General features: G+C 37.4%; 1 protein-coding gene and 1 pseudogene across 1 annotated transcript; both read right to left on the reverse strand.

The window, feature by feature from the left end:
- Positions 1-12600: 12600 nt before the first annotated feature.
- Positions 12601-17878, reverse strand: LOC120543303 (SCAN domain-containing protein 3-like). The gene is made up of 5 exons (XM_039776339.1): positions 16526-17878; positions 16202-16479; positions 13287-13446; positions 13025-13086; positions 12601-12736 (listed from the first exon to the last, which is right to left on the reverse strand). The coding sequence occupies exons 1-5, from the start codon at positions 17876-17878 to the stop codon at positions 12601-12603; spliced, it is 1989 nt and encodes a 662-aa protein (XP_039632273.1).
- Positions 17879-19610: 1732 nt separating this feature from the next.
- On the reverse strand, positions 19611-31692 carry LOC120543304 (annotated as a pseudogene).
- Positions 31693-72089: the final 40397 nt, after the last annotated feature.

The following is a 72089-nucleotide window of genomic DNA, read 5'->3' on the forward strand; positions in this document are numbered from 1 at the left end:
CAAACATGCAAAAGAATAAGAAATCAGTAAGGGGGCAAATAGTTTTTCACACCACTGTAAGAATATTAGCGAATAGCAAGTGGAGGCAAAGAAAAACGTACTATTTGTTGGTTTCTACTTCTGTAGAAACCATATGTTTGTATAGTTATTTTTATATATTTTAAGCCCTTATAAACTCTCCCACACTGTTAACATTATTAGAGCCCTCTAGACATGAAATAACACCCTTTAGTCAAAAGTCTCCTCTCCCAGAAATAAAAGAATGCAAATAGATCCTCTTTGAATATGCAAATCAATATAAATAGACCTTAAGCGCAGCACTCTGTGAAAAGGCAATGGCAAAAGCAAGAGGGAAAATATAAGAATATCTTATAGCATTGAGGAGTTTTAGTTAATATGTAATATGCTCAAGTGGAGGCAAAGCAAACAAAAAAGCGTGTAGCATAAATTAAAAGACCCACTGTCTGCTATTTGTTGGTTTCTACAGTGGTATAAACAAGAAAAGGAAGTGACATAGCGTGTTGGAGAAACAAGCTCAAGTTCACTAAGTCGCACAGTGCCTGACATAAAAAAGAAGTTGTCACATATCAAACTTGCCGTGAAAAGTCGAGATGTAGCCCACCATCTGAATGTCATATGGAAGCTTATTAGGGTACGGTGAGAAAAAAAGGCACAGAGTAGGAAAAAAGCACGAAATGTTAACTTCAATCTCGAAATATCCACTTTAATAACGTATTTTATTTTGTCATTAAAGCAGAACATAAACTTCATCTTAAAATCGTTTAATTTACTAGTTTCTCAGATCCCATCGTAACTAATGTAGCATGTTAAATGCTTTGTTTTGTATTTGATCTTCAATGTGCTCTGTGTGTGTGAATCACTATGTGCTTCCGTTCTTTCTCTTTCTCTGACAGGACACAGAAGCCATTACATTTGTGATATTACAGCTCTCTGAATAATTAAAATACTGAGATGTATACGTGATATCATTTTCATGATGATTGGAATGAAAGCATGTTATTAAGAACACGATGGCGCAGTGATTGGTCATGTCTCATACAAGATGCTGCTGCGCCATGCGCGACCTTTGATGAAATAATTTATTGTAGCAGTACTGTCTCTTTCAAACATACTAACCTTCAATTCTTGTCCTTACTTTTCTTTCCCCAAATACCCAATCGGCACACTATCAGCTCTGTAATAGACCTTAAGCCACCTGTAAGCTTCCAACGACGATTCATCAAAACTTTTAAGGAACATTGAAATATCTTCATAGTACGTGTTTATTTATTCTATCCATCTATCCTTCCAGTGTCGCGCCAGTCTCAGCAAATATAAAGCGCGAGGCAGGAACAATACCTGAACATGCAAGCGCTACGGCACCGTGTCCTCACATGTTTAATTATTAACAATACAGATTATTTAAATGAAGTTAAAGTTTTATCTGTATAATATAATCAACATATTTTGCTGCATTTCATCTTACAAATGATACCGTCATCATATGTAAATACACGCTTTATAAAGTGGTGCAGGTTGTGTGATATTATAACTGTAGTGCAAGTGTACAGTGAGGTAATTGTACTTATTAAGTACAAACAGTTCTACAAGGAGCAATTGATTGAGTGCGTTTATAGTTCTTGGGATGAAACTGTTTCTGATCCGCGAGGTCCGTACAGGAAAGGCTTTGAAACGTTTTGCCGTGGCTGAGGCAGGGTGTGCTTGATGCTGTGCACTGATAATTCCCTTTCCGATCAGCTGCTGCTGTGATTCACACTCAGATACAGTGATATAAATACTCCGAGTGGTGCAGTGAGAGTAATATGGAAAAAGATGATCCTCTGTGGCAACCCTTAAAGGGAGCAGCTGAAAGAAGAAAGAAAAGAAGAAGAAGAAGAAGGTGCAGTGAGAGTAACAATGCTAAAGCAGTTATGGTATTTAGAATACTTTGGCTATTCCCTGGACCATTATTAAGTTAATTACAACCAGCTGCATTACACTAATCAATAATATGCGGTCAGTTTCAGTGTATATAAAGCCGCGTCAGAAAAATAAAGAGTAACCACACAGGAACAGTAGCACTGCTTTGACGCTGGATGCCGCCAATCTGCAAAACCAAGTGGAGAACTTGCGTACGTCAGGGTATGAGGTACCATGGAAAAGTGCATGGCTTTACCCCAAGTGTAGGTTTTATATATCGTGATTTGAAAGTGGAAAAGTTCTTACGAAACATTTCGGTACTTTAAGGTCGCACCGGCCAATACTGCATGTACGCCACATACATTCAGATGAGCACCAAATGCCATCGTGTGCTACTATACATCATTTTCTGGAAACAGGATATATCACTGAACAGTCTGTACAGTCACACAGTTACAGTCCACAGAAATGGATATTGGAAAGTTTATAAAAGCAGGCTATGCATTCAAGCCCAGATTGTTAAATCCGCGAAGCTGCACCGATAACCAATGCACTAATTTATAGTAAAAAGAAACAACATTAGTTAGCCATCTGCTTACTAGCCTGCAGCTTCTTATTCGCACAAGTTACGAAAGGAATTCATATTTCACGTATTTAGTGCATGTGAAGTTTACCCAGTCCAATGCAGGTTTGCTAATTTAATGCACTGGTAAACCTGGCACACTCGATTACTTATCTACATCAATGAACTATGGGATTTAACGTGCATCTAAAGAGTTAAATCCAAACTGGGCCACTTTAACTCCTGCCATTTTCAGACAAGAAATATACCCTTGTTAAAATGCCAAACTTGAATATCCTTGTCAAAACCACTGGCAAACCTGGCACACTGGGTCATCTGTTGCATTGTGCAAAATGAACTGCGATCTTTACAAGTACAGCAGAGATCTAAATCGTGTTGCTGCCATTTTTATTGTCACGTTTATGACAGGATGGATCAGTAAGTTAAATTGCAGGTAATACTTTTGAAATGTTTTGAAAATTAAAACAGGTACAGTAATGGTAGAGCAAAACTTAAGGTAAATGTTGATCAAGATATGGCACATTTCACAAGAAATACAATAAGATGAGTAAATGTGTGTATTTTCAGAATTGCAAAAAGACCCTGAAAGAGTGCGAGGCTGCCTGTCTTTGCTCCCGACCAACAGATTGTAATAGTAAGTATGGTACTGGCCAACAATGCCACTGCACACTAAAATAGCAAAATGGATTGCAGTGTCTTCATCATTTATCCTATTAGTGTGCAGCTGATGTTTAGGACAAGCTATTCCTGAGATGGTTTGCGTGTACAGTTCTGATGCAAAAATAACCCTTTTTATTAGCAGAGAATGGTTTTGAATGTAGTGTGTACTTTGTTGTTGGGTGTGTGACGTTTTGGGTTGTGTGAGTGTTTATGGCTATCATGTTTGTATAAGATGAGTTGTAGTTTCAGAAAATATATGTAAAAAGTGAGAAAGAACTGTAAACGAATGTGAATGGAGCCACACTGCAGAATAATGCATAGAGCTACTGTACTGTATGTATTATCACACGTATGCATTTCATCCTGGAAACTGTATCAATTCAAGGGCAAGTCTGAGCTTTTTAAATATTGAAAAAACATAATGAGATGAGTTTAATAGACCCTGTTTGGTGACTACCGTCTTCCATCGTCTATCGGCTCAATAGGTTTCTAGTTTATAGAACTCTTAGTGAGAGATGTTATAGAGAATGCGTTGTTAGCCTCTCACTTTGAATAGCAAGAGTTTAGATATAAATGTCAAATATTTAAGTCTTTGGTGAAGTAATTAGAATCACTTTGTTGTTGACTCAAGTAAAGCATAAAGTGTGCATTACTGAAAACCTGACGAGCAGTAGCGTGCAAGATTGACAACTATATTACATTTTTTGTTTATTTTTCTTAGAGAAAAAATTTGAGGTCATAAATGGGAATTGAACTCAGGTCTCTTTGTTGATGGGCATGGATGCTATCCACTATGCGACCTCCAAACCTTGTCAGGAAGTCTTTCTCAGTTAATGCTGTACTTTATACTGTATGATTGGAACAAAGATCACGAAATTGAGATGGAAGATCAATGTAGAAGTGGATCTCATGTAGAATAACTGTGGTGTGGTGGTTAGGAAATCTGGCCATTAAATGAAAAGCAAAGGGTTCAATTCATGTCAAAGATAGTAAGATTTTTTTTAAATATTTTTGAAGTAATCTTCTTTATCTACATTATATGCACCGATTGTACTTGAAAAGCAAGTATAAGAAAGGTGTGATATTAAAAAAAAAGAACAAAAAGTGGTGGTGTAATGGTTAGCATATCTGCCTTTAAAGCAGAAGTTGTGGGTTCAGTTCCTAGGCATGATGTATGTATATACAATTTTCTTTTTGAAGTATCTATCAATCTGTATAGTAAAATTGTATTATTCTTTGTTATCAGGCATTGCCTATTATTCTTGCATGAGCATCTAAATGGTGTTTGTTTGGGAAAAAAATAGGAATTCCAAAGTAAAATATTGAGGTATATATTAAACATTGGAATGTAATAAGGTTTGAGTGTGACCCTGGGTTGTAAAAAATGTGTGAAATGGAATGTGTGCATTGATGTACAGTGTACTTGTACGGAAATTTACAGTAAAGAACCGTGAGTGATCTGTAGAAATACTGAAAAATCATTTGTGATTGCAACAACAACTCAGATGGTGTAGTGGTAAGTGCAAGATGTCTGTCAATAAATCATCTAATCTCGTTGTACAGGTTCAAATCCAGGAGGAGGTGGTGAGTACCAAGTACCCTGGCCCCCGAATTAACAACTGTGCTCCCTTTCCACTATGCGATTTAAACTGGCTTGTTTGTGAGCATGGAGTTGTGAAAGTAATCACTGAAGAAGTCAAAATCATGCAGAGGAAGATGATTATGAGAATACTGTTTCTTGATCAACTGCTGAAATGTTGCCTTCTGATATATGACAATTAAATAAAGCTGTAATGTTTACCAAGTTGTACTGTAATACAACATGGATTCCAGCAGCTTGACACTTTAACATCACAGCATAATCAAATGAGACACAGAAACCCTAAAAAGGAGTGTCACGGAGGAATGACATTTATGGATGAGGTTGGAGGAATGACATTTATGGATGAGGTTGGTTCATAGACGTGTATTTCCACTTGCTACTGTTTAACTGTTTAAGGAAAAGAGCAAACATTGTTGGTCATTTGTGGGAATTGAACTCAGATGTGTTGGTTCATAGACGTGTATCCTATCCACTATGCTACTGTTAAAATGATCAGGTGATACTGCATCTTTTTTGGCCACAACATTGGAGATTCTCAGGATACTGTATAATTAGAACAAGAGCATTAGACTGAGATAGATGGTCAAAGTCACCAAAGCACCGTGCAAACTCGCGCAATAACTCTGTGAATAGGCATTATGGGATCTGTAGTTTATTGTGTTGGCTTCATATACCTGGGCTTTAATAACAATAATACAGTATATAAAATGATCTCGGGCGGATATAATTCCATGTGGCCCTGCCCTTGAGTTTGACACATATGGACTAAATAGAACCATGTGGCAATTCAGATAGAGTTGCGGCTACTACAGCCTGCATGCCTCAATGAGTCATCCTCCCCTCACTCTTACTTTTTTACCTTCATCTAATGAATACACTGAGTATGGCTTTACCAAAACAATCATTGATGGCGAATAAAGTATCCCGAGTATGTAGATCGGCCACTGAGAAGTAGTGTGTTAAAAAGGTAGAAAAGAAAAGGGGACATGAGCCTATCTGAATCAGGATTACATCACTTCCAGTTCCGTTTGCCCAGATGACAGAACGTCACTTCCAGTTCCGGCTGTGCCAGGAAAACATCACTTCCAGTTCGGCGCATTTATGAATATGCCAGACTGATGTCATGTGTAAGAGACTGTTCACTTCCGGTTCAACCTACATCACTTTCTGTTATGAACTTAATTTAAAGTGTAGGTTTACATGTGCTTTGTTTTAGCAGAACTCATGAATATGGTTGTAATGTCATTCATCGATTCGTTTCTTACTGCATCAATAAACAGCTCGTCTTCTTCTTTATCTGAGACCTGACACACTGCACTTCCTGTTTGACCATTTAAAACCGCCATCTTTTCAAACCTTGATCAGTTCTGTTTTGGACTCTTAATTTAAAGTGTAGGTTTACTGCTTTGTTTCAGTAGCAGAACTCATGAATACAACATCTTGAGCGCTTTTTGAGGTCTTCCTGGTTTTCTTAAAACTGATGAAAAGACTCCTTTGCAGCTGAAGCTCATCTCCATTACAGTAAATGGGAAAAACTGCCCCAGTTATGACCATTACGCGTAGAATTTCGATATGCCCAACTTTTGTCAAGTGGCTTCATTTCAGTCAATGGTAATAATGTAATGAGTGAGTAGGGCTTTGCCTTTTATTAGTATATATATATATATATATATATATATATATATATATATATATATATATATATAATAAATTGTAAAAGTCACTTTTTATTATTTTTTGGAGCACCTTGGGATTGTCAAGAAATAGTAAAGTTTTATCTGTGCAAAAAATTCGCCACCAATTTGTGGTGTAGTGGTTAGCATATCCACCCTTAAATGAAAAGCTATGTGGTCAAATTCTGCCCAGAAAGGATTTTTATTTCAAAATCTGTCATTGGTTGTTTTGTATGTGGGTGGGGTCTTAGTTTCTCAGGCACTACCTAACGTTATTTGAGAAGCCGGTACAAGGTGGTAGTATGAAAAGATTTCTTTTTGCAGTCATGTGCTTTTGAAGTATTGGGAAATTATTCATGTTGTTTCTTATTGTCAATATCGTAAGTGTACACATCAATGTGGAATACTTAAGTTGTTAGTGAGGGAATGAGAGACACTTTGTGTTTGTGGATCTGAATGAGATTTGGGTGGAAAATGAGGCTAAATCAAAGGAGGCGTGTGAAAGGTAAGTGTGCATCATGGAAAAGCTGACAAGCAATGGCAAGCAACAAGGTATATATATGGAATAACTGTTGATCATTAAAGGAAAAAAGTATAGGTCACACATGGGAATTGAACTGTAATTTATTGGTTGAGAGGCATGCATGCTAACTGCTACACCTCCAGTAAGCCTGGTCTACAGTTCTTTCTCAGTTGACACTGTATATCAGACTGTATTATCTGAACAAACAGCAAGAGATAGAGGTGAAAGGAAATAATGGAACTGTGCCTCATAAATGGATTGAGTTCTAAAACTTACTTTTACTCTGTTTTGGAGGCAAAAGGAGGACATTGTTTGACTTACAATAATTAGAAAGGTGTGTAATGTTTCCAAAGAAATTGTGGTGTAGTGGTTAGCATAATTGCCCTGAAAAGAAACGTTTTGGGATTAAATCCCGGCCATGATGCATTCATTTTTATCATTATGAAATATTTCATAATGCATAATTGCATACTTTTATTTTCTCAGGTATTGCCCAATGTTATTTGGGGAGCAGCTAAAAGGTGTCAGCCACTCGGACAGATGACGTAGTAGTTAGTGTTACTGTAGTTGTGTGTTAATAACTTATGTGATATCACTCTACGGGTTCCTGAGTCATGGAGAAGCAGTAAATTGAGGTAACCACACATATCAAATGCTTCTTCGTGAGAGTCCAAAATGGGTCATTTTATGCATTTCTCCAACATCGCCAGATCCAGGTATGCTATGCAATTGAACTCAACAGCATGGAAAAAATAAAAATCTTTTTTTTTCTGCATAGGTAAGAAAGAGTGATAGATTCCAGTTTCTCTACATTTCTATTCTGGGTAAGCAGGGTTACTGATTTCAGGAAACACTTGTAAATTAATGACTTACCTAAAGATTACATTCATGAAGTGTACTTGGTGGCAGAAAAAGTGTACTGGAACATATTTGGTTTTGAAAGAACTTTACATTTATAGGGGTGAGAGAGACCACATTCACTCTGCACCCTCCATGTGTTCTAAATTTGCCATTGCAATTCCATAGTTCATACTCATTCAATACAAATGAAAGTATAGAATGGTGTACAAAAAACAGATTTCAATTTTGACCTTAATTGAAATAATTACTTGTTTTAAAAAGTTTTAAATTCTGATGTGTTGAGCAATTTTAATATAGACTATTCAACAAAAGGTTAACAAAAAAAAAAGAATATTTTAGTTAAGATAAAAATTTAGTTTTTAAATATTGGATTGATTTTTTTCTTAGTCTGATGCCATACTTAAAAAATTAAAAACCATTCATGGTCCTACCTTTATTTGTAAATGAGGTCCATGCAATTATCCTTCTCCACGAAAATCTCCATCACTTTCTTGTAAAAGTCCTGCTCATTTTCCTTTAGTTTTAAATATCTTAATGTTCCATTTTGGCAGTCAGTCGGAAGAAAAAAAATATACGGACCACTGCAGTGCACTTGACTTTCTGATATCTCTAACTAATTGGCGCCCAGAGCCTCTAAGTAGAAGAACAGCAGCAACGACCACCAGTTTGGCTCACTTGCGCCCCCTTTAGTGCGGCATGGTACTGTCTGCCTCACCTTGTGTCTTTTCACTGCGGTTTTAATGTCTGATCAGCATGTCTAAGCATGTTACCAAAATTCATTAAAGATATTAGCCAGACTGTGAAAAGTCAGGGTGTATAATAAACGTGTCTGCAAACATTATATTGGTGACTTAAAGAGAGACAGCAGCAGGCACGCGCCAATTGCATGCATCAACCCAGTATGTGAGGGATAGCACAGTCCGAGGTGAAGTGAGGCTCGTCGCTGACGCATCTTGCGTTTCTCCCATGTATTTGAACAGGAGATGCGTGAATTCAGCAATTTTGACTACAGCATAAAGATGATCAAAATTATTGGAGTCATACGGAAAAGAAATTTATAGGACAGACCAGTGGACACATTTATTTTATATTATTATTATTTACCTCCCCTGACCACACGTCCCTGCATGTGACACGGAGTGTCCTGTAAGTTGAAGCTGGATAGACCAAAGTGCTATAAGGCGATTGATGCTTTTTCAATAATTGCGGAAAAGGAAACATCTTCCTAACAATGTATCAATTTACTTTACATCAAACCTAAGGTTTATTTCACATTTAAAATAGATTCCCTGCATCCTGAGGAGCAATTTTATTAATGAATCATTTTTCACAATTACATTTTGAAAAATTGGAATAAAAATGAAAAAGGTGCATAAAGGAATAAAATATCTGTACACAAATACAGAGAAAACACCAACCCATTCAAACAATAAAGTAAATATACTGTACGTGCAGTTCTGAGGGGTAATTGCTACATGTGTCATTGAGACCCATTTCCTGCATCATTTTGGAGAAATTTGTTTTCTTAGAAATTAAAACCTGGATGACTTGTCATCAACACAGGGGTGTGGGCTTAAAATGAAGGCTACAAGATTGACATCAATTAAAAAAATAACAAGAACGAAACAGCAGTAATATCAAAGAGGCTTAGAAAAAGATACACAAACACCACAAAAGAAAGTGAAACGATCAAAAGAGCAACAGGACTGCACGTCTCTTTGACTGCGTTCCCTACAGCTGGTGGAATTCAAGGTATAAGCATCTCTCAAAAAAACTCATATATACATTTTGCATTACCATTTATTTAAAAGTAATTTTTTAGTGCTGTGTTTAAGAATTGGTTTTCCTATTACTACACTTTATTTATGTACATTTTTTAGGTTTTCTCCACTGCAGCAGATGGACAGACTCAAGCAGAGAATAAGGTGTGCCAAGGAGAGAGAGAGAGATGGCCGCAGACAATAAGCTGCTTGGACAATTCACTCTGGTATGTTACCTTTTACAGTGCTGGACATGATTTTAATATAACTTATGGAAAGTATGATTGTAAGTAATTTGCTCTGATTTAGTTTCAGTTGTATTTATGCTCAGAGTAAATTACCTTTTTTGTACTGGTTGGGATCCCTCCAGCACCACGTGGTGTTCCTCAGATAGAAGTTGGATTTCTTATTGATGCAAACGGAATTATTCATGTGTCTGGCAAAGATAAAGGCACTAGACGAGTAAGAACCATCAGTTAATATTCTCCAAGTATATGTCAGTATAGATAAAAGCTGATGAAGTAAATGACATAAACAAGTCAATTCTATACAACACTTAAACAATCCCATTATATTCAAGTTTCCATGTATATCATAGAAAAGAATATTATTAATGAATTGGGGAAAATTTGTACTTAAGTAATTTCTTTATGAGTGTGATCATTTGACTTTATTTATTAACTGAATTTTGCAGATATTTGATACAACAGCAGGAAGTATTTTAAACTGTTTAGATAAAGTGAGCACCGCAAACCGTTATTACAAATGAAACCTGAAGTTCAGTCTGTATTGTCATTTTTTAAGTTATGATCCAGCCATCTGGTGGTCTCAGTAAAGATGGCATTGAGAACGTGATTTGGAATACTGAACAATATACTGAAAAGGACAGAAGAAGAAAAGTAAGCTCTTCATCGTTCATACAAAAATTGTATACTTTGAAAAACTTTCTTTGCAAAAAAAATTTAAATTAAAAGTAGGTTAAATACAGTGCCGTACAAAAGTGTTCTGTCCTCTGAGCATGCTCTAATTTTACTGAATAACACAATTTTGTTCTTTGTTCTACTTTCATTTCAAAGTAGTGAAACCAAAAATAAGGTATTGTATTTTTTATGTTAAGAAAACAATATAAAGGAAAACTAAATGTTTTGTTTGCATTAATAGTTCATATACTCAAATATTTTGTAGAAACACCTTTTGTAGCAGTAAGCACTCTGAGCACTTTGGTGTAAGCTATCTTCACACATTTGAGTGATTTTTTGGTCCATTCCTTCAGGCACATCTAATACGGGTTGTTAAAGTTAGTCAGGTAGCGCTTGTACACTGTAGTTTACCACAGATTGTCAAATCAGATTAAAATCAGGGCTTTTGACTACACCATTGTAGCACATTCGCTTTTTAGTTTTTGAACTACTCAAAGGGTAAACAACGATGAATGTCTTAAAGTGGCCAAGGTCACTTTGACCTTTACCAGTGTGGTTATTCTCTTAGCTCTTATTTTACATACAAGAAAATGATTTTTAACACTAGAATTACCAGAGCCTATGAAAAAACTCATAAACCCGGTCCACCTTAAATCCCTTTGCATCATTCAGTCTGCGTCTTTTGTCTTGTAAATGTGTCAATAAGCCCAAGCAGCCTGCTATATCATCCCCCCCACCACCGCAGAACTGGCAAGAAGTTCTCCCAGTTCAAGCCTTGATTATCTGGGAGGGAGCTACCTAGACTTGTATAGGGGAAATAGTTTCATGTGTGTTCCGTGTCTACAACAATCTATGTAAACACATTGTTAAAACGGAAACGTTTTTCATGTTTTAGTAAAAAATGACAAAATGTAGAGATGAATGTGTGAAGGCTGATGGCCAAATATCAAATAAACACTTTCACAAAAGGTACAAATGCAATATGAGAGCTTCCATGAGTTCAAAACCAGCTCCCCAGCAAATTTACTGTTTTGAGTAGTGAGCTGCACTTATTATACAATAAAAACATACTTTTGATTTGTGTCTGTAAATTTATAGTACTTATAAAAGTTAGTGTTTTTTTTTTTTTTTTTACTTTATTCTCTTCATACAACACCCACCCCCGCCCCACATCTGACGCTGTTACTTTTTATTTGAAACTGGAAATAACTGTAGATGTGAATGGTGTTTTAAGACAATGGAACTGGAAATTCTCTGATCTGGAGGGATAAAAGCTGACACACAAACGCTGGTTAATCTGCCTTCTTCATATCTCACCGTCACTTGAATTTTTTTTATTCAGTTTTATTGAGTGTTCCTGGTTATGCTGAATTAGTATGCACCTTACGGTCTATGATGTCAAAGCCGCACTGACAAAAAAACAGAGACATAGGTATATATGACATTGCATGAAAAGAAGTGTATCTGTACTAGGAAACTCCTGTATACACCACTGATTTACGGAAGTATCTACAAGTACCACTGAGCGTATACATACATACATACATACAAATTCCACCAACCTAGGATACTTCCGGATTGATACCAATTCGGATGTATCTTGCTGAGGGATTCTTCCATGGTACAGCCATTTGTTGCCATGGCAAATAATCCACTCAAGGCTCTTTCAAGGAGACATTCACACCTCAAGAACCATTTGCATTTTACACCTCTGCACAACTCTGCTGTTCTACATTGGTCTTTTATCTCAACATTGATTGGTTGATTTAAAAAAAAAAAAAAAAAACACTTCCATTGGTTACACTTTTTATTTAGCCCAACCCAAGCCCTCATAGCTTAGTGACTTGATTGGTTATTGGGCAGGTATGTAGACGGACCATATACACACTCCATCCCCACCCCCACTGTACTATACATCCCCCGCACCGTTTAAAAAATGAGAATAAAATTGATTCAGAAATGTTTTTATTAAAATAAAACCAAACAATAATAAATATACAACGTAAGAATAAGAAAAAACTGAAAATATGGAGAAGAAAATGTGCAAATATGACGGTGCAAGTAAATTAAAAGCAATGAAACAAACACCAGTGCTCATTAAAGTTCCAAAAATGAATCTTCTTCTGGCCCGATTCCATCAGCTCTTACACGCTGACGGTGTGTAAGAGCATAACGCATATCCGCCTCCAATCTGGACTGAAGCTGCTGGCAAAACTCAGACAATTGTGGGTTCCTGTGAGGTGGAGACAACAATAGAGGGACAACAATAAAGGGGACATGAACATAATTATAATAACAATTCCCCTTTATATACAAATATTAAGTGTATAAATTACCCTTTATACACTCAGGGTCTGCATCTGCAAAAGTCATCTTTAATTCCTCCAGCATATATGTCATTACTGCCTGGTTATAAGGTGAACTTATTCTGTGTGGAAAGAGAGTAGTGTCATTAATTACATTTAAAATGATTACATAAAACCCCATACATAGCATATAAAAAAAAAAAAACACTGCTTACCCAGTTTGTGGATCATATTTATGTGGGCTGTTTTCCGAATTATGGAGGCGCCTTACAGCTTCCTGTAAGATTGAATTAAAAACGCTTTAGTAGATACACGCATGGGAAACAAAGAATTTTCAAACAACATCGTATAATTCATTTGTGACAAATTGTTAAATAAGCTAGACGCAAGGAACAAAAGTAGATGTGTAGCCAAGCGCTAACTTAGGCGAGGTATAATTTTCTATTATATTGTCGGCTAACATAAAGCTCAACTTACCGCAATGCCCACGTTATGCGCCCTCTTGACTCTTTTAAGAGCATGGCTTGACTCTTCCTGCGGTCTTTGCTCGCCAAACTTGCGCTCAAGCGCATCAAGACGCTGGATAGCCTCTTCGGGAAGAGCAATATGCAGCCTGCTGCTAATCCCCCCCACCCGGCTATGATAACAAAAAACAACACCTCTACTTGATAGTCATTAACATATGAAAGGCTCTTAAACCTCACAGCCATCACACCTCATTGCTAGCTGTGAGGATTCTTTGAAACTTCCACCGATTGCTGCATACATCCACATACGTAAGGTATCTGGTTGTTTCACAAAATTTCCTTTTGCATGCTACCTTTCCAAGCACTCTGCCTCATACATCTGGCAAACGTAGAGTTTAGCAGAGATTTCCCATACCATATTTGTCCGGATACAGCTCTTTTCATGCAGTGTGATATTTGGAATAACTCATTTTATGACCTGTATGGTACATTTTGGAAAACATTATGCAATGGATGCAACATTATTCATATTATTCATATTCAATTGTATGCCTTCTTATGGTTGTAATCAGTGACCGCGTTTTTTTTTTTCCCGATCTTGCCCAGTCTTCACATTTTGATTCATGGTGGTGTTTCTTTTGTACTCCAGGACATGCTGAGGAAAGAACAGTACAGAAAGGTCAGTGTATACAGTACAATGGGCAGCACCTCTTGGCACCAGAAGTACTCCAGGGTCCGCAATAAAATGGACCAATTTCTGTTATCAATACACATCAGAGCTGGGAGGAAGAGAGGAAACACTCAACTGGGCAGGGCAGTGCATTGGTGTGAGAAGAGGAATTGTGAAGTATTGAAAGGAGAGAAAAACATGTGCTTGTTACTTTTGGAGGTATTTTGGTTAATAAACCCTCCTTTATTTGAACACAGAAATATATTTGAGCCCCTGAAATAAAGAGATTGTGTTAAAAATGCTTTAGTTGCCTCACATTTTTATGCAATCTTTTTGTTCAACCCACTGAATTAAAGCTGAAAGTCTGCACTTCAACTGCGTCTGAGTTGTTTCAATTAAAATTCATTGTGGTAATGTACAGAACCAAAATTAGAAAAAAAGTTTAAATATTTATGGACCTACTGTAACTGTATGTTTAAGGTCTGGGTTTTATTGTAGTTACAGCTAGTTTAACTAGCAGAACAGCTGAATGTGAATATAAATAAATGTAAATGTGAAGCTCTACAAGAAGTGGAAGGCTGACCTTCTTGGTTCCAACTCCTAAGTTAATCTTGGCAGTTTCCCACTGATGTTTTTCTGTTTTCATGAACTCACTCTTCTCTTGTAAAATTCACCAAACAATTCAAAGAAAACCCATAATTAACAAAGTGATAGGAATGAAAACCTGCAGCCACTGCAGCCCTCCAGGACCTGAGTTTGTCACCCCAAGGTATGAAAAGGCACATGGCCATTTAAAAGCAACATAAATATTTCATGTAGGGTTATCAGTTACCATTTGGGTGAGTTGTAGCCTAATGTCCCTGACTTAAAAGCGACTCCATGGCTTGCTCTTGGGTTCCTTGGTGGGGGCGACATTATGAAGCTAGCACTTCAAATTAGTTTATAGTTGAGAGGAAGGCTGGAGCAACAGTTGGGTTGGCTTGGCAGCACATCTGTGACCTGAGAGGTGAGGAGCTGGCAGGAAGTGAGCGAGAGATGGAATATGATGGTGCAAGCGAGAAGGATGATGTTTGACAGACAATGAGTGAACACAGAAGAAAGAAGGCATTAAGTGATCAGTTGTACATCTCATGATAAGTGCAAAAACAGATAAAAAGAAAATAATTTTGAAGGCTGCTGAACAATAGCTTGGCATTGGAGGATTGTCTTTAGAGGTAATGAGGGTGACGGTTAAAGTGGAAAGCTAAGAGTTGGAATACTATTGGTCAGGAATTCAGAAAATTTGTGAAGGTGATGCCTTCACTCACAATGTTATTTGTATTCAAGAGACTTGGTTAAAACCTTTTGGTTTTACTTTACAAAGACATAACAAAACGTGAAAAGCGGTGTTGAGGGTGAGGTAGCTACTTTAATCAAAAATGGAATAAAGTACAAGGTAGAACAGGTTAACAAATTCTATGAATTTGTGATGGCAGAAAATAAAAGTTATGAATTTTTATAATCTATATCAGGGGTCTTCAACTAAAATCTACCGTGGTCCAGTCAGAGAAAATTTCTTGAAGCAAAGGTCCGGTCCGTCTGAAGATCATGTTGTCTAACTATTTAGTATCATGTCTATTTAAGTAGCCTAGTAATTGTATCAACATCTGCATGTAATTAATACTAGACTTTCAAATCAAATTAGTTTAGTACAATTCATAATCCTTTTGACAATATTTATTTTCAAACACAGAACTGAACATTTATGTATGACTGCAAATATGTACTTTTTTGTTCTGTCGGTGTATAATTTCTTCTTTAATTTAATAAACAAAAGTAGGGCTGCACTTCAAAATAAGACAAAAATAAATTATGAAAACTGTGCATGCTTAAATAAAGTGCTAAACTTCAGAAGAATACAAAAGGAATGGAGAAAAAGCTTAACATTTCCCTTTTCTGTTTCACATTTTGACTCAAGTCTCAACCAATTTCACAGATAACAAATCTCAACACATCTTAACAATGTAACAGGTTTAAATGCCCATTTTCTTCCCCTCTTATATTCATTGCCACACTTTTTTGCTCAGTGAGAGAATTGAGCTCTAGCTTGTCCTGCCAGGGTTTTAAACCTGGGCTTGAATGGAGTCAGAGCCATTCTCATAGACATGTGGAGGTGTTCATTGTTGAGCCTGGAACGATATTTAGTTTTTATTATGTTCATTGTGGAGAAAGCTGCCTCACAGTTGTGTGTGGAGCCAAACATAGTCAATATGTACAAGGCTACCTTCCTCAGAACTGGGAAAGCTGTCTCAGGGACCATTTGGAGCCAGAAAGTGGAAGGATCAATTCTTCCACACTGCTCTTTCAGAGCCACATCTGCTTGGAGATCAACCAGTTGCATCTGAAGAGGCCCAGCATTTACCCATTTAAAGTGCTCCGTGACTTCCTTTGAGAACCTCCTGACATCTGTGATGAGAAATGGGCTCTGAATGAACATGGTGAGCTGCTGTCCAAAGCGGAAGTGGTCAAAACGGTTGCTGAAGTTAACAATCAGCTTATTAATAAAGTTAACAAAAGAAGACACATCTCTGCCCCTGCACCTGTTCCTGCACTGCTGGGAAATGTTCACAGTCCCCCTGCAAGTCTTCCTTGAACACCTCAAGTTTCCTCTGAAAGGAGCGGACAGCTGTCATCAGTTCACAAATTACATTGTTTTTTCCCTGTAGCCTCAAATTCAGTTCATTTAGATGTGAAGTGATATCAACCAAAAAGGCCACATTGTCCATCTGTTTTTCATTTTCTAAAAAGAAAGAAAACTGTGATGCCTTCTGACTTCTTAGCTCTGCCAAAAAAGATGCTACTTCCCTCCTTATGGACCAAAAGCGTGCCAACACCCTGCCTTTGCTGAGCCATCTCACATTGTTGTGCAGCAAAAGTTCATCTGCATTAGCATCGACTTCCCTGAGGAATTCTCTAAGCATGCGATGCTGGAAGGAAGAGGATGCTCTGAGAAAATGTATCATTTTCATCATTGTACTCATCACCTCAGCATGCTCATCTGACAGGGATGCACAGAGGACAGATTGATGAATGATGCAATGGTAAGATATGAGCTCAGGATTGTCTTCTTTCAGTCTTGATACTGCTCCTTTCTCTCTCCCAATCATAGCAGGGGCTCCATCTGTGGTTATTGAAACCACCTTTTTTGGCTCTATTCCTCTCTTTGACAACATCTCCTTAATGGCCGTGTAAATGTCCTCTCCTCTTGTACTGGTCTGAAGGGGTGTGATACCTAACAGGTCTTCACAGAATGCTTTCTGGTCAGTGTTGAAAAACCTGACATACACTAACAGCTGAGCATTGTCACAAATGTCAGTGGACTCATCCACAGCTAAACCCACACATGGTGCCTTCTGCATTGCTTCATCAAGCTGGATTAGCACATCCTCAGTCAGTATTTCACTTTTCTTTGTGGCAGATGTTGCTGACATGGGTATTTGATTTATTTTTTCACATAGCTCTTGCTTTTGTTTTCCCTCAAGTAATGTTTCAGCTACTGCACTCATGCATTCTTTGACAACCCCTCCATCTGTAAATGGCTTTCTGTGTTGTCCCAAAATCCAAGCAACTCTGAGGGAGCACTCCTGAGCACGTTGTTGGGCAGTGAATGTGTGGCTCAGGATCCTGGTGGACTGGTCATATTGGCCTCTGAGACTAATGATTTTTTGTGATCTCACTTCAGATTTGAGTGGGTATGTTCGTTCAAAATCTTTATGCTTCGTCTCAAAATGTCGTTTCACATTGGCACTTTTTACAAGTGCCACGGTTTCTGAACATATGAGACACACAGGTTTAGTGTTTCCAGTGGGAAGTATGAACAGAAATGAGTTTGTCCATTCTGGATCAAATACCCTATTTTCGCTGTCCACTTTCCTTCTTTTAGAGAGCGCCATTTGCTCCGTATATTTCTGTCCCTTTCGCTGTGTCACTCGTCTCTTCTTTATCCAGCACAGTCTCACAGTATCTCTCAGTAGTCTTTATTTTTATCGCTACATTTCTTTCGAACGTTTCGGTTCCTGACCTTGCCTCTAACACACGTTTCACTATCTTTCTTCTTTTTGACCGTATCTCTGAAAAATCCCTCCTCTGTTTGCGTACATGGATTCGTAAAACAACGTTCACCGACTAGAATCCGCAGACTTGATTGGATGAGAGGTATCACGTGAAATGGCTTAGCGCGTATACTGTGTATTTCTTTACCATTACCGTAAAGATTACAAAAGCTGCGCCGGGTAAAAATAGAAGCGCCCCATCATGTTTAAATGATAACCTTTTGTTTTGGCTGTAAGTCAAGGTCCGTATGAGACAGCTTTGCGGTCTGGATGCGGACCGAGGTCCGCCTGTTAGTGACCTCTGATCTATATAATAATTTAAACCTCTGAAGTTATAAGAGACGGTTGTGAGAGTTTGGATTCATGGATTAATATGCTGTGGTGATTTCAAAGCACAGAATACACTGTAGGTAACAGTTGTACGGATACCGACAGACGAGCAGTGGAGGACTTTTTAGACAATCAGGCCAGTTGGTGTGTCTTAATGACAGCAGAGGCGCCGTATTTGACTTACAGCAAAACAAAGTTTCTTCCATGAATCTCATCTCACAGTGGTATTTGAAACAGAGTTATGATATTTTTGAGAAGAACTTGTTAGAAAGTGACCATTTCTTGGTCAAAAGTAGGAGTGGAACTGCACAACAGCGTTAGTTCTTCTGTTTCTTAATTTACCTTTACACACACAGAATGGCATTAATTTTAGTCAGTGTGGAGAAAAGGTGAAATATAATCTTTGAGAGGGATATTGATTATAAATTTGAACTTTGTAGTTCCTTTGGCCAAGAGGCACTACACACAATGAAGAAAACTATTAACACAGCAAATGTTTAACTATAAACATTCCAGGAAAAACATCATAGACCACTTCATCCCATCTCTCTTGAATTAGAATTAGATTTTATTGGGTAATCACACTTTTTTCATTGTGCTGTAAAGAGTATTTTTTTGAGCAAAGTAATTTTATTTTTCTTATTTTTTAATAAAAAAAATGTTGAACTCGATAAAACACTCAATAAAACTTAAAGCTACATGAAACCAAAGAAGGAGAACAATAACAATATTCAAAATATAGTCTTCTTCTCTAAAAACAGAGACGTCTGATGCCACCTCTCTCTGAGGCCATCTGAAAAAGTAGAAATTTATATTAATTAATTTCGACCACTAATAGAGCATGTTTTTGTCAAGAGCTACTGCCCAAAATCACTGTTGTAGAGTGAAAAAACAGAATTTCTGTTAATGTACAGCAAAAGTACTTGTGAAAATCAGTGAGTAAAAAGAGTGTAACCAAATTACACAAATTAATTTACTACATGATGTATTTCTAAATACCATTACAGTTTGATGTGAATTGTTTTATGTTAACTATTTTTAAAGTGGCACTGATTAAAAGGTGGTATAAAACAGCTAATATAGCTTAAAATAATCATTAACCAAGAAAAAATGGCAGTATAACTAAGGGTGACAAATAAAAAAAAATTTAAAAAATCCCAACATGATGAGGTAAATTCAGTTGTCATTAAAGCATTCAAGCAGACTAAACGTGTGGGTATTTCTTAGCTCATTCTTCTCTATTTTAAGACTCGTGGACAACTCCTTCGGCCATATTCACAGCTTCAACACGCACCTGTAAAGACAGTTTACTGTTTCAAAATCATTTTCTTGTATGTACAATGAGAGCTAAGAGAATAAAAACACTTGGCCAAAGTGACCTGGGCCACAGTAAGACATTCATCGTTGTTCATCCTTTGAGTAGCTCAAAAGCTAAAAAGTGAATGTGCTACAACGGTGTAGTCAAAAGCCCTGATTTTAATCAGACTTGACAATCTGTGGTAAACTACAGTGTACAAGCGCTACCTGACTAACCTTAACAACCCATGTTAGATGTGCCTGAAGGAATCGCCCAAAAAATCACTCAGATGTATGAAGATAGCTTACACCAAAGTGCTCAGAGTGGTTACTGCTGCAAAAGGTGTTTCTAAAAAATATCAAGTACAGTAATCCCTCCTCGATCGCGGGGTTTGCGTTCCAGAACCCCACGCGATAGGTGAAAATCCGTGAAGTAGAAACCATATGTTTGTATGGTTATTTTTATATATTTTAAGCCCTTAGAAACTCTCCCACACTGTTTATAAATATTCTCCACACAGTTATACAGTAAACCCTCGTTTATCACGGTTAATCTGCTCCAGACAGAAAAATGAATTTTCACAAAGTAGGATTCTTTATTTATAAATCTAATATTTTCGCAGTTAGAGCATAGAAAACCTGTTTACGACCTTCTAAATACGTTTTTTAACATTATTAGAGCCCTCTAGACATGAAATAACACCCTTTAGTCAAAAGTTTAAACTGTGCTCCATGACAAGACAGAGATGACAGTTCTTCCTCACAATTAAAAGGATGCAAATTTATCTTCCTCTTCAAAGGAGTGCTCGCGTCAGGAGCAGAGAATGTCAGAGAGAGAGAGAAAAGTAAACAATCAAAAATGAATAGGGCTGTTGGGCTTTTAAGTATGCGAAGCACTGCGATAAAGCGGCCGCAATGAAGGGATCAATGTGAAGGTAGTCTTTCAGTATTTTTTAGAGGAGCGTCCGTATTTTCTAAGCAAACAGCCTCTATGCAAACAGCCCCTCTGCTCACACCCACTCCATCAGGAACAGAGAATGTCAGAGAGAGTGAGAGAGACAGAGAAAAGCAAACAATCAAAAATCAATACGGACTGTTAGAGCTTTTAAGTGTGCGGAGCACCGCGCGGGAAGCATATTGTATATCATTGAGGAGTTTCATTTAATATGTAATACGTGCTCTGATTGGGTAGCTTCTCAGTCATCCGCCAATAGCGTCCCTTGTATGAAATCAACTGGGCAAACAAACTGAGGAAGCATGTACCATGAATTAAAAGACCCATTGTCCGCAGAAATCCGCGAACCAGCGAAAAATCTGTGATATATATTTAGATATGATTACATTTAAAATCCGTGATGGAGTGAAGCCGCGAAAGTCGAAGCGCGATATAGCGAGGGGTCACTGTATATGAACTAACTACTAATGCAAACAAAACATTTAATTTCCCATTATATTGTTTTCTTAACATAAAAAATAGAATGCCTTATTTTTGGTTTCACTACTTTGAAATAAAAGTAGAACAAAGAAGAAAATTGTGTTATTCAGTAAAATTAGAGCATGCTAAGAGGACTGAACACTTTTGTAAGGCACTGTATTTAACCTACTTTTAATTTAAATTTTTTTTGCAAAGAAAATTTTTCAAAGTATAAAATTCTTGTATAAACATTGAAGAGCTTACTTTTCTCCTTCTGTCCTCTTCGCATATTGTTCGGCATTCCAAATCACGTTCTTAATGTCATCTTTACTGAGACCACCAGATGGCCGGATCGTAACTTAAAACAATAACAATACAGACTGAACTTCAGGTTTCATTTGTGATAACGGTTTGCGGTGCTCACTTTATCTAAACAGTTGAAAATACTTCCTGCTGGTGTATCAAATTGCAGAATTCAGTAAATACAGTGGTGTGAAAAACTGTTTGCCCCCCTCCTGATTTCTTATTCTTTTGCATGTTTGTCACACAAAATGTTTCTGATCATCAAACACATTTAACAATTAGTCAAATATAACACAAGTAAACACAAAATGCAGTTTTTAAATGATGTTTTTTATTATTTAGGGACAAAAAAAATCCAAACCTACATGGCCCTGTGTGAAAAAGTAATTGCCCCTTGTTAAAAAATAACCTAACTGTGGTGTATCACACCTGAGTTCAATTTCCGTAGCCACCCCCAGGCCTGATTACTGCCACACCTGTTTCAATCAAGAAATCACTTAAATAGGAGCTGCCTGACACAGAGAAGTAGACCAAAAGCACCTCAAAAGCTAGACATCATGCCAAGATCCAAAGAAATTCAGGAACAAATGAGAACAGAAGTAATTGAGATCTATCAGTCTGGTAAAGGTTATAAAGCCATTTCTAAAGCTTTGGGACTCCAGCGAACCACAGTGAGAGCCATTATCCACAAATGGCAAAAACATGGAACAGTGGTGAACCTTCCCAGGAGTGGCTGGCCGACCAAAATTACCCCAAGAGTGCAGAGACGACTCATCCGAGAGGTCACAAAAGACCCCAGGACAACGTCTAAAGAACTGCAGGCCTCACTTGCCTCAATTAAGGTCAGTGTTCACGACTCCACCATAAGAAAGAGACTGGGCAAAAACGGCCTGCATGGCAGATTTCCAAGACGCAAACCACTGTTAAGCAAACAGAACATTAAGGCTCGTCTCAATTTTTTTTCAAGAAACATCTCAATGATTGCCAAGACTTTTGGGTAAATACCTTGTGGACTGATGAGACAAAAGTTGAACTTTTTGGAAGGCAAATGTCCCGTTACATCTGGTGTAAAAGGAACACAGCATTTCAGAAAAAGAACATCATACCAACAGTAAAATATGGTGGTGGTAGTGTGATGGTCTGGGGTTGTTTTGCTGCTTCAGGACCTGGAAGGCTTGCTGTGATAGATGGAACCATGAATTCTACTGTCTACCAAAAAATCCTGAAGGAGAATGTCCGGCCATCTGTTTGTCAACTCAAGCTGAAGCGATCTTGGGTGCTGCAACAGGACAATGACCCAAAACACACCAGCAAATCCACCTCTGAATGGCTGAAGAAAACAAAAAGACGACTTTGGAGTGGCCTAGTCAAAGTCCTGACCTGAATCCAATTGAGATGCCATGGCATGACCTTAAAAAGGCGGTTCATGCTAGAAAACCCTCAAATAAAGCTGAATTACAACAATTCTGCAAAGATGAGTGGGCCAGAATTCCTCCAGAGCGCTGTAAAAGACTCATTGCAAGTTATCGCAAACGCTTGATTGCAGTTATTGCTGCTAAGGGTGGCCCAACCAGTTATTAGGTTCAGGGGGCAATTACTTTTTCACACAGGGCCATGTAGGTTTGGATTTTTTCTCCCTAAATAATAAAACCATCATTTAAAAACTGCATTTTGTGTTTACTTGTGTTATATTTGACTAATGGTTAAATGTGTTTGATGATCAGAAACATTTTGTGTGACAAACATGCAGAAGAATAAGAAATCAGGAAGGGGGCAAATAGTTTTTCACACCACTGTAAATAAAGTTTAAGATTTAACATTTGTAAATTCAAATGATCACAGTGATAAAGATATTACTTAAGTACAAATTTGCCCCAATTCATTAATAATATTCTTTTCTGTGATATACATGGAAACTTCAATATATTGGGATTGTTTAAGTGTTGTATAGAAATGACTCGTTTATGTCATTCACTTTGTTAGCTTTATACTGATGTATGTTTATTTTTTATTTTTTCTCCAGCCATCTGGAGTTTTTTTGTTTTTTCTGTCCCCCCTGGCCATTGAACCTTACTCTTATTCGATGTTAATGTTGATTTATTTTGTTTTATAATTGTGTCTTTCATTTTTCTATTCTTTAATATGTAAAGCACTTTGAGCTACTGTTTGTATGAAAATGTGCTATATAAATAAATGTTGTTGTTGTATACTTGGAGAATAATAACTGATGGTTCTTACTCTGCTGTTCTCATCCAGTGCCTTTAATAATAATAATAATAATTCTTTGCATTTATATAGTGCTTTTCTCACTACTCAAAGCGCTCAGCAATTGCAGGTTAAGGGCCTTGCTCAAGGGGTCAACGGAGCAGAGTCCCTTTTGGCATTTACATTTTTTACAATATACAGTAGTTTGCTGTTGTACTGTATTGGTCACCATTGTCTTATATTACAATAAACATTTTTGTCTTCATTCTCCATGAAAAGTGAGATTAAAATGTTTCGCAGACATTACTATAACACACATCAGGTAAATAACGTAAAAATATATATACTTAAAAACATATAATCTCATCCTTTTTCAATGATTTAACTTAATGAAAGGAAAAGCAAACTGTGTTTTGATCCAGTTACGTAAAAAAATTCAAAAATGCGATTTGATTAAAAATTTGTACACATTTCTGGTGGGCATTTGTTTTTCTGAATGAAATTCATTTTTGGTATAAAAAGATTCTTTGCATTATTTACTTATTCATACCAACAACAACAACATTTATTTATATAGCACATTTTCATACAAAAAATGTAGCTCAAAGTGCTTTACATAATGAAGAATAGAAGAATAAAAGACACAGTAAGAAAATAAAATAAGTCAACATTAATTAACATAGAATAAGAGTAAGGTCTGATGGCCAGGGTGGACAGAAAAACAAAAAAAAACTCCAGACGGCTGGATAAAAAAAATAAAATCTGCAGGGATTCCAGACCATTAGACTGCCCAGTCCCCTCTGGACATTCTACCTAACATAAATGAAACAGTCCTCTTTGGATTTAGGGTTCACACGGAAGGACTTGATGGCTTTCAGTCCATCAATGTTGGAGCATCATGAAGCTTTGAGTAGGTGGAGGTGGCGCAGGCCGCCACCACAAAGAAACCGTAAAAAGAAACGGAAGAGAGAGTAGGGGTTAGTACAGATTTTAGAGCCACTATGAATAGTTATTATAATGAATCGAACATACAGAGTATCAGTATTAAGTTAAAGTGAAGTTATAAAAAGGCCATTTTAAAGTAATGTGTTTTCAGCAGTGTTTTAAAGTGCTCTACTGTATTTGTCTGGCGAATTCCAATTGGCAGGCTATTCCAGATTTTAGGTGCATAACAGCAGAAGGCCGCCTCACCACTTCTTTTAAGTTTAGCTTTTGGAATTATAAGGAGACACTCATTTGAAGATCTAAGGTTATGATTTGCAATATAATGTGTCAGATATTCTGATATATATAAGATAGAGCGAGATTATTTAAGGCTTTATAAACCATAAGCAGAATTTTAAAGTCAATTCTGAAAGACACAGGCAACCAATGTAGTGCCATCTAAATTTTTCTTTTCCTAGTTAGGATTCTAGCAGCTGCATTCTGCACTCATTGCAAATGATTTATGTCTTTTTTGGGTAGTCCTGAGAGGAGTGCGTTACAGTAATCTAGTCTACTGAAAACAAAAGCGTGAATTCATTTCTCAGCATCTTTCAATGATATAAGAGGTCTAACTTTTGCTATGTTTCTTAAGTGAAAAAATGCTGTCCTAGTGGTCTGATGAATATGCGATTTAAAATTCAGGTTACAGTCAACAGTTACCCCTAAGTTTTTTACTTCCGTCTTAACTTTTAATCCTAATGCATCAAGTTTATTTCTGATAACCTCATTGAATCCATTATTGCCAATGTCTCTGAGAATGAACAAATCATGGACCACAGCCATCAACCTTCTAGGAGAAACATTGTACAGGTCAAATCCCGATATAGCAAATACCAAAGCAGCGAAATTTTCAGAATAATGAATACATTTTGTGGGCCTGGAAAAACTTTCATAGACTATCATGTTAAATGAATCTTAAACTTCATTTTTAGAGAAGTAAAATATTGACAAAAGTTTAACTAAATTATCCTCACCTTTGGCATGCTAGTCATTCCACCAACAAGCAGGACCTCTTCAATTTCACTCTTCCCAACCCTTGGAATCCTGCATTGCCTTCTGACAGGCAGCTACTGTCTTACGGATCAGGTTAGCCACAACACCTTCAAACTGTGACCTTGTCAATTTTATATTCAAATGTTTTGGGCCAGAGGCATCTATTGTCAGGTATGGCAAGCTGATATTAGTCTATACATGTTCAACACAATAGAAAAGTAAAAGCAGAAAATAAAATTTTGCCAAATAACTGCTCAATTATAAATAACAATTTTCAGATATTTTGATCCAAACAAAGCAAACCAAAACTAAGGTGTACTGACTAAAAATGTCTCACTCATAAAATTGAAAATGGTGTGCAAATATTCTGAAAACAGACACTTGACCATCATGTAATGTGTACCTGAAGTGATGGCGATACGTCACATTTGGCCTTCTCAGCAGCCTCAAGTACCCTGTGCACAGCCAGGCTGTCTCTGGTGAGGTCAACACCTGACTGAAAAAAGAAAAAAAAAGGCCAAACAACACAAATTCGGGGACCAGTTGGACAGAAGATCCAAAAACGATTAATTGTCTTTCTTGTAATATTTGTTGTTTATCCTATTGTTTATGCTTTACAACATAACAATGAACAGAGAAAAGCACGTAAAGACACTGCAGAAGACTTACAATGCTGTCCTAGAGAAGTGCTCACTGCCAGCTAACAGATATGTAACCAAACTATGCAATGTGCAAAGAAAAATAAATCAAAATTCATAATCCATACATATCAGCTGAATTCAACTTTGTCATTAACTATTTTTTTTTCATAATTTGTATCTTTTAAAGCATGTAATTTTTTTTTTTTTTTTTTTACAAAACTTATAAAAGAATATTGGGCAAGGGCTAAAACTGCAGCCAATGAGGCATCCATTTCTCAGGGCAGAAAAAAACAAGGACAGCAGTGTTGTGAAAACCACATAAAAGGCATTTCCTTAGAAATACAAATAACAACTGGGGGCCTTTATAGCCCATTAGCCACTCTCTTCCACTTTTAAAAGTGAACATGGGGTTGCCCATCCCTTTGGGGGTTAACGTGATCAAGCTTTACAAGGAAGCCAGGAGGCTGGATAGGATAAGTGCAGGAAGGATGGCCCCCGGAGTTTCAGAGGTTATTTTTTTTTCTTTAGAAAGTATTCTCTGGGCATGCCCCCCAAGTAATTCCTGGCTTTTTAAATGCAAGTTATATTTTGGCTAATAATTGATTAAGCTTGGAGATGGGAGGACTGGTATTGCAGGAATTTGTGAGATGGCAGGGAGAGAATATAAAAGTGAAAAACTTGTTTGAAAGGAGCAGGTTTGCTTTAGTGCAGAGGTTGATCAGCCACTGTAACGGACTGGAAATTTCCATTTAGGGAAAATCAGAGTGACAATTTTTTTCCTTTGTTTTGTACTTTCTGTTACTATTTCCATTGTTTACCTTTCTCATATACTGTATTTGTTTTTGATAAAGCATTTCTGTACTTTTCTACCATATTTCAGTATACCTGGGTTCAGGGGGACCAGAAAAATCCCCAATTACAACATATTGTATGAACAAGTTGAAAAGAAAAAGAAGAAAAGAGTGTATTGTGTCTCTGTAGTAACCCAAAGACAAGGACTTTTAAGTACTCCAAGTAATCCAATAAACAAATGACTCTCAGAAATACAACTTGGCAGTTCCAAAAATCAAAATTAGACAAGAAGCAATAACATAGTCAAAGCGTTTTTTTCAGTTAGAGTCAGGCAATAAAGATGACTGGTAGTGGCTGAAAAAGAGGAAATTTAAATATCTAGTTAATATTTTGTTTTTGACAGATCAGATTAAACATTTTATTCTGAACTAGCAAAATACCCGCGCTTCGCAGCGGAGAAGTAGTGTGTTAAAGAAGTAATGAAAAAGAAAAGGAAACATTTTAATAATAACGTAACATGATTGACAATGTAATTGTGTTGTCATTGTCATGAGGGTTGCTGGCATATATATATACATATATATATATATGCCAGTAGAATTCATACATATACATATATACACATATACATACATATATACATATATATACATATACATATCTACATATATACTGTATATACACATATATATGCAAATCTACATATATATATCTACATATATATATTAGGGGTGGGACTCAATTAAAAAAATTAATCTAATTAATTAGAGGCTGTGTAATAATTAATTTTGATTAATCATATGTAATCACACATGAAAATTTGCCCCAAATCGCAAATGTTTTTTTTTTAATTTAAAAGGGTTTTAGTGGGCGACAGAATCAAATAATAGACATGGACATGAATATTGTAAACTCAAGCTCTTTTAATTTCTGGAAAAAAAATGCTTTTAAACTGCATTTCAATTCAAAACAGAAACAAAAATATCATCCCTGGCTAAAATTGGGCAAACTTAAAAATAAAGTGGTATTTTAAGTACTTTAAGTACATTTTCAGAATGGTATTGTCTTTAAATAATAATAACAAAAATTTCAACATAAAGTGCAGTTTTTCTTCTTAAAAAAATAAGGCAGAAACATAAAAGGTCATTTCACCAGCTTCACCTTTAAACTCTGAGTAACCTTAGCCAAAATAATTTTGTACATTAGGCTAAAACAGTGTGATCATTGAACATTTTGTAATTAGTTGTAATTAGAATTACTAACGGTCACGGAAGTCCAATGATCCCCAGTAAGAGCCACAAAGTCCGCTTTCTGTAATGCATCTAATTTTGCTTGCTTTTCAGTGTGCACAAAACCACGCTTTTATCAAGGCTTCCGTCGGACAGTCTTTTGAAATGAAATTTTCCTCCGACCAGTCGTAGGAATGCGCTTTATTCCGACTCTAACATTTTTGTAGCTCTGATGTGTGCATCAATGTAATCGATATACCAGGAAATCATGCATTGACAAAAGTTCCCCTTTGCTTGGAATTGAAAGTGTGATTAAATGCGTTATTTTTTTTTTTAACGCGTTATGGAGTACATGCATCGAGGCTTCTCAGCTGTGCTTGTGCTAAGAAAAGGAAACATTTTAAAAATAACGTAAAATGATTGTGAATGTAATAGTCTTGTGACCGTTATGAGTGTTGCTGTCATCAAGGATTTGATTATAATTTCTTTCAATCGGGTTCGTATTTGGACAGTTTGCACAAAACCACGCTTTTATCAAGGCTTCCGTCGGGTAGTCTTTTGAAATGAAATTTGCCTCCGATCAGTCTTAGGAACGCGCTTTGTATCCAGTATTCATAAAGCTTCAATTGGTGATCTGTCTTTCTGCGTTAACCGCATATTTTTTCATACGTCTCAAACCAAGGGGATGCGAGGGTAAAATGAATCAGGAAGCGCGTACATACTCAGTGCACCCCCTGTCGGGAATCGAACCTCGGACGTCGACACAAGTCTCTACCATTGCGCCACGGTGTGTGGTTTGTCTAGTTGAGAGTATGCAGATCGGGATATATATATATACATATATATATATATATATATATATATATATATATATATATATATATATATATATATATATATATATATATATATATATATATATACGCGCTTTGCAGCAGAGAAGTAGTGTGTTAAAGAAGTTATGAAAAAGAAAAGGGAACATTTTAAAAATAACGTAACATGATTGTCAATATACAGTAATTGTTTTGTGAGTGTTATGAGTGTTGCTGTCATCAAGGATTTGATTATCATTATTTCTTTCAATCAAGTTCGTATTTGTAGGATGTGTTGTGTTCAAGTTACATTCCGTGTTTGTCAATCGTTGTAAAGATAACAGGTTTCATTCATCGATTCATTTCTTACTGCATCAATAAACAGCTCGTCTTCAACTTTATCTGAGACGTGACACACTGCATGCATGGGTTTTTTTTTACACTGTCTTCCTTTAGCGGGACATTGACTTTTTCCACCGTGTGCTTTGTTTCCGCAGTAGCGGCACTTATGAATATGCTTGTATGTATCACACGCTTCATATTTTTTTGCTGCCTTCTCAATTGTGTAATTCGATTTTTGTTCAGCACTCTTTGGAACTGTTGCTTTTTATCTGTGCACTGCGTCAGTTCACGTGAGCTGCTCGGTGTACATACATCGAAGGTTCACAGCTGTGCTGGTGCCACCTCGTGCGATGTCCACGGCTGTATTTAATGTTAGCTAAGACCCGGCACTTAAAACTTTCTCTTGCAGTTTCGCTGAGTTTGTGCCATACACCACCCTGACCATCTCATCTTCCTCTGCATAAGCACAGTCCTTCACCCGTGAATATTTAGCGGCAGTGTTTCTATTAGATTACTGCTGACGGGTGGCCTTATATGGGCAGGCACTAAATTACGTGGGAGGCGTAACTCCGCCCCCCACGGCCATCGAGCTAAAGTCCATTACAGTATATGGACGAAAAAATAGGTTCCAGTTATGACCATTACGCGTAGAATTTCGAAATGAAACCTGCCCAACTTTTGTAAGTAAGCTGTAAGGAATGAGCCTGCCAAATTTCAGCCTTCTACCTAAACGGGAAGTTGGAGAGTTAGTGATGAGTGAGTGAGGGCTTTGCCTTTTATTAGTATAGATATTATATATATGTATATATATATATGTGTGTGTGTGTTTATTATTGCTTATATATAATTGAGGTCAGATTTATGCTTGTCAGTTATTAAACTTGTCTAAATTCAAAATGTTTTTTTTTTTTTAACTAACAGATGCAGTGCTAAGTAATTTAAAATGCTTTGAAATGAGGTGAACCGTATATATATATATCGTATATATATATATATATATATATATATATATATATATATATATATATATATATATATATATATATATATATATATATATATATATATATATATATATATATATATATATATATAAATATATAGTTAAGAAAATAAAGTACCTCTCTCATGAATTCTTTGATGATATGCTTTAAAAGGGCATGGTCTAACTTCTGTCCTCCAAGGGTGGTGATCCCACTAGTGGATTTTACCTCAAATGCTCTATTTTTGATTTCCAAAATAGATATATCAAAAGTTTCACCACCCAAATTATAGACAGCAATGCTGAAAGTAGAATAAGAATTATAAAATACACCTAAATACATTATTTTCTACATGTACAATTAATCTGTGCATTTCTTTTCAATAACTGAGACTAGACAGTAAAAGGTATTTAATTTTATAATGGGGTGGCAAGGTGGCGTAGTTGTTGTACTGCTACCTCACTATATCAGGACCACTGTTCATGTTCTGGGTGCTCCTTGCTTGGAGTTTTGCATATTTTATATGGGTTTTCTCCCACAGTCCAAAGGCATGCAGGTCAGGTGACCTGTCACTGCTGCAGTGTCTGTGTGTTCAATTTGTGATGGACTAGCACCCTGTTTATATGTTGCAGCTGATCTACAACTATGTCTTGGATGACTGGGTTAAGAAAATGGATGGATTTAAGGAAGGAACAGGGTGTGAATTAATTTGTACTTTTAACAGAATTTTAACCATTTAAAACAAAACTTGATATAAGTAGCAAATTAGTATTATATAGCTTGATGGAAGGGCGGCATGGTGGCGCAGTGGTAGGGCTGCTGCCTCACAGTAAAGAGACCCGGGTTCACTTCCCGGGTCCTCCCTGTGTGGAGTTTGCATGTTCTCCCCATGTCTGTGTGGGCTTCCTTTGGGTGCTCCGGTCTCTTCCCCCAGTCCAAAGACATGCAGGTTAAGTGGATTGGCGATTCTAGGTTGTCCACTGTGTGTGTGTGCCCTGGGATTTGTTCTTGCCTTGCACCCTGTGTTGGCTGGGATTGGCTCCAGCAGACCCCCATAACCCTGTGTTTGGATTCAGCGGGATGGATAGTTTGACGGATGCAAACATGCATTTTATCCTGTGATTTATCATTTCCATAGGCAGCTGTTGGATCATTGTTCACTCTTGAGGGGTTTCATCCAGCAATCAGTCCAGCATATTTAGCTGCCTTGGAGTGAAAGAAAAAGGAAGGAGAATTACCCTTTGGGTAGGATGATTGGTTACAATAAGTAAACACATAACTTCTGTCTGGTAATACTGATGCTTTCTGTAATTTTCAAACTGTACCTTCATTGTTCCTATTTCTATGTCCATTCAGCTAGCACATTATACCCATGGAAAAAGTGAATTGGTCGATTTTGTGTTAAAAGATGGGAAATTACACTTTTCCATTTCTTTCTTTTTAAAAAAACAAGCTACTTATTATTTTGTGGGGGGAATTAAGCAGCTGGGGGTGGCACAGTGGTGCAGTGGTAGCGCTGCTGCTTTGCAGTTAGGCCACCCGGGTTCGCTTCCTGAGTCCTCCCTGCGTGGAGTTTGTATGTTCTCCCCATGTCTCCAGTTTCCTCCCACAGTCCAAAGACATGCAGGTTAGGTGCACTGGCGATCCTAAATTGTCCCTGGTGTGTGTGTGTGTGTGTCCTGCGGTTGGCTGGCTCCCTGCCCGGGGTTTGTTTCCTGCCTTGCGCCCTGTGTTGGCTGGGATTGGCTCCAGCAGACCCCTGTCACCCTGTAGTTATGATATAGCGGGTTGAATAATGGATGGATGGATGAATTAAGCAACTGCAAAAACTTAATTGTTAAAAAAAAAACACACACACATACCTACTGTATTTCCACCCTCTCAAACGTATGCACTTTTTAATGTCTGGAAAGCATTTGGGATTAAATCACTTAGAGATCTGTACATAGACAACTTTGTCACATCCTAGAAACAATTACACTCCAAATGTAACTTTCCAGTGACACATTTCTTTCACTACCTCCAAATTAGAAACTTTGCAAAACAATACAGTCCCTCCCTGTCAAAGACCCCAGAGTCAGTGGGAAAACAATCTCTCACTCAACATTTCAGAAAAGGAGTGGAAAGTAGTAATGCACAGAATTCACTCTAGCACCACATGCGGAAAGCATACAATTATTCAAATTAAAATTGTTCAAAATGTTTCCAGGGCAAGATCCAACCTGTGAATGCTACAATCAAGTTCCAGCCTCATTGGGCCAAATGTTTTGGGCCTGCACCAAATTAACATCATTTTGGACAAAAATCTTTAAATGCCTTTCAAGCAGCTTTGGGGTCACAAAATGCTGTGTTTGGTGTACTTCCAGATGGGCTTAAAGTAGAGAAGGACAAACAAACTGAATGCCTTTACTTCACTATTGGTATGTAGACTTATCCTGTTCAACTGGAAGAATCCTAACACACTTCTTTTAAGTCAGTGAGTAACTGATGTTAACCACTATTTCAAATTGGAAAAAATCAAATCCTCACTTAGAGGAACTGTGAAAACCTTTGTAAAACCTGGCAGGATCTAATCAATAACATTTTAAAAAAAACATTTATATTTCCAATTATAATTCCAATTACTTAATATTAATATTTATATTTTGCCCCACCTTTACATTTTTATTCTTATTTGTTTACTATGAATAAGAGTCATCGTTGTCTCAGCTACTCTCATACATTTTGCAGGACATCATGAGGGGCATTTTCGAATGCTAAGCAAATGGTCCTGCATGCCTGCTAAAAACTCCTAAACTGTTCTCATCTCCAACGTTTCAATATTTCTAATATTAGATTAATATTTTTTAGGCTAAATTATTTTTAATGGTATTAAGTTTCCTATTTAATGTTTCTCCAAGTTAATCTGATCTTTTTTTTGCATAGGTTTCAGAATTTACAATAGGGATCTTGTGTGATGACATCCACCTTTCATTCTTATTATTCTTCCTTTTCTTTTTTTGTGATGTTGTCGCCACCATGTGAGTTTTTTCTGTAACTACATTTCATTTACTTAAAATTTCATATTTAGTACTTTTTGGATTTGTATCCTCATTTTTACTTATTTTTTCATATACCCCTTTCTGCTCTTGTGATTCTAATATTGGCATCAACCTTTTTTCTCTTTAGCTCCACTAGCCTTTATGCTGTAAATGGAACGTTGTTTTTTTAAAGTTACCACCTGTAATTTTTCAAAGTTGTTTTTGTGTAAACTTTATGCATTGGTGATCTTTTAGCTAAAATGTCTCACTATCAGATACATTAGTTTGTTTCTTTTAATCCTTTTTCTTCTATTTCCAGTCTGTACATCTAGTCCTATGTGGCTCCTCTGATGTTTTGCCTTTTATTTCCACACAAACTCAAACTTGTCCCTTCAGTCAAACTTGGGTGCTGCTGCCCTCAAACTTGTATAAATCACTTTTGTGTCAAAGCACTCAGACCTTCAGTCCTAATCTGATTTTTCTATCAAATACACACGAGGTCAGTGTTTCTTTCCAGATTGATCACCATCTTTCCTTTATGATTTTTTCCACTCAGGATTTTTACCTGAGCAAGTCTTTTACACACCTTGAGTGATCTCTGCTGACTTTGTTTCGTCTGTTTCTGACATGGCACGACGCATAGCGACATGTTCCCACCTGTCTTGTGATAGTCAGATATGATTTTAAATGGTGAATCCTCTTTTTTATCTGCTGTGAAATGTGATGTATGTGCAGGTCATTTGCTTGGACAACTATTCATCAATATCGACGTGTGTCCACTTATTTCGTTTCTCCTAAAACACGCTACTATCCTCTACCTAAAACTCTCTGCTGGTGGTACTATGGGCGCAGGTATTTGGATGAATCTGATGTTATCCATGTTATACCATGGAAGACCCAAAGAGTGTCTGATTTAAAGAGAACATGCTGGACAGCTGAGCGTAAATGGAGGAAAACTAAACTAACTATTCACTATGAAATATTGAAGGTTACAATAACAATACAATAACACAGTCCGTCTAGAGAGGCGCTGCTATTTCTCTAAGATTATAAATAACAATGCTAGTAATCCCAGAGTCTTATTTTCTACGATTGATCATCTGCTAAACCCAGGTAACTCAAAGGAATGCCTCTAAAATACCTCCAGTGAAACCTGTGAGGGTATTGCTGTATTCGTCAATCAAAAAATTAATGATATTAGAAATAATATAGTATATCTCCCCAACACTGCGCATCCTCCTCAGCCCCAGTACTCCATTATAAACAAATTAAATTCTTTCACCAGTAGATTTAGATAGATAGATAGATAGATAGATAGATAGATAGATAGATAGATAGATAGATAGATAGATAGATAGATACTTTATTAATCCCAAGGGGAAATTCACATAATCCAGCAGCAGTATACTGATACAAAAAAAAAAAATTAAATTAAAGAGTAATAAAAATGCATGTAGAAGCAGACAATAACTTTGAATTATGTTAGCATTTACTCCCCCCCCAGTGGAATTGAAGTTTCGCATAGTGTGGGGGAGGAACGATCTCCTCAGTCTGTCAGTGGAGCAGGACAGTGACAGCAGTCTGTCACTGAAGCTACTCCTCTGCCTGGAGATGACACTGTTTAGTGGATGCAGTGGATTCTTCATGATTGACAGGAGTTTGCTTAGCGCCCGTCGCTCTGCCACGGATGTTAAACTGTCCAGCTTTATTCCTACAATACAGCCTGCCTTCCTAACAAGTTTGTCCAGGCGTGAGATGTCCCTCTTCTTTATGCTGCCACCCCAGCACACCACCGCATAGAAGAAGGCGCTCACCACAACCATCTGGTAGAACATCTGCAGCATCTTATTGCAGATGCTGAAGGACGCCAACCTTCTAAGGAAGTATAGTTGACTCTGACCTTTCTTACACAGAGCATCAGTATTGGCAGACCAGACCAATTTGTCATCCAGCTGCACTCCGAGGTATTTATAGGTCTGCACCCTCTGCACACAGTCACCTGTGATGATCACGGGGTCCATGAGGGGCCTGGGCCTCCTAAAATCCACCACCAGTTCCTTGGTCTTGCTGGTGTTCAGGTGTAAGTGGTTTGAGTTGCACCATTTAACAAAGTCTTTGATTAGCTTCCTGTACTCCTCCTCCTGCCCACTCCTGATGCAGCCCACAATAGCAGTGTCGTCAGCGAACATTTGCACGTGGCAGGACTCCGAATCGTATTGGAAGTCTGATGTATATAGGCTGAACAGGACTGGAGAAAGTACAGTCCCCTGCGGCGCTCCTGTGTTGCTGACCACAATGTCAGACCTGCAGTTCCCAAGACGCACATACATCCATGATCCATGCCACCAGGTGTGAGTATACTCCCATCTCAGTCAGCTTGTTCCTAAGGAGCAGAGGTTGGATGGTGTTTACCTGATTTACATAAAATAATTTCTCAACTGAGACCCTCCACTTGTGTCCTTGACCCAATACCAACAAGTTTTTTCAAAGAAGTATCAGGCGTGTTAATTGATAATATTCTTGACATAGTAAACTCGTCATTAGATACAGGGGTCTTCCCAGACTGTCTTAAGACTGCTTTAGTTAAACCCCTACTCAAGAAAAATAATCTTGACCCCACTGCTTTTGAAAATTTAAAAATTTTTCTAACCTGCCTTTCTTAAGTAAAATTCTAGAGAAGGCAGTCATTATGCAGTTAAATAACCATCACACATCACACTTGTGTTTCTAATTGGATGAATAGTAATTTTCTCAAGCTAAGTAAAGAGAAAACAGAAATTTTAGTGATTGGCAATAATGGAGACAATGAGATTATTAGAAATAAACTTGATGCATTAGGATTAAAAGTCAAGACGGAGGTAAAGAACCTAGGGGTAACTGTTGACTGTAACCTAAATTTTAAATCGCATATTAATCAGATCACTAGGGCAGCATTTTTTGACTTAAGAAACATTGTAAAAGTTAGACTTCTTATATCATTGAAAGATGCTAAGAAATGAGTTCATGCTTTTGGTTTCAGTCGTCTAGATTACTGTAACGCACTCCTCTCAGGACTACCCAAAAAAAGACATAAATCGTTTGCAACTAGTGCAGAATGCAGCTGCTAGAATCCTAACTAGGAAAAGAAAATCCAAATTGACTTTAAAATACTGCTTATGGTTTACAAAGCCTTAAATAATCTCGCTCCATCTTATATATCAGAATGTCTGACACCTTATATTCCAAATTGTAACCTTAGATCCTCAAATGATTGTCTCCTTAGAATTCCAAGAGCAAAACTTAAAAGAAGTGGTGAGGCGGCCTTCTGCTGTTATGCACCTAAAATATGGAATAGCCTGCCAAAAGGAATTCGCCAAGCTAATACGGTGGAGCACTTTAAAAAACTTCTAAAAACACATTACTTTAACATAGCTTTCTGATAACTTCACCTTAATCTAATCCTGATACTCTGTGTATTCAATTCATTATAATAACTATTCATGGTGGCTCTAGAATCTGTACTAACCCCTATTCTCGCTTCTGTTTCTTTTCCTGGTTTTCTGTGGTGGCGATCTGCTCCATCACCACATAATCAAAGCACCGTGATGTCCTACCTTGATGGATTAAAAGCCAGAAGTCTATGACTATCATCATCAAGTCCTTCCAAGAGAACCCTAAATACAAAGAGGACTGTTTCATTTATGTTAGGTAGAATGCCCAGAGGGGACTGTGCGGTCCTGTGGCCTGGAACCCCTGCAGATTTTATTTTTTCTCTCCAGCCGTCTGGAGTTTGTTTTTTTTTTTTTTTACTGTCCGCCCTGGCCATCGGACCTTACTCTTATTCTATGTTAATTAGTGTTGTCTTATTCTAATTCTTACTTTTTTTTTATTTCTCTTTTCTTCATCATGTAAAATACTTTGAGCGACATTATTTGTATGAAAATGTGCTATATACATAAATGTTGTTATTGTTGTTGTTGAATTGACTGAATACTACCAAATTGTATCTGCTTTTTGTGGGATATCAAGCAAAATGTCAAGAGAGTTGACTTCATGTTGTATCTGCTGTAAAATCACAACAGAACTTGGAAGTTAATCTCTAGACTATGAAGAGATACTTAGCCTATCCATGAATAGACAAGTATGAAAGTACATGCATAGCATAGCATTCGGATGTGTTTGGAGACTTGGCTAGGTAATTTGAAAGTTGTACCATATAAAAAATATCTGGTCATTTCTTCAGAGAATTAACTATCTCAGTTTTTGTCTATTAGTTTTTCTTTCTTAAACAGTAACTCATATTTTTAAAAGCTATAACAGAATGTAATTACATGTGTTAGCAGAGTACATACAAATATAGGTTTTTGAATACAATTTTACAATATCATTTAGTTAACAGTGGAGCTCAAACATCTTAAAATAGCTTGACAGGAAGTTCCAAGTGATCAAAAAATGGCTCCGACTGATGTAATGTTGTTATTTGTTGTAGTCTATGACTAATTCTAGTTTACATTTCTTAGACAAAATTTTTCAAAGCAGTACCGAATAGAGATGACCAAATGTAAAGCAAAAACTATTGGCTACATCAGCTATGATAGATAGCAGATCATCGGTACATTTTGTAGATAAATTATAGTGTCAGAGAAATATTGAATCAATTTAATCTTTAGATAATGCAACTGAGAGGTTCTTTATAATCCTGGGTACATGTTTAGTCACTGTATGCAGAAAGTGTCAGCATGATTAGAGCTTGTTTCATTTCCTTCATTTCTATTAAAGTTAAGTTGCTATGTGTTTTAACTTTTAACTCTTTGAGGGCTGAATATTTTTCCAAAAAACTCAGCAAACAATGCACTGGTTTCACACATTTCTTGCTATGTGCTGTGGCTGCTGTAGCCGCCTGTTCAACATCTCTGGCAACAGTGGCTGCATAGGGGTGGCTCGATGACTACGGCAGGAATGCATAGCGGGCCGGGTACCTCTCTGTCTTCGCATAGAAGGTGGGCAATTGTGGCAGTCGCAGTGTGATGCAATATGGTTTGTACCTCTTGTCATCATAAGTGGTGGTCCTCTTAGGCGAATGTTGCTGTAGGCGTATCACCTACACAAACATGTTTAGCACCATGATCAGCTGGGGACCGATCAGCCGATGCTGGTTCCTCACTTTCATTTTCGATATCCCTCTCCAGATCTCTTGCATCAAACTCACAGTCCAAAAAGTCAGAGTCTGATTCAGCAAGGGTGGAAAAAAAGGAACAATGAAGAGACGCCGACAGGGATTCCACGATTTTGACAAAACTTCTCTTGGGAAACAAGTGTCCGGTGAACAGAGTGCATCCGTGGACAGTTGAACAATTAAGCGTTGGGGTAACACTGAGAACAAACTGGACTTTGCACCACTACAGGTTGTATCATCCAATTCTTGTTTTTAATGGACTTTTAGAGTGTGGACTGTGTGCTTTCCTTTCTAAAAAGAAATTTTCTTCATGATACTGTTAGATTTGGTTTATGTTCATTTATCTTTTTAATGTACTTATTATTGTCTGGTGTAATAGAAGTTACTGTTGCTTTTCCTGAAATTACTGTTGTGTCTTTCTTTGTGTGTTTACTCACCGCCCAATTTAAAGAAACCTGTGTGCTATTATTGGTAAATTTCCGGAGTTCCCAGTCTCTTGGTAAAACTGGGTGGCGTAGTCGGATATTTTGATGGTGTCTAAGTTAGATTACCTGTAAGTGTGACCAAACACCTGTCACATTTATGTAGAAATTTTTGATTACCTATTTTGAATTTACCATTTTCTGAATTTTTTGTTTCCAATTTACTTCATTTAAACCTTTGCACTCCGATATTTTTTTACTTATAAGTGCAGCAACTCAAAGACATTTTGGACTTAAATACTATAACAATTAAATTTAAATTTTAGTTTTAATAAATGGGTTAATTTTACTACAAATATACTTATCTAATTAAATGAAAACTTTCCCAGGATGCTCCCACCCTCCATCATTTTTCATCCCTCCAAAGATCGAAGTCAACAGAAAGTGATTGCCATTCTTGTATTTGCGATTCTTTAGAGAATTGGGGGTTTAATGGTATACATATATTTATACAAATAAATTATAAGGAACAAGAGGTATAGAGGAATTTGGAAGTAATATTTCAACAAATAGTTGAAGAGGTTAATGTCTTGTTCAGAAATGGGACCTATTCAGACTGAGGTCTTCACTGGAGGAAGGTTATTTTCTGTCACGGACTAAAAAGGCAGGATGGTTAGAGGAGGAAGTAAAGTCTGAGATCCTCTGGTCAATAATCCTCAGATCTTACGGCAAGTGAAGAGAAGTTGTATGCAGCAGTGCCAACCCCAGTACCAGGATTATGCAAATAAATCATTTGCATAAGCCCAGAATATGTCCCATAGAAACACATATCTGAAACAATAAATAACAAAGAGTAAAATATAATAAATAAATATATAATAAGTAAGTTTTAATTTCCTGATAGCTCACCCACAAGCAACATAGTGAAACAGGATCAGAATGGTGAAGGCAAAAGCTCATATCTTTGTCAATTGTGTGTAACAATTTATGCTTTTTGTCTTCCTTAAAGCCTTTTAAACACCTTGCATATTTGTCACTTAGTATAGTTAGCTCCCTTCCAATTTTGTAACTCTTGGCATGATTTAAACCTGTACATACATCCCAGATATTTTCTTAGGCTTTAAGCGCTGCTTTGCTCCCGTTTGCTTTGTATTTTCAGTGATTTTCTCCTTTTGTCTATTAAAATGACAAGCCCATATTTATTAGCTCCTGCTTCATAATTTACCAACTTCTGACTGTTTCTTTGAATTGTATCTCTTCTATTTTGAAATCAAACTGTAGTTGTCTATCTACAATACATTATGTTCAACCAAAGTCTTGAGAAATGATGATGGGACTAGTAAGTAGAAGAAAGAACGTACATAGATAAGTTAGTCTCTCATTCAGCTACTGGCATCACAGTATATTTGACTCCTGGAAAAACTTCAGCAGGCTTCTAAAGTGTTTGGTAGGAACTGATGTTTGTTATTTGTGAGGAGCAGGAATTTCAAAGATCTTTCTTTATGGGCTGAGCATGAGTGTTTCCTAAGAATGTTAGAAGGATACTTGACCTAGACCAAACTTGAAAATGCTGCATCACTTTACCGTACAAAGCCAGAATTATTTTCTATTTCCATCTATCTATCTATCTATCTATCTATCTATCTATCTATCTATCTATCTATCTATCTATCTATCTATCTATCTATCTATCTATCTGCTGTCAAAATGCATCATGCTCCCAATACTTTGGAGATGTCAATCCTGCATTGGAAAGTCTGCACTGAGTTGTGTGATTTTATCATCCCCTGAGATTCCCAGTCATGTAATCTGATATCTTCAAAGTGATGAGATCCAGCAACCACAGTTGTTAGGTGTGACATCTCCTCCGACTGGAAATCATGTAATGCTCTGCTGGAATTTTACAAGTATGGTCTAGTCAGCAGAATCTCTCTGGAACAGTCCAAAATTCACCATAACATAATAGAACAAACTCACTCTTTAAATCAGTTCAATTCCAATAGGACAGTCAATGTTTGAAAGGGTTTTGTAAAAATTTTAAATGTATATGTGTTATTAATTTAACACATGCACTCACATGTTATCCATCCATCACTGCGCCTGTTAAATCCAGATCAGGATTTCAGGAGACTGGAGGCAGAACAAGGCTGGACCTCGACAGGGCACCAGTCCATTGCAGAGCACACTGAAAACCCCTACAAAAACACACGCATTCATGTGGGGCTCATTAAACTAACATTCACATTACTTTTTATACTCTAAGAAATACCCAAATAAAGAGAAGTGAATATGCAAACTCTATGCAGAAAGCGACAAAGCAAAATTAAAACATAGGACTCTGGAGCTGTGAGGCAGTAATGATAAGCAGTGCATTATCTGTTCAAATATGCTACTAAATTGTGTTACTACTAACTGTAGAATCACAAATGTTTATCACTACTGCCACTTAGCTCAGAGATAACAATTCAAATCCCAACCCAGTGCCAAATTCCATGTCATCCATTCACACATTTGAAGCCCACACTTTTTGGGGGGTGATTGCCAATTCAAAGTTGACTCAATGTCAGTGTTGCCTTTCTTTGTTCCAGTTTTACATTATATGGTGCATGGACAGTCACCTCATGATTTTTTTTTTTTTTCAAAAAATGGATTCCAGGATTGTTTTTTTATGTCTTATCATGTCATGTCAAAACCCTAATGGTAAACAAAAAAACTTTATATTTCTTGCATATTTGCATGCTTTTCATTAGCTTCGAGTTTTTATTCTGATAATGTAATATGCCAGAGAACAGAAATTGTAGATATGTTATCATTTTTACTAAAAGAAATGTCAACACCTCATTCCATGTTGTCTTCACCAAAACCCCTTCTGAGTAACAAAAGATGCACTAGACCAAACTTGAAAATGCTACATCACTTTACCGTACAAAGCCAGAATAATTTTCTATTTCTATCTATCTATCTATCTATCTATCTATCTATCTATCTATCTATCTATCTATCTATCTATCTATTTTTGTTTCTTCTTTGAGTCACTTGAGAAGGTTCTGCGTGTGTATGTCACACTCTTTTAAACTGCAACTGATTACACACATCACACAAGTTCACGCCATATTGATAAACAACACACAGCATCTATGGCCACAAGTGGCGAACCTCATTGAAAAAAATACAGGGAATAATAATAAAAAACTGAAACAAAAAAGGAAACAATTAATAACATCACAAACAAAACAGAAACACCTTAAATTAAATACTAATGCATTCATGACAACAATTCTGCGTAAGTAATGACAAGAAATAATAACAATTGGCAATTAAAAATTAATATTACATTGACTCAAACAGCAAATTCAGAAAGTTAATCAATTACCTGTTCCTAACAGCTGCAATGAAAAACACTGTTAATAGTAATTTATTTGTTTACTACTAACTGAAACTACAGTGGAATCTTATGTTCTGGATTTTACGGGACATGTACATTTCAGGAAGCCCCAAACTAAAATAAAAACAATTAGAATGTCTGCTTTGGTCTTGTGTAATGCTATAATCATTAGTTATTGTGGCACAAATCCTTTATTTTATGCCCTATACTTGAGGGCTTTATGGCTCTCTTGCCTTACTTTTGATGATTAAGCACAAATTAAAAAAGCTTTTTCACAGAGTACATCATCCTGTATTTATAGTGTCAAATCACAGGCTAATTTTGCAACAAATATAGCAAACTTTATGGCATGAAAAGTTTCACACTGATTAAAAATTTCTAACTAGAAATGAAAAGAGATGGATGTCACGACCATCTGGCATGTAAAAAAAAAACGTATGAGCACAGATTATGCCACTGGGTTGCCAAGCAATGAAAAAGAAAGCACATGGTGTTAAAAAGTTTTAACAAGTCTTATTTCTAACCCAAAAGGGAAGTTAAATGGCAGCCCTATGTGGTGTTCACAATAGGCACAAAGAGCACAGTGTTGTAAATAAAAAAGAAAAATGGCAAATCAAGTTGCAAAAGCACAGTAAAAATACATAACAAAAATAAATAAAATGTAGTGAAAAAGGTCAGAAGAGCCAATCATCTTACCAGGATTCCAGGTGTGCTTTAAGGTAAGGTGACCATATAAGGTGTCATAAACTGACTATGTGACCACACCCATCATGCCACATGACCACTCTCCCATGTCATCATGACGTAACCCTGCTGAATGACAGCAGAAAAGAAATTTGTTAAGGGACAAGAAAAATAAACTTAAGTGGAAAACCAAAGAAAGAAAGCCGATCTGTTATCAAATAAAACATGAACCAAGGGGTAATGTGTAAAATGATTGCCACCGTATTTATAATGGGAGAAGGTATGATGACCACAGTCACATGACACATACACAGCATTGCATAAAACAAAGAATCGAAATGGTAACAAAATAAAACTTTTTTTAATTTACATGAAAACAATAAGTAAACTCCAAAAACGAATTCACTATGCCAAAAAACTATAACGTGAACATGTACAAAATGAAGTAATCATGACACACATTGACAAACAAACTCACAAAGCACGTTTTAGTTTTTTGACCAAAACTCGTATAAATCCAGAGATGCACAGTGCTGAACTTTTATGCTATCGCGGCAGGGACATCAGATGCCATATGCATGTGCATTGCTTTTTTTGGTAATAAACATTTCCCAAGATGGGGACATTCAAGATGGTGTTGATAAAATAGCGTAAACAATTTTTTTGTAATAAACTGATTTCCAAACGAAAAACTAAGGTTGAAATCAGATTCATCCAACTCAAAAATCATTACAATCATTAAACAGAACTCTACCAAGAAGGGAGGAAAAATGTAATAACAAAAAATATTTGTAACAGATGTGTTGTCCATCTTGAATGCCTCAAACAATATAAGAAGGCAGACCTAATAAAACATCAAAAATCATAAATACCAATCAAAAAATAAGAGACATGACAAAAAACGTGAAATGAACATGGTCAGTTGCTGAAAATGATAGTAGTTTGATATGGTGATATCAAAGTATGACATTTTAAATAAAAACAAAATACGTATTTTATCAGGTGCAAAATAGGCATTGTACATCACTTAGCATTTCTTTCACACCTCTATGTTCTACTGTACAACTCCAGATGTCTTTTGGAGGTTAAACCAGTTAAGATTTTAGGGGGAAGGAAGTGTGGCACTGTGTTGGGATGCCATTACTTGTCGGTTACTTAAAATATCTAGCTGATGTTACAGTTTCTAAGGTAACACTACTTTTCATAGTAAACATTTGAGGTTTACAGAATATGAATAAACTAAAGGCGACTGATATTTGTATTACATTGTATGGTGGCATTTAAAAACAAGATGAGAAATTAGGAGTCAGTTCATTGAAGAAATAGTTATTAACAGCCCAAGAGATATTTTAACAACATCTTAGGGTTTATCAATGAGCTGAGCTGAACAAAATACAAAAGTTCTGCACAAGTGGTGATCTACAATGTCTTGAGACCAAATGAATCCGATGTACTGACAGGTGTCACCAAAGTCAGTTTTCAAGAATAAGTCCAGGGGAGTTTCACTCAGCATGCAAGAATGTGTAGTCATTTTTACAATTAAATTCTCTTCTATATCAGTCTCTGGTCTGTAAAATGTCTGCTAAGAGTCTCTAATTTAAAATAAGCCATGTAGCCGTCCATTTTCTAAACAGCCATCATTGTGTGATGGAGAGTTGGAGTCCATACAAGTCAAATCATGCGCAAGGAAGAACCAACAAAGGGTAATTGGCCACCAAACAGTACTTTACCTTACTCAATTTAAAATGAAGAACATGTTCCTTGAGGTCTGTAAATTAACAATGTATTTGTGCCAGATTAAAATTCTTTTATATTTTAAGATTTGAGTCTCAAAGAACGGAAATTTACATGACATTTTTAAAGATATGTAAAGGATACAATTATGAAACATTGCTGAAAAGCATATAACATATAGATTCAGGACTGCTTCCAGGCCCATGATAAGGTCATCTGAAGAAAAGTTAAATGAGCTGGTGAGATCTCAGACTGCAACTTAGTGTCTGTGTCTTCAACAATAAAATGACAATTCCTTCCTTTCCAAATCAACAAATAACAACTAAATGAAGACAATTCACCTCTTTTGTATGCCACAGATGTTCTTTTTTCATGTTCTTTGCTACACCACCCATATTTCTCATTTTATGGACAAACCTCTTGGTTCTCTCATCAAATGGCACAGTTGCACACCCATGTTTTCCTAATAATGCCCTTAACATTGGTGGCTGACACTATGTTTATCCTCTTTAACAACACACAGGGATTCTCGGATCCTAATGTTTTATTCTCCTCAGTCTCAGTTTACTCTTCCACTTTTATCTTTTTTAATCTAAAATTTCTTTCACTGCTGGGAACATATGGGATCTCCTTGTCCTGCTTTGCCAATTTGTTGCCTTCACTCCCTTTCTCTCTCTTTCTTTCTTTCTTTCTTTCTTTCTTTCTTTCTTTCTTTCTTTCTTTCTTTCTAGAAGACCTGTATCTACATTCTACAATGTACTCTGTAAGACAACAGAAAACCCTCTTCTCCAAATTTCATATGGGCTTACGGACATCTCTCCTTCCCCCATTCCCCTTGCTGTATGATACTGTCAAGACAATGTCTGACATTGCAATAGAAAACCTAATTATTCATAAATCTAATTAAATTTTTTTCATTGGTTTTTAAATACTCCCCATCAGCTCCATTTGATGGGTCTGAAACCATTATGTCACTTGTGTCCCCTGAGTGTCCTTGGCTCTTTTCACTGTATGCTCTGGCCCTACGTTTTCCTCCCGAACTCTCTGTCTTCATTCCATACTATTGATATCAAAGAGTCTCATTCTTTCAGAGATGTCATCCTTGTGTCTCACCGCACACCTGTAGAACTTTTCTGTCTGGCTGTCTTGCGGCCAATCTTCTTGCTTCACATTGAAATGCCCAAAGCTTGTCATTCTGTATAACTGGTTATCTACATTTTATAGTCTGCTATGTATGAGTTACATTTTTGCATCTATTAAAGTCATCGAAGACTGGACTGCTTCTGGTCAGTACCTCAATTCCTGTTCTTTAAAGTTGCTCCCTTTACTCTGCCTTGTCCTCTTAGGCTTTCCTAGTTGAGGTTTTGCAGTTAGGCCAGTAATCTCTCTCCTTTGTTATCCTTTTGCCCTTGTCATGTTACATTTCAGTGATTTTCAGTCATAAACTTCAATTGCTTCATTTAATCTTAGAGAGTCAGAGGCAGTCACAATGTGTTCCCATAACTTCCGGTCATGTAATTTGACAACACTAGCATAGGTTTGATTTTTATCTTGTCACATGGGTAGGTTGTCTATCTCTGTGACAGCTGAAAACCTATGAGTGCTCACCCAAAATCACAATTCATATGATGCAACCACCAGGAAAAAAGGAAAACAGGTGTTTTGACTACAAAAGAGGAAGAAGGGCTGGTCTGTCCAACATTTCAGGTTAATTGCACCACAGCAGGATGAAAAAAGGAAAAAGATGAATGGAGACTGTGGGTGAAGTCATCATACTGGGAAATAATCATACAGTCACCACCACTGTCAGGCACCACACCAGTCAGCTGTCAAAATGTGGCAAGAAATTCGAAAGAAGTTGGGGTCAGGGCTGGCGTCACAATTAAGACAAATTAAGCATTTGACCAGGGCGCAGTTTGACACACTCTCCACTCGAAAGTCATGTAGTGTGCCACTGCCGTTTGCCACTTGGTATCTTATTTCCTGCCAAAGTATAAGTTGGTGGATAAGGATGGGAAGGGGCTGGTAACCATAGATGTAGGGGTTTGCTACATATATAATGCACTATTCTGTTTATCAGTTATTTTATTGTTGTATAAATGTCAAATAAATTACTGGCCACTAAAAAGAAAAAGGAAAATAACTTGTTTTACACTGTACATTTTGTTAATAAAATAAAGTATTTTTCAAACCAGGGTTAAAGAAAAGTTCATATGGCAGCATCAGGGCCCACTCATGCAGCCTCCCAAGCCTCAAACAGGGCCAGTTTTGAATCATTACTTATCCTAAAACATATGTGTTTATGATGCAGAATGAAAAACACACAGACAGTGGGGAATTAAATTTAAGATTATGGATCCATGGGACAGCCAAGTTTGCAATTATAGTATATTTAAATGAGAATTAGTCTAAATATAGAAAATGCTAAGGGTATTCTGTCTATAATACAAAAACCTGTGAACCGCAGGGCCTTGAACCTTGAGCTTGGTCTCAATTAAGATTTTATGCCGTGATCTGCATAACATAATCCATGAAATGGAGGCATAGGCTACCCCAGCCATGAAATTGGGCTTTGAGTCCTTCTCTTGACAAGCAGGCAGGAAAACAACAGCAGGACAGACATGCAGCATTACTGACAAGAAAACAACCATGTTGTGTTCTGTTGATAGTGAAGCACATTGCAAAAGCCAACTGATTGCTTTCATTGCAAACACTAGTCATATATTCCAAGTGCAACAGAAAGTCATGCACCACCAAAGAATTGGAACTGCGAGATTTGTCTGATATGTTATTGGGCCTCTGGTCCTTGACATTGTCACATGACATGACTGACAAGAAAAGAATAGCCATGCAAGCATGTGGTCTGTGGGTCAGAAAAAGAGCTATGGTGACATCGGACGGCTATGAAGGACATTATGGCAACCTTTACAGGGTGCCCCGGGGTGCTGTCTTTCATTAATGAACCACCTTTCATTGATGACCAGAGATCAGAGTGTTACTAATAATCAATAATAGAAAACACATTTGCTTAGTGGGGTTTCTCTGTAAACCTCTTGTACTCTGTGAACAGCATTTTTAAAATGTGGTTTTCACTGGTGAAAAATTGCTTAGGGACCTGCAGTAAGGGAAAAGAAAACCAGTGCTTGAACCTGCCTGCCTGTTAAACTAGGAGATCCTGACTACTTTTGTACCAGTACATGTCAATTAGAAGATTAGATCATATATAATATTTAACTTTATATTTTGTTATCTGATAATAACATACATGCATGAAGTCTTCTTTAAACCAAATATTTACTTAGGATGGTTATATTTATGTTTAACCCTTAAACTGCCACACACTTGGGGCTTAATGCACCCCTGGACGCCAAATACTTTTTAGCTGCACTTTTTAAGGAAATGTCACATTTCACCAAGAAAAAGTGAAATTTTAATGGAACACATTTTTTTCATGCAAAGCAGAGCATCACAATTACTGTAACACTGCTCATTTTAAACACTGCCAATGAACTGTAAAAACTATTAAAAAAACTACTGCAACAATCTGTTATTATATGTTCAAGGTGCAACTGACGTCCTTGATGAAATTCAGTAAACCACCAAGCCAACTGTGCTTGAACTGGCTGCACGCAAACACAAAGAGGCCAACGCTAATGCTTGTAGGCTAGTCTACTGCAGCAACAGTACACCCCAGGTGCAGTGATGCTGCAATGCTGCAGGGGGCGGCAGTGGTCACGAGCTAGCTGCTGAACGAATGTACGGCACTGATTAATCAGCTCTGGCCTGCGTTCAATGAATGTACGTCACTAAATATACTCAGCTCCTGCGTGCTGGCAAATTGCACTGGGAACCGACTATGGCCGGTTGCGACGTTCAACAAATGTATGTTGCCGAATATACTTGGCTCCGGCGTGCTGGCAAATTGCATTGGGAACCAAGTATAGTCAATTCTGGTGGTTTAAGGGTTAACTGATTTGGGACTTTACATAATGCTTAATAATGTTACTGGAATCTACTATTTACCTGTATGCTGATTGGTATCATTGAAATGTTTTGTAGTCATTATGTGCAAATGAACCTGGCTGATTAAAGGGAGATCTTCTGTTAGATTTCCTCAGTCTGCCATGTTGCACTCAACAAGAGCACATAGGAGTTCACCATTTCATGTAAATAAAGGTTGTTCATTTTAGAGTTCATTTGTAGCAATGGCTCAAGCCTCTTCTTTATTTACTGGGTATTTTCGCAGCACTTGCTCTTCTCTGTTCTATGTCTTCACACACAGAGGCTAGCTGTGAACCAGGGCCTTTCACATCGGTAAGCAGCAGTTTATCTAGATGTACTAAAGGTGAAGTCCATTGGTAAAAGAAGGTGTCTTTTTAATTTGAATGCCCACGTTTCAAGTCCTGCCATGGCTTTTGTCTCCATAAAGATGGGTGTGTTACCCTAGGCCAATTTCTGAACAGAGATAATGATTCTTCATTGATTTTGTTAGTGGGGAAAGAACAAGTCAGGCCAGCGATGATCATCAGGTAGGATAAGACAGTCACAGGCTGCACATTTATAATTATGTACATGCTTTATGATAAAACTGTACTGATGGACACAATAATTCTACGGCAGCATGATGATGCAATGAAAGTGCTGCTCTCTCATAGTAAGGAGACCAAGGGTTGTGTGCCAGGTCCTCCCTTTGTGCAGTCTGCATGTTCTCCCTGTGTCTGTTTGGGTTTCCTCCCACATTTCCTATATATGCAGGTTAGGTGGATTGGCAATACAAAATTGTGTGGGTGTGTACATTTTGCCCTGTGACGGGCTGGTGCCTTGTCCAGGGTTTGTTCCTGCCTTGCGCCCTATGCTGGCTGTGTTAGGCTCCAGCACACCATGTGACTCTGTTCAGGACTAAGCGGGTTAGAAAATGACCGACTGACAATAATTCTAAAGAATAATCCATGTGAGCACAACAAGAACATATATATGATGCCAATCCTGAGCTCAATTTGGCACTCTACCTGTAAGACAGCAGCATTTTAATCAATGAAAATGTAAGTAGTTAATTATAATCATAATCAATGTTTGCATTGTTTTCACTTAAATATGCATGTTGTTATTCATTTATCAATTAGTTAATTAATTTCCTGTCATTTCTATAACATTTTAAATGCAGTGAAAGCTCACCCAGCTCATCGTGTTAGTTATTGGCTATTCATCTTTTTTAGCACTTACATATTTTCATGTCATAGACTTGAACCATGTTACTTGGCACTTTGCTTTAGATTCTCACAAACATTCTGTCCTGTAGCCTTTGCTATATTTTGCACCACTGTTTCTGAGTGTGGCACACACTTCAGTCTAGAAATCTGATCGGGCCAACTATGGCCAGAGGCGTAGTAGCAGCTGCAGGCCCCCTCTTACCCCTCTTTAGCTGAGCTCCCCTCGCTCATCCACTTCTTACGTCTAGGCTTGTAATTTATGGCGGAGCTCAGGGTTAAGCTGCATCCCCTTAATGCGCCCAGAAAACATGAACCTGAGCCGGCTGAAATTGAAATCTGCATGTTATTGACTTTTTATTTTAAATGGGCACCTTATCTGTAATGGGAGCAGACAGAGTTTACAATGTGCAGCAAAGCCTTTTAACTTCGGCAACCTATTGTTGCTTGCTAATCATTTATTATGCGCTGTGCCTGAGTTTTTATTTTTTTGTTTCTTTTCATTATGCGCTGGGAATTCAAGAGCTCACTCGTTCTCTGAATCCAGCCTAAGTGCTGGGTTAATGAACCTGCTATTCTGTACTTATTAAAAAAGGGAATTAAATCCCCCAAGCAGTGTTTCAAATCTATAGCCTTATTTTATGCTACATTTCTAATAATGAAAGGCATTACCACGTTGGAGGGGGAAAGTTGGGGAGGGGGGGGCACAACATGTCACTCGCTTGTCATTAGACGAAGCCAAACTCCATGTATTGCTCTAATCTGGGATGAAAATTACCATTTTTTTATTAGTTCATCCTCTGCAGAAGAATCCCTATCATTATTTTTATTTCTGTCGCCATGGAAACTGTAGTCATCACAGCAAGATAATGAGGTATGCCTGAACAAATGTGTAGATTTAAAAACAGATTGCCAATGTTGCACGATGCACATCTGCCGAAGCAAATCTTGATTTTCCTGCTGCTTGACTTGTTTTAAAAAGAAAAAAAAGGGAGTAGGAAAAAAAAAAACAAACCACTTTCATCCTTGTTTGCACTGTTACTGTCGAGGACTTCTAATTGTAATCAGGATTTGAACTCTGGGGGTATGACTGGCAGACAGAATGCCAGCAAGTTGGTGTCATTTTCAAAAAAAAAGACACAACGCAGGGACTAAAGGACAAGAGAAAGCTAAATTATGCTCATTCAAATCTGCGTTCTTCAGATCCTTAATCACCCTGCTGCAGTATTCTTAGCTAAGTAGCCATATCCTCCACACCGCCCCCCTCTCCTGCTCAGTACTCCAGATGAAACAGCTTGTTGATGGCCTGTAATTCAGCATGTAGTCCCTAACGCAAATTAATTGATGCCTGTCTGATACTGCATCATCCTCGCTTATCAGCCTCCTTCACTGGCGTGCCAGATGCACACACTTCCAGAGTCGCAGACGTGGCACAGCATTCTTAAATTTTCATTTGCATTTTCAGACAGGACTGCCTGGAACTCTTAGTCCAGTCAGAGCAGATCCCTGGCAGGAAGAAAATGCCAACTCTGACATCCAGCAGTTTGCCGTGACAGTCACAGCAACGCTAAGACATGTAGGGGCCAGAAGATGAGTGAAGCAGTGGGGTGGATGAGAGGCTGATTTTGTGATTCTCAATAAGTACAAAGCAGGCCGTAAAACATTTTCTTCCTCTTTCCAAAAGTATTCATTTTTGTTTGTTTTTTCCTTTTCATGTGTAATTTCACTTTGTTGATGTCTGGGATGAAAAATGCTAGGCCCTACATCTGAGTAAGGTGTTCTAACAAGAACTTACCAGAAGAGGGGAGCATAAGACAAGAAATAGCAGCGAGGAGCAGTGAAGTGTTGACAAAGGAAAGGCTGCCCTCTTCACAGCTTTTAACTTCAGTTGAATACAATTATGGGCTGAATCTGCTGCTGACAATCAGGGTAGGCTGAGGGCGCCACCTGCTGATTAAAAAAGAACACTGATCTGCAAGCCATTGATTTGATTTCTAAAGATACAGGGCCTTTTAAAGATAAAGGTTGTCTTTTAAAAGAAAAGAAAAAACGGCAGTGACTTTGATTTGATGCGATCCTTCTTTTTTAAGAATGAGCTGCACGACACCAAGCAGAAGCGCCTAAGCTTTTATTAACTGTCATACTTGCAACTAATAGTCAGACCCCAGGGACGGAAAGGTTTGAATTTATCTTCACTTGACTGAGAAGCATGAGCACAGTGGTCCTTCAAGATGGTAATTACAGCATATACTTTTTCAGGAGGCAAAATTTCAAATTAATATTGAGATTTGCTAAAAACCCATTGCTGTTCACATAAACCCTGCAGGATATGGTGAATTAAGAAGTTTGAGAGTGAAACTTTCACAAGGCTCTTCCAGCTTCTGATAAATACTTCCTTTCTATCTATAGCAGTTATAAATAAAAGGAACCTTTCGACTGAAACATTTAGCTTTTGTTAACTGATCGTTTGATAAAGATACGGACTGATTTCAGCTGGGGACACTAGGGGGCAACATGCACAGACCATTCCCTGTATGCTGTAATTCTTCATGCTGGACACATGCTTCACTTCATGCTACCTTGTTATAACAAGACAATTTCAAATTTTAATGCCATAAATGAGTGGGAGGATGGAAATCTATTATCATGGGAGGCACAACTCATTGCACCTCCTTTGGCAACTGAAGAATTTTTATAGGAAAAAGTCTCACCCTCCCAAAATAAAAAAAAAAAAATAATTGAACTTAGCAGGCTAAACCTTTTAAATAAAATTTCAAACTTGCATATAATGACCTTAATTTTCTGTTTTATAATCACTCATACTCCCCGTATGGCTTTTATAATTATTTGAGAAACACTGTGGATAGAGCTCTTGCTTCCTATCTTTAGTGACCTGTGTTCAATTCAGTTACCAGTCTGACAGCTCTCGGTATGTATTCCTCATGTTTATGTCTTTTTATTTTGTGAGTAACTCTAAATTACATTGACAAAAGTGAACATCCTCTATGACAGATTCATCTTTATGCCTCATGTAACTGGGAACTAAATTCCTATCCCTGGAGCTTTGGAATTGATTGAGTCCATCCACTTTATAAACCCACATTTTTAATTTTAGTAGGAACAGTGTAGGAACCATTCTTGGATGGGGCGCCAGTTTATGACAGCAGCACATGTAACAATGCAATTTATAATGAAGTGTCTGTAGAATAAAAAATGGATCAACTTTAGATATTCTTGGTTTGCATGACCTTACAGCTCCAGGTGCCTGGGGTGAGTTTCTGGCCTGGTCAGTGTCTGTGTCCAGCTGGCATGTACTATCCATGTTTGCATATTTTTCTTTTTGCATGTCTAAATAGGCGGCATGGTGGCGCAGTGGTAGCGCTGCTGCCTCGCAGTTAGGAGACCCGGGTTCGCTTCCCAGGTCCTCCCTGCGTGGAGTTTGCATGTTCTCCCCGTGTCTGTGTGGGTTTCCTCTGGGCACTCCGGTTTCCTCACACAATCCAAAGACATGCAGGTTAGGTGGATTGGTGATTCTAAATTGGGCTTGGTGTGTGGGTGTGTTTATGTGTGTCCTGCGGTGGGTTGGCACCCTGCCCAGGATTGGTTCCTGCCTTGTGCCCTGGGATTGGCTCCAGCAGACCCCCGTGACCCTGTATTTGGATTCAGCGGGTTAGAAAATGGATGGATGGATGTCTTTAAATAAACTGGTAGCTCTAAATTGCATTGTCATAAACTGGCACCCCATCCAAGAGTGGTTCCTGCATTATTCCTGCTAAAATTAATAATGTGGGTTGATAATGTGTGTTTATAAAGTGGATGGATCAATGGGTAATTCCAAAGCTCCAGGGATAGGGATTTAGTTCCCAGTATACTGAGTTTGCATGTCCTACTTGTGTTTGAATGTCTTTCTCTCTATGCATGCTAGTTTCTTCCTTTATGCCAAAGATGTACAAATTAGGTTGACTGGTAAATCTAAACTGCTTCAGTTGGTATGCGTGAGGGTGCCTGGCACCTGATCCAACACTGGTTCCTGCCATGCGCACTTATAAAGAACAATGTAGGTTTAAATCATAGATGGACTGATGGAGTTCAGAGCTCTTTGAGTTGTTCCAAAGCTTCAGGGGCTGGGGTTTAGTTCCCATTATATTGAGTTTGCACATCCTCCCTCAGCATGAAAGTCTTTCTTTTTTTCCTTCTTGGTGCCCTGGTTTCTTCCCATATAGCAAAAGTGTGCAGGTTAAGCTAACTGGAAACTCAAAACTTTGCATTATATGCATGACGATGATTTGATAGCCTGTCACCCAAACAAGGACTGGTTCCTAGGAGCTTGGAAAGAAAAATGCTGGTTTATAAAATGGGTGGAGTGATGCACTTTAGATCTCTTTCAGCACTGTGGTGGTCAGGTCTCCAGGGTTAAGGGTTTTGTTCCTGTCCTAGTCACAGCTAGTGAGCGTGTTCTCCCTGTGTCTATGTGAGTTCCACTTTTACTTTCTCTTGCTTTTGACACTGATGTTATTTTAATTGGTGACCACTGTGAATCCACAAGTGTGCCCAGTGTTAGCCTGATGCCCTATACAGGGCAGGTTCTTGGTTTCCACTGTGCATTTGCTCTGCAATGTGATGGTTAGAAAATTAGCTTGTTCAGTAGAACACAGAATTGAACAGGATCTCACATGTCGTAAGCACGCACATGGCTGAAAATAATAACCACTCCAGCTCAGTAAAGGATAGTGAGCCAAGCGCTGACAATAAAAATCAAAATAAAAAGTTGACACATGAAACAGCCCACCCTTCACCAACCAACACACTGTTCAACAACCTGCCATGTGCACGCCAGTTCTGGACTGGCAAAAAAAATACAAGCTGTCAAGCTTCTCACAGATTTTCTATGCATATCAATTGCAGGAACCCTCCTGACTAGCAGCTTAAATGGATCGGATGATTATTTATTTGTACATTAATACAAAACTAACCTGTTTTTGACACCTCACCGTCCAGTCGACTAGCAGTCTGTCTGCCACACTCCCAACACTCTTCTTCATATCTTCTGCTTTCTGCACTTGTTTTTGCTGGTCTATTTATGGCAACCATTCAGCACTCAATTAACCCAGACATACAATCCATTGCTTTTAGCAGAAGGAAATTTGCACAGGCAGCCCAGGGTAGAATCACAGTAAGAGTGCAGGTATACCAATCAGAAGACTCCATATTCTGTGACTTTAGTCATTCATATACACATTATATAGTATATATAGAAGATGTCTCATAAAATGTACAGTGCCTATAAAAAGCACTCCCCCTATTGGAAGCTTTTACATTTTATTGTTATACAACATTAAATAAGAATGGTTTTAATTTAGCTTTTTTGACACTGATCAACAGAAAAAAACCTTTAATGTCAAAGTGACAATTGATCGCTGCATAGTGATTTGAATTAATGACAAATATAAAACATAAAATAATTGATTGCTTAAGTATTCACCTCCTTTAATTTGGTTCACCAAAATCCTTACTGATGCAGCCAGTTGGTTTAAAAGTCATATCCTTATATTATTTCAGTTTTGTCCGTCCATGCTCGATATAAACAACGGTTGCCACAACTACTACAGTATATCCCTCCACAACAATAGTGAGGAATCCATGTTCCTGGCAGAGTTTTGGTTTTAGGCTTATCTTCAGGTCTTCAATTCTTCAATGTAACCAATTATCGACTGTGGTATTTAACTGTTTATTGGTGCATACTTTGTTACTAACCGAAATTACATTATGACACTACCATTTTACACTTCCTTTTTCCTTCACTTCAACGTAAGCCTCCTGATAAAATGAAAAGGCACGTACAGCCTAGCTATGACCAACAGAAACGTTCTCGCCGGCCTACATACTCGCACCAATGCACAGAAGCAGAAACCTCTACATCGTGCCAGACCAACCAGCACAGGCAAGATGCTTTTGAACAACAAAAACAACACATAACAAACCAGAGAGCGGCATTATCCAAAAATCAGCGGCACCAAGTCTTGCTCCTAGATAGTGAACGAAAAACAAATTACACACACAACCTTTTAGAAGAGCATCGGCAAACTGTCAGGCAACAACAAACATTACGACGGAAAAACTACAGGGTTTTCATAACACTGACAACTCAAAACAAGATATTCTCTTTATATTACGGCACAGGCAATTGCCCATTCATTTAGCATATTGTATGACAATCACCAAGTCACAACGACAAACGTTTAATAACATCAGAGTTGATTTGCCAGGCCCTGTTTTTACCCTCGGCCAGTTGTACACTACATTTTCTAGAGTTACATTGAAACTCGGGTTATACACATTGGAATATATTCTCTGACAATAACGTTTATACAACAAATTGCCTTTTCCGACAATTAGACATCGGTATACTACATTACCTGACAACCACACTTCACAGATACTGATTTACATGTGCCCTGCATTTCCCTTCTAATCCAATATGTTCTGGTAACCTGTTCATGTTACACTTTGTATTGTAAATATTCATGCTGTTGTAAGTGACAATAATAACATCCCATACTAATCATGTGACTATTCTAATACTGAGTCCTCTCACAAGTCACTGCTTATTAAAACAATTTCATTTCTTAATGTAACGTGGAATGCTCTTCTCTCCCTCATCATCATTAAATTCACGCTTTTTTTCTTGTTAAATTTTTGCAAGCACAATTTGCTAATAATTAGTTTAATAGAGATCACCTGTCCGTAGTCAAGGGGTTTCAATTGATTGCCATATGAATGCACCTTACCTGGAGGGTCCTAACTTGAGGTGAGTCAGTATAATGGCCTAACCTGCTGAATAAAGACAAAAGCAATACTCTAAGCAATTGCATGAAAAGATGATTGAAAAGCAAAGGTCAACGAATGGATAGAAGTAAATATTCAAATCACCAAATATTCTTTGGAGTCCAATTAAATCACTCCATGAGAAATAGAAAGAGTATTGCACAGCTGATAATGTGCTTAGAACAGGTTGTCCACTAAAACTGAGTGATTGTGCAGGAAGAAGGTGAGTGAGGGAGGCCACTGACCTATGATAGCTATGATGGAATTACAAAATACTGTGGTGGCGATTGGAGAGACTACACACAACAACTTACTGCCCAGGTGCTTTATCAATCAAGACTTTATGTGACACACCTGGCATCTCAGCTAGAGTCTATCAGTAAACAAATGGCAGCCTATGAAGTTAGGTGGTAGAATATTAGGCTGAGGTTTAAAGCCATCAGACTAAACTCCATGCCTTGTGTAAGCCAGACGCTGCAGATTATCAAAAATACACACCCCTACCATGAAGCTTGATGGTGACAGCGTCATGCTGTGAAGATGCTGCTCTGCTGCAGGCTCCGGAAGGCTTGTGAGGGTAGAGGGGAAAATGAATGCAGCACAATTCAGGGAAAGTCTGCAAGAAACCTGCACCTTGGAAGAATGTTTTTCCAGTAAGACAAAGACCCTAAGCATTAAGTCAAAGCTACATAGGAATGGCTTACAAATAACAAAAGTAATGTCCTGGAGTGGCTGAGTCAGAGTCTGAATTTATGGCAGGACATGAAAATGGCTGCTCACTCACAATCCTCATGTGACCTTACAGAGCATGAGAAGTTTTGAAAAGAATAATGGGGGGAAAAATGGCAGTGTCCAGAATTGCAAAGCTGATAGAGACCTGTGCATACAGACTCAAGGCTGAATGGCTGCCAAAGGTGCATCTACGAAACCTGGCTTGAAGGTGATGAATGCTTATGTGATAGGTTATTTGGTGTTTTATATTTGTAATTAATATAGATTACTTTGCAAAGATCTGCTTTCAGTTTGGCAGTTAAAGAGTCTTCTTCTTTTGATTAATATCAAGAAGTCAAATTACATCCACTGTGATGCAATGTTGTAAAACAATAAACATGTGAAAACCTCCAAGGGGTGAACACTTTTTATAGGCATTATATGTACAATTATAAAACACACAAAAAATACTGCAAAGAACACATCATCAGAAATATCAATTAGACAGTGTGGTAGTTCTATTTGTGGTTAACAAAACCCAAAGATGTGAAATAACATCTGAACAAATTTTCTTTGTTCCTTTATTAAAATGTTGATGGATTTCAGACGCAGGGTATGTGGTCCTTTTATGTTTTGATTTGTTCTTTGTTTTCTGTGGCTGTAACCCCAAATGGTGGGGCCACCACTACATCATTGATGTGGAACCACATTCAGACCTTATATTTTAGGCTTGGAGTAGGTCTCTCAGAGATTTATTGTGATCACTGAAGAGTGCACTTCATCTTGTGATTTTGTTGGTTTTTTGGACTTTTGCTTCCAGTTTCTTGAATTTGCCTTGGATTGCCATTTTAGGCCTTACGTCATGATAAGCATATTGTTTCTTATTTTGTTTATAATTTTCTCTGGCTATTAAAAATCATCAAGAACTCTTTTGGTTTTGAAGATGAAGGAACCTTGTGGTCATGTGTATTTCTCATTATTTTGAAAAATTTGAACTAGCCTTTTCCTTGTTTATCTTTTTATTTTATTATGTTTTCACAGATTTGCTTATCTGCTATTATAGAAATGTAATCCATTTCACAACACCAACAGTCTAATTGTACATATTCACAGCCATGTAGAGTAGAAAAATAATACTGAGAGGCCTAGCATGCAACAGTGACAAATATTGAGTGCTGCGCTAAATAGATCAACTGTTTCTGTTGTCCTAAAAGCCAGAGGTCTTCGGTTTTCCTCTCTCTTGAAGGGAAATTTGGGATATTTTGAACTTTTAAAATCCTGAGCCCAATGTTGGCCAAAAGCAGACGGGGAAGCCTGCCTTTTGATTTTGGCACTTTGTTGCCTGAAATGTTCTCTGTCAGATTTAATAAGGCCCTAAGCTGGCTCATTGTGTTTGGAGGCTTGCTCAAACTTGTCACCATTGTATGTCACTGATTCGCAACATTAATACATGAAACTGAAGATATGACACAAAATCAACCATAAAGCTATCAACAAGCCAAATATACTAATCCAAAATGAAAACTCCATAATTCCAAAATGATATTCTAATGCTAACAAAACTTAAAAACAAAGTCTTTCAGAAGTGACAAGGCAAAAGCAAAATACTTAATAGAGAAGAGAACTAAAGACGAGCCTGAAACTGCTAATGCCACAGCAAATGGCTAGTAGCCAGCAGGTGTCTTAAATAGACCTTTTAGGTAACAACAGCCCTAATGACTGCAACACCTGAAAGTAGTAATTTAAAGGCTCCATTTCCTGTGACCACAGATAATAAAGGATAAGGGAGAGGGGTAAAAATAAAAAACACAAAGTAGAATACATTTGGGGTGCCTTAAATTGAACAGGCCTCAGCAGCAATCAGGGGCTGACTAATGAACAGAAGAGAAGGAGATGGCCACTGCTTAGCACGTCTAGCATGATGTTCCTTCCAGGAGCATAGGGGCCCATGATGTTTCTGATGCTTATGTATGTTTCTGTTTTGCTATCACTACTACTTTGCCTGGGGGTCTATGATGCTGTTAAGATGGCCCTGGTTTTCAAGATGCCCAAATGTTTCATCAAAACTTCTGTTTGGTTCTCCCCCTGCATCACATTGAACACCATCTATTTGCTTGGCTCAAGAGATATGCCAGAGCCTAACAAGGTGGCTAAAGAAGATTCATTACAATATTTAAAAAAGAATAGGAGCTCAATCCTTTAATAGTGAAAATACATTATTGAAATGAACTATTATGCCACTGACCCCATTGTAGAAGAACTGATATATTTTGCTTCTTTAAGCTTCCTTTTTCTTTCTATAAGCTTCCAGTTTCCAGCTACTGTATGCCTCTTATGTAGAAGAATACAAAAAATGGCAGTTTTTGAATATTTTAAGATTATTCACAACATATGATATTAACATAAAGGCAGAATATTCTGCAGCTATACAGTAAAGGCAGGAATCATTTCATGTGAAGCACTGAAGATATGTTCTGGATCCTGTAGAATTTTCATTCCTTTAATGGTTTTTTTTATTTCATTATTTTTCTGGTCAACATTAGAATAGGTTTCTCCAAGGCGTTAAATGATAAAATGGCAGGCCATGATTAGTTCACCTCGGCAATCTTTTTCTCTCATCTTCTATTATCTCTCTCCTTGTAAATCTGTGGTGGAACTCATCCAAGTCTATTACATTCTGCACTCTTCTGTTAGTTATACTTCACTTATCGAATGTCTTTTTTTCACTTTTTTTTTCATTCCCTCTGTTCTTTATGCTTGAACATTAATGCTAACCTTTCATCCTGTTGCTCTCTTTGAGGCCCTTCCAACTCTTTAAGGCACTGTAAATAAATACATCTTTGCACTTGGCTGACTGCAATCTTCATTTGTTAGATATCGTAAAGCTAATTGTTAGTGAATTGAAAGAAAGCCAGAAAAAATAAAGAAATACAACGTGGAACAAAACTTTACGGTTAAAATGAAATGTTTCCTATTGTACATAGTATGGAGCTTTCCTTTGCATTTGTTACACCAATGTTGTGAGGAAATCTACTGAGAAGGATGGAAGAAAAATTCTTAGTTCCAGGGTCACCTTCCCCTGATCAGCCAAACATCAATCCCATCATCCAACTAGCCAGTGCTCCTTACATTTCAAAGCTGTGACCAATTTGTGGTGTTTGGTGTCCTGGATGTCTTATCATTCAGCAGAAGGCCAATATGAAGACTCCTTGGTTTTGTTTTTTTTTGAAAACTGCTACTGTACTAGGCCTTTTCATTCCTTTAGGTTTTTGGTTCTTTTCAATGTGAGATGCTCATGATGTTTTAGACATCACTGCTTTGGTCAGTGTGGACATGACAGATCTGCTAAATTTAATAAGAAGCCATTTCTAATCCACCATATTACCTTCCTAAAAAAGTTGGTTAGTGACATTACTGAAGAAGTATCATTTTTTTTATTTGATAAAATCAATTTACCAATAAAAGTTAATGTGTTTTTTAATTAAATCTTCCAAGTGTAAAAACCATTTGTTATGTCAAAGATGGAAAATGGCAGGCCACAAGCGCCAAGTACTGGAACAAGGAGATGAAATCAAAAAGATAAAAAGCTTTTATGTTAACTGAACTGAGAGCAACAACAAGAAATTGTAACCCAGAATTCTTAATGAAAAGAAAATCATATTAAAAACAAAAACAATAAGACGGACAGAGTTTTGGTTTTGTTAATGATTATCCGCAATCTTGGACACCAGAAAGCCCCCCATATTGACTGTTAAATTGTCAGGTGAATGACATCAGTGAGTTAGAGTTCTGGGTCCGCATTCACAGCAGCAGGTCATTGCGTCCCAGAAAAGGAGTAACAGGAAAAAGAAAATGGCAGCCTACACAAAACTAAAAATAAAAAAAAAATTCAATGAAATTCAATGAATTCAAGAAAATGACAAGCATCAAAGTATACTGTATATGAAAGCCATAGAAAATTTATGGCATTCAGAAAAACTGACAAAAGTTGGCAAAACTGTAAAAGCATTTTCCCAATGCTGAACCATGGGACTCTGTTTTTCATAGCAGTAGTAGTAATGTGATGAGCATAGCTCATCTTAAAAGAATTTTGGTGCCTACTGAATACAGTTGAGCAATGTTTACCACAGCTGCTTCATTGGTCCATCAGATCAATCATGCTGGGTCTGAATCCCTACCCGGTCATTGTTAGTGTGGAGATTGCGAATACCTCTTGTGTCTGCATTGGTTATTCTCTGAGATTTCTTCCAACATCCACAAAGATGCGCATGTTTATTCCTGATTGTTTGTCTCTTACTATGTAGGTGGGTGTGTGTGTATAGGTGTGTAGGTGGGTGTAGATGTGTGTGTGTAAGTGGGCCCTGGGATATCAACCCAATTAATGTTGCTTACTGTATTGCACTCAATGCTGCCAGGTCAGTTTCCAGATCTCCATCACCCTGAATTGGATTAAGTAGGGTTGAGTATATCGTGTGATAAAAATGACAGAATTTTCACCCTATAAAATAGTCAGCCTAAGGTGAGCTGGTTGTTGTCTTCATCTCGGCTTGATTGTTTTGCATCAATTTTGCTTGTGTTTTGCTATTCTGGTAATGTTCTGATCATGTTCATTCCAGGGGAGTTGGATCCTACTTCAAAAACAACAGGTAGGAACTTGGGACACCTTTTCATCAAAGGACGCATTAAAGCACCTGTACAGCCACATGAATGTCCATCCCTCTTTCATTAGATGTTAGAGCTGTGGCGATACATCTACATTCTTCCTAAAACAAGAGAAGCATGAATAATGCATAAAACTAGGTTCACACTTTGGAACCAAGAACTGTGAGTTAGAAGTACTAACTGCTATGCCCTTTAACTAATGCTGAATTAATTTTAAACAATACGATTTATTACCAACCAGTCTAAAGGTTCAAGGATACATCACAACAACGTTGCAAGTAGGCAGCAGAAATTGAGATAGTGCCGTCTGGGATAAAAGGACCCTGCAGCCTACAACAGTATGTTTAATTTCCTGAGGCATACATACAAAATTAACTTTTTTGGCCATAAACCAATGTTTAATTAATAGCATTGATACAAGATTAAGGAAAAGATGACTCCAGGCAAAGAAAGGACAGAATGTCTACATTCACATAGCCAATATCCTACTGAATATCCAACAGTGACACATCATTACTAATTCAGCTGTGAGTAGCTGGTGCACAAGACAGCAACATGCTCTGAGCAGTAAGCCTGTGCATCACAGCACACACTCAGGTATACAGCCACACTTTCTCATGTTGACAGTTTACTAATCATCTTAATGGAATGACCTTTGAAAGTGGTAAGAAATCTTGAGTCCTTCATAAGCAATTTCAGTCTGGCTTTGTTCATGGCCATCACACAAAGAGGTGTAAAACAATTGTAACATCCTTAGATTTGCGGAATGCTTCTCTAATTTTCATGTAGCGTTTCATGCTTTTGAACAAACAATTCTGTTAGAAAGATTTTTGAATTGAATTGGACTGTTAACGTCACACACGTCAGATCATTTTCAGTCTACAGTTAGGGAGTGTGTCCCTTAGGGTTCATTGCTTCTTTTTGCTCTTTATTATGCTGCCATTGGGAGATGTAATTTTGAAACATAATACTAATTTCTAATAAAAAGCTGACACTCTTGTATGTATTAATTAAACCTGAATTATATGTCTTATTATCAAACTGCTGTAGTGAGGTAAAGATTGGTTTAAAAATTAATTAAAAATCAGAAAAAATCAGAAAGGTAGTAATTTGGTAAAGGGAACATCAACAACTCTTACTGCCAAAGACTTAAACTTCAACTTGACTGAAACAACACCAAATTTCAGTGGAATTTTAAATGAGTGTTTCTCAACCTTTTTTTGGCATTGCAACCCACTTTTCCACATATAAGTTAAACTTTTTCCCAATCTTGAGACGAAGACGATAGTTAGAACGGGAGGGGGATTGAGCATAATATACTAATATAAACAAAGCAAATTACAATCCAGCACACAACCAGCACTAAATAATCTTTAATCTTTACATTTCACATACAGAAATATTACAGCATTAAGGTGATTTTTTTCAGTAAGAATTTAATATAAAAAGTAGTTCATACCTGTATGTGTACACCAAGCAGAATTGGCTATTGTAATGTTTTATGGTCGTGCTGTTTCATACTCTGCAGTTAACTTACAATATAGCAGATCACAATGGCAAAAGAAAATAAAGGAACAGGAGATGAAATCTTAAACAACTGGATGTGTGACTGATCCCAATATGAAATCCAAAATTTGAATCTTAGAGAACCAAGCCAAAAGGATTCCATAACTAGAAAAAATACTGAGAAGCACTCACTAGAGGTCTTCTGAATGAATCCACAAACCTGGACAGAAAGAGACGCAGACTGGCGGTGGCTTTAACACAGTTGTGCCAATGACGTCAAATCGCTTGACTCCCTGAACGGTGCCCTGTGACAATGTGTCACTCCCCAAATTGTAGAACCTACTAAAACAACAACATGGTGTGTATTTTCAAAACATAACTATAAAATTAAACAACATGAAGCTGTTCATATTTTGTGTTAATTATTGTGAGTGGCAATCTTTCTTATTCTGTTTTTTTTCTATCACACAGGATGCTTGACGTCATAACCACTCTCATCAAAATGCCTATGACTTCAAGTCAGAGGGGATGTCAAGCTTGATGAGTGTATTTGCTGATCTCATTATAGAGATTGCAGTGCATGACAAATTACATGACTGCGTGGTGACTTTCCAGCATAGTTTCACATTTACAAAGTATTGCTAGTATCTTTTTCTGAAAGCCAATAATAAGGATGTTTTCCGGTTATGGCGAGTTCAGCCTCTATTTCAGCAATTTTTACCCATTTTGTTATGGTATGTAAACCATGCAGCATCAGAAAGATTAGTCATAATTCAAATTTTATCAAAAATGTTAGGTAAATAGGAAGTTTTTACATATACGCCATCTTGGTGATGACGTCAGTAATCAGAAAATGATCAGCCTGGTGATAGCCACCTTAAAAAAATACTTTCAAAATGATGGTACATTATTAACACAATAGGAAGGTAAATACTATTTAACAAGTGTGACAGATAGGGTGCGCTATCGCTCCCTTGAACCCCCGTCCAAGACTCCAGGCAGTAAAAGTCCAAAAGTTGACTTTATTTACACAGCTCAGTGCACAAAGCACCCTCTCCTCCATTCAAATACACAATTATAATCACAATAAACTCCACCATTTCCAGTCACGTTGCCCTCCTACCACCCAGGTCAGCTTGCCGTCTGGGAGCTGCCACAGTCATTTTATTGTCAGTGACCCAGAAGTGCTTCTGAAGTCCATATGACTTCTTAGCACTACCGGGTCAGATCAAAACTCTTCTTTTTCTTCACCCCAGAAACACGTCATTCCCCTTGTCCATGTGACTCGAACGTACTTCCGGGGCGTAGGGCAAATGATATTCATTGCTCCTCCCTGCAGCTCCATCTAGCTGCCCCTGGGATATCCAGCAGGGCTGTGTATGAAAACTCCATTGTCCAGGATTCCCTGCTGGTCTTCGGGGCACCTCCATGCTGCAGGGAGGGCTCCATCTGGCGCCCTGAGGGTATTGGCTGGGATGACAAGCCGGCCATAGACCACACAAGATTGGAAGCAAACAATACTTGTGTTCTCCATTGAACAAATATGAATGCCTAACAGCCATGTTCATAATAGCAAAATTAAGCTAAAATAAAATAAAATAAAATAAAAAACAATATCATGACACCAAGTATGAGGGCCAGGGGTTATAGTGTGCATAGTGCATGGTCTCCTTAACAGTTAAGAAAACACCATGTGGTCGCAAATGTCCTGCCCACTGGTTGGTACATCTGAGGGCACAGATAGCCAGGGGACAGACTTGAAGACCTGCCCCTTTTAATACTAATAAAACTGTGTATGGACTGTTATTGTAAAACTCTGTCTTCTTCTAAAGAAATTTCTTTTCGTTACTGATAATGATATCAGTTGGTTTACAGTTTATGCTGACTGTGCCAAATTGAGTGATGGGTTTATTAGGTTTTCTTCCACATCCTAAAGATTAAAATAGCAGATTAAATGGGCACTCTAAGTTTTTCCAGTATGTGCCCGTGAATGTGCTCTGTGATCATCTCATATCCCATCTGATTCTGGCCTTGCATGCAATGCAGTAACAATAATATCTGTATGTCAATGGTCCTGAAATTGAAAAGCTCTTCATTCATAACAGGAACATTTGAATTAACAGCAGTAAACACCTACCGCACACAGTGTAATTTTTACAGTGTTATTTACAAATTTTGGTCACACCACCTAATGTGTGCATTACTCTGCTGGATACGCTTTATGCTAGTTAAAGGTTAGTTTAGAAACAGCAGCACAGACTTTGTCAAGCAAACGGGAGCGAGACTTTTGTGTGGATCCTGTCAAAAATGCTGCTAAAGAAACAATGATGGCGGTTGATCCTGATATTGAGTTTTCCTTATCTAGTTTTACAGACATCTACTGCAGCCAGAAAAAAAAAAGCACTGCATCTCGTCAAATGGGAGTGTTCAAATGAGAATGTCAGGAACCCAGTTGTGCTTGAGTGTGCATTGGGTAGTGCAAAGCTGAGACTGAGAGGGAGGGAAAGAGAAAGAGACAGAGAGAGGAAGAGAAAGGGAGCTAATATGTTTATCGAGTGCAAGTGAGCTTGTTAAAGGCTATAGCTATTTATGTTCCTGGATCCAAAGCAGAGATAAATGGTTATTTCTGCAAAACCAATTTTAGAGAGGCGGAAAAAAGCCAAATGGATTTGCAATGCCTCTGTGTAGGGATTTGCGCTCCAAAGACTATAAACCTTAGTGACAGACTAAAATGTGCAGCCGAGCTGGGCAACTGTGCAATTTACTTTTATGCCAAGTATTTATTACTTTCTTTACTCCTCCCCTTGTCTGGGCTTTCTCTACTTTGGGTTCTTCTTCTTTATCCTTTTATTTTATTTTTTTCTTTTTCTTAAAGGCCGCAGAAGACTCTATTTCCCCACTGGCAGGATGTAGTCGTGTTTTATAAAGCCCTAGTCTCTCACCGATTTATCATGTTAATCTGATTCTCAGGTAAATGACGCATATTGGATAACAATCTGATGATATGATGGCAAACAGATGAGTGTGTGCCCACCTGTTGTGAACTGTTTGTGCCTTGGCATTATTTCTCAGCTCCTGTATTTCCTTATTGTTGGCATGTTAGTTAAGAAGTATAGATTTGATTTCATCGTATCAATGCATTATCGTTATTGTTATTAACAGGGAGGAAGGAGCTAAGGAGCTAAAAACCTAAGGTTTGAGGGTTTGTATGTCAGTGTTACACAATGATTAATCAAAGAGCCTTCATTTGATTTAGTGGTTTAAAATCATGTATCATCACAAGGAGCTGTCATCAAAATGACAAACTCTGGAGTCAAATACAATTAAAATAACAGTCCAACTTAAAAAGATGTACTGCTGCACACTAGGTGCTTTACTGAAAAATGCTTGTCATAAATAATAGCAGCTTCAACTAAAAAACAGCATTGAAACGCTAAAGCAGGAAGAAGTGCAAGAAAGCCAAGATGGGTCTTCAGCCTTGATTCAAATGTTGCAGACACTATCAGACTTGAGAGTTGGTAACAGGAAACAAAATAAATGTTCATCACAAATTGTGTCGCATGGCATAAGGTCAGGGAGAAAGCTACTTGAAGAATGTGTTAGTTAATGGGCATTCTGACACTGACACATCTGAAAGTGAATATCAGAAGTTCATAAATGATTCTGTAACTGACAAGATTTAAATGGAACTCAGCCCACTGAGGTGTAATGCAATCCCTGCATTTGATGAGTGCCAGGACACTTGTACGTTGCATTACTTTATTATACATTAAAGTGAAAAACTTTAGGAATGTGTAGCAAGCACTAAAAATAAACAATTATCAATATTTTACCATGAAGTTTCCTTTAAATGGCTTTACGGACATATATTCTCTGTTTTTGCTATATATATATATAGATAGATAGTCACACAGCATATTGCAAATGGCAACACTGTCTGTTAAGATGTCTGCTAGACCAGCTCACTACCATTCAGCTAATACAAAACAAAAAAAAACTCTCGGACTCAGTAGAAAGCCCTATGGCTAAAGCTAGAAAGGGCCTCACATAGCACTACTTGCAGCAAAGCAGTTGTCTCGAATCTGCTACTAAATGCGCTCCTCTGTTTAGCCAAAACCTCACACAAGGAGTGTGTGTGTCCAGGATAGTCAGGAGATTCTTGAGTGTTCTACCACTTCCTCCAGCTTGACTCCAAAGACTGAAGCAGCCTTTTTAATCTATTCATTAAGTCTGTTGCCACTACCTGCAATAAAGCCATTTCTCCGGCACACTACCACATAGAAACATACACAACCAGTACACATTAGTAGAACACATGTAAGAGTGGGCTGCATACACCAAAAGATCTTGAACTCCTCAGGAGATTCAGGTGACTCTGACTTTTCCCATATACAGCCTCTATGTTGGTACTCCACTCAAGCCAGTCCTTCAGAAGAATATAAATTTAGCTTGAATTTACATACAAATCTAAAACTATGTATTTTATTTAATGTCATATTCGATATGAAAAGGAAAATCACGATTTTGGAACTGAACAAGACAAGGACTCTTTCAAGCACAAACATGAAAAGCAAAGACAGGCTGCAGTAAAACAGAAAAGCTGAAAGTCAGGCTCAAGGTTCTTTCACATAACTGTTTTTAGCTTCCAAGCTCTTGCTTAGACAGAGTTTGAGACTTAAAAAGCACTCATGGTAACTACATTGTTTAATGAACTAACTTTTGCAAACAAAGTCTGACTAAGTTGATTGAGACAGCACCTACCAAACTCTGTTCGAAGATCCACATTGCCACTATCTACTATTCCAATAATTTTACATGTAACTTAACTTGTGCTGGAATTCACTACAGACTAATCATCATCAAAGTCTAATCATCAGCCTTTAGACATCTTCTGAATCAAGCCACCCTGAGACAAGTTAGGGCTGGGGGGTTCAAGTGTGTTTTGCTGCTGCTGGGGTTAGAGACTCTTATTCTGTTGATGATGATGATGATGATGTGTTACCTTCCTGAATCATAACAGATCTTTGCTTCAAGAACGTATGTTCTACTTCTACCTATTTTGTGACATGTGGTTTTGATTGTGAATGCTTTTAGTTGCTAACTGAGGTTTATAAGCAAGAGAGACATTGTTTCAGGGAGTGTTTTTAACTGAAAAATGCAGATATTATTCTTTAAAAAAGATGTAGTCATTTTGCCCAGAATTAATATATATTATAATTTAAAATACTCACTCAGATAACAACTGCGGTGGGCTGGTGCTCTGCCCGGGGTTTGTTCCTGCCTTGTGCACTGTGCTGGCTGGGATTGGCTCCAGCAGACTGACTCAGATAACAAACAAAACTCACCTTTATTTTATACAGTATCTTCCTATAGTCTGTATTATCCAAGACACTTTATAAGTGCAGATGTATTTGTATCATTTATTACATGTTTTTTTTTTATAATTTGAACCCAAACAGCTTAAAAGATCTACTTGGGGTGATTTGTGGGTTGGTGATGAAAAACTGAGCCAACAGCTTGTAATTTATAGTCCAGTTCCTTATCCATTACTCCATACAGATTTAGAATTACTGTTCTGGTGGCTTGTTGTTGCCCCTGCAGCTAATACATGTTAGGATCACAGCAACTTCTTGACCCTGTTTAAGTTTTTCTTTATATACCACTCATGGGAGCAGCCAAATGAAGAAGAAGAAGGTGATATCAATCCAATCCTTTACCTCTACTTTTTAATTTTTTTTATTTCTCCTATTTTTAAGAGAATAGGTCAACAAATCTATCAAGACAAACCAGATTACATAGTGAGTAAAAAGAGTAGTGTGAGATTTAGTGATGTGCCAACATTGAAGTGCAGCAATAAAAAAACTGAGACACTGAAAATAAATTAAAATATTTTGAGATCATTTATAATGAGATGCAGTCTGAAAGTAAAGAAAGTCCAGTGGTGGTAAACAAGTACTATTAGGCTTTACAAGGATGATTGAAATAAAGCATGTTGACTAGAAGGCTAAACGTACAGAAATTTAAAGTCATGATGAGATCAGTATTCCTGTATGGGGATGAATGCTGGACATTAACAAAAAGTGAAGAAAACATGCTGTGATCTTGGGAAAGAAAGGTTTCAAAGAATATTTTCAGGGCTATAAATGAAAATTGTACATGAAGTATAAGAACTAATGCTAAAATAGTGGAGCTATATAAGAATATAGTGCTAGTGATGGAATTGAATGTCAGAAAACTGTAATGGCTGGAACCCATGGGAAGGTTAGACAGTGATAGAACCTTTAGGAAATTAATAAATAGTAACCTTGCCTGAAGAAGGGGCCTGAGTTGCCTCGAAAGCTGGCATATTGTAATCTTTTTAGTTAGCCAATAAAAGGTTTCATTTTGTTACAATTCTCACTAAATAGTAACCCAAAAGGCAACAGAAATCTTGGAAGACCAAGAAAGGGGTCACAGGAGGAATTTGAGGTTGATCTGAGGAAACTCCAAGTGAGAGGAATGGAGAAAAAAAGCAAGAGACACAGAACAAGGAAGCTGAATCATGAAGGCGGCCAAGGATCTTCATGGATTGTTGCACCATTGGGACTGGATTTCTCCTGGTCTCTTAATCCCAACTGTATTATGTGTTTTTAGTGCAGGGGCTTGTTTGGGATTAGGATTCTCAGGCACTGTGGTCGTTTGGGCTGCACTTATCTGAGAGGTTCATTGAAAGACCAATGCTTGCCTCTGCTAGTGGACGGGGAATTAGCAACCATTAGCAGTTGCATTTTTGTTGGATCCTTTTTCAGAAACCTCCTATTTAATTGAACTTAAATTTGATATTTGCACTTGAATTTGAAATTTTCTGGTATTGACCTTTGCTTTAACATATTCTTTAGGTTTTATGACTCCTGCTTTACTTTGCTGTAAGTTTACACACTAGTTCTTGGTTTCTTTAATTGCTGTTCACTTGATCTTTTTTAAATTGGTTTTCTCTAAGTTTGAAGGAAATTCTTTGCTTGGTTCTCATTCTTCATTTATATGCTTTTAGTTTGAATAACTGATTTTTAGATGTTTTCTGTTGCTAGAGTCATTTATTTAATTTGTTAATAAACATATTAAAGTTTATTTGAGGCTCTTTTTGAGTTAAGATGGGTTTTGTTTTGCCCTTTTCCTGTTTTAGCTAATAATTGCACACCAACTTAAGTTTGAATATTTTATTGGGGATTATTTCATGCATCAAATTAAATCATTTAATATCTAATAGGACATGTAATAATTCACAAACAAGCTCTTAACCAGTGTTATCTTAGTTTTTGTGTTCGTGTAGTAGGCATGGTATTTATTGGAGACTTTGAAGGAATGAAGCTGTATGCAGCATTTTGACCGTCTGCTACACCATTATGCATGCTGTACAACAGTGCAGTCAGTTATCATAAAAGCAATCTTCAACACTTAGAGAAAAGATTACACTGAAGACCAAATAGGCACAGACACCCCCTACTAATTCAGATAGGAACTTTGTTCTTCCCTTTTAATAATGAAGGACTAACGTTCTGGTTGTCTTGACCATTGGGATTTTTACCATAGATGTCCTACAAGGCAATTTTTGTTAACTCAAGTGGCACAGATTAAAGGAACTTTATAAAACTAGGTCAGTCAAAACAAGATCAAAACACAGGACTCTGGTCTGAGAAGACTCAATTTTGCCTTATTTTGATTCATTTAGCTTCAGAAAAACTAAGGAACTGCTTATTGACCCCAAGGAGACTCTATGCCCAGTCAAAAATCAGCAAGTGAATGTGGATGTGGTGCACTACTACAAATACTTGGGTGTCCACATCAAAAGATGAATCACCAACTTTAAATGAATTCACTAAATTCACAGTCAAGAAACAATATTAAAGTCATAAACAACATTTTCTACACAAGTAGAAAAGTGCTCAAAAACAAAATTTACTGACTAAGTCTTTTCCAAAAAGATTGGATAGTACTGTAGCTATGTGGCCTTATTATATACAATTGCCCCGATGTCATAGGTCAAAAGCATGTGTATGATGTTCGCAGCAACCACCCAGAATCACAGCAACCAGACATAAAAAAGGCAGCACTTGTGAAAAACAAATGCGCAAAATGGTGTCAAAATGACATTACTTTAATAATAGTAAAAAATATCAACAAATTATAAAACTTAAAGCAAGTATTAACTAGATGGTTAAGGAGAAGAGCTTCTGTCGAGGACAAAACTCTGTGGATAAAGAGGGAGAATAAAATAAGTAAACTCATGAGCACAAGTGAATTGACTGTCAAAAACCCTTAAGCCAACAAAGTCATTGCAGTTTTGATGCCTCATCTAGACAAGCTGTACTTCATTAATAAAACAGACTGAAAATTTTCACATCATTTGGTTTTGCTTTGCAGAGTCATCCAAATGAGTG

Source organism: Polypterus senegalus, chromosome 13, assembly GCF_016835505.1.
Source record: "Polypterus senegalus isolate Bchr_013 chromosome 13, ASM1683550v1, whole genome shotgun sequence".
Taxonomy (NCBI): domain Eukaryota; kingdom Metazoa; phylum Chordata; class Cladistia; order Polypteriformes; family Polypteridae; genus Polypterus; species Polypterus senegalus.

Bases quoted from the DNA above. Each gene is read 5' to 3' on its own strand.
- LOC120543303 (XM_039776339.1), bottom strand. From the start codon at position 17,878: ATGGCGCTCTCTAAAAGAAGGAAAGTGGACAGCGAAAATAGGGTATTT. The intron at 16,480-16,525 runs GTGCAGGGGCAG...TTTATTAATAAG, and splicing joins TCCCAGCAGTGCAGGAACAG to CTGATTGTTAACTTCAGCAA. The intron at 12,737-13,024 runs GTAAGCAGTGTT...TCCACCTCACAG, and splicing joins AAATATGATCCACAAACTGG to GAACCCACAATTGTCTGAGT.